The following is a 72089-nucleotide window of genomic DNA, read 5'->3' on the forward strand; positions in this document are numbered from 1 at the left end:
TTTTTTTTTGTTTGGGAATGAATGTGACTAGCTTTTAGTATGTTTCCCCACAGACGGCGCCAATTGTTCCTGTAATTCCCAGGAGCTTATTTGTTACCACCCATGCTTGTAGAATGACGTCTTTGGTTGAATCCTCCTTGCGGTCTCCCAAACGATGAACAAACCGAGGGCTCGGCTTTGGACCGAGCGAACTCACTCCGACGCTCAAGTCAGTAAACTTAGAGAGATAAGTTGTTGTTACTTGGCGAAGTATATATTGTAGAGAGATAAGGAAGATATTACCAGATGAATAGTGATTCTTAGGTTCAATTGTGGATCTTCTCCTCAATGAGGGTTGAGGAATATTTATAGACTTTCACCTTTTGTCACGTAGTGGCCAAGTGGCCAAGTGGCTAGCAGGTGGAAAGACTGATCTGCCCTAGGCCGATGGACCCATGGCAGGCCGGCGGGCCCTGTTGACTCGCCGCCGAGGGGTCTTGGAAATGAGTTCGCGGATATGTGCCCCGGCTGGCTAGTTGTCTCGGTAGGCACAAGAGACAAACGATAGATCAAGGCTGCGTCGGTTAGGCTGTTTAAGTCGTTGACTTGCTGTAGTTATCCTTGACTTTGCTCAGTATGTTGACTTGGTCAGCGGGTGCGGAATATGCCCCATCAAAAACTTTCATTAAAATACTCATTTCACGACTTTTTACAATTAATTTTTATTCCTCAAATTAAAATAAGGTGATGAGAAACATAAAAAATAAGTGAATTGTCAATTTAAATTTATAAATAATACAGAGTACACTAAAAGGTAAATTTTTATAAATACGTGCATATAGTCATAAATCACTGATTTAGAACAACTAGATAATTACAATAGAAATGAAAAAAAAAAAAGTTATCAAAAAACAATAATACCGGCCCAAATACATACCCGTGCAATTTTACACGGGTTTAAAACTAGTGATTTTGAAATTTTAAATGCGTGGTATTTGAAAAGGAGATGACAAAAAGGGAAAAGAAGGTGGTGGGGGGTGAGGGTACCGTCAGGAATGAGTAGGCAAATGGCATAGGTGGTTGGCGGTGAAAAGAGATACGTATGTCTCCATGACTCCACTCTCCCAACTCCCCACCTTTTTTATTCCGCCAACCTTGACATTTCTCACCCAACATTGAGAGAAAGGAGGACACCCTTCTTCCCCTCCCTTCCCCTTCCTTCATTCCACAACACCTCCTCCTCCTTCCCCTTCCTTCTCCAATCCTCCTTTCTCTCTCCTTTTCCTTCCTCTGCTCTCCCTTTTCCCCAGGTTCGTTCTCCCCTTATTCCGTTCATCCTTCCTTGTTTTATTTATTCATTTCTATTTTTTTTTTTTAATTCGGTTAATTTGTTGATTATTTGCTTATTACATATGTTGATGGGTTCATTTTCAGCATTTTAAGGTTTATTCTGTGAATATTTTGATTTAAATTTGATTTGCAGTTTAGGGTTTTCAATTTATTTTTAATTTTTTTTTTTTTCCTGTTTCCGTGCATATTAGCTCGAGGATCCTTTGTACTCCCTCCGTCCCGGTCATTTGTTGCCCTTTTCCATATTGGGCGTCTTAGTATTTGTTGTCCTTTTTATTTTAAGAATGAATTTGATGAGCAATTTCATCATTTACGCTCAATTTGTCATTTAGTAATTGACTCCTTTTTCTTTTCTTGGTCTTTGTGACAAAACCAAAGTACAACAATTGACCGGGAACAATTGACCGGGATGGAGGGTGTAATGTGTAGACCTTGTACTCCCTCCATTTATTTGGCCTCTATACGTTTCTCCCGAGGTAGGGTGAGAGAGATTTTGAACAAACGTATGAAAATGAAACGGAATGGAATTCTAGGCACTTGGGAATATGGGATTTTCGTAAACAGCTGTGTTGGAAAATGATTTATTCAGTTTGTTAAACTTAGGTGTTGAAATTTATCCAAATATCTAATGGGTGTATAAAGTTCAGAGCTTTTATTATATTCGGTTGGCCTCTATTTCGTCGTCTATGTTTGCAATGACTTACTACGTTTGAGGCGTTATAAAATTTATAATTGTTTGATTATATTATGCTAATTTGCGCTTGGTTATCTGGAGGGAAGATAAGGGTTATCTGTGCTGGTGTATTTCCTTCATATTCTTTGGAATTGGGCTATCGGATCCACTCTAACCTCAACGAATCCAGAATTAGTTTATTTCATATTCATACCATGAAGTCGTATGATTTATGATATTTGGTTGAAACTTAAAATACATCATCATATTAGTGCATAAGAAATTGCATATTATTTTTTATGCGTGGTAAGTATTTGTATTGAGGTGTACCATGGATCGGGCAACCTTGCTTTAGAGAAGAAAAGAGTGGTAAGTGGGATATAGGAGTTGGAGATGAGTACTTCAGCTTTATTTTATTTTTCCTCTTTTACTCTTAAATGATTTTTTTATTTGGCTCTCCCTCTCGGAGAATGAATAGGTGGATATTTTGTAAGCGAGGTCGAATGTGGTGGTTTTAAAGATATTTATGTCAATTAAGCACTTCAACGCAATATTTCTATCATTTAGGCAAATAAGTGGTGCTCTACTACTTTGATTAGTGATTGCAAGAAGTTATTTGTTGAATTGCCATAGCTTCTGGTCATCTGGTGTTTGTCACTATCAAGGTTGTGATGGGTTCCAAATTGTAGTAAGACGCATGATTGAGATTGTAGAAGCCTATTTGGCTCCTCTATGTTCTAGTAGTGCTCAAATATCGTTTGTTATTTGACTGTTTTGAAGCTATTTTGGTATCAAGTCATCTCTGGATAGTAAATTAGTAACAAACGATGTTCTTCATTTCTATTGACATCCTGTCAAACTAAGAGGCGCGTTAATTGATATCATTTGCTCATGGAATTTGTTTATGGAATTTGTTAACTGTTGTAAGACTTGTAACTTTGTTATGGAATTTGTTTACTCTTGTAACTAAGAGGCGCGTTAATTGATATCATTTGCTCATCTCTCGATAGTAAGTTAGTAACAAACGATGTTCTTCATTTCTTCATTTCTATTGACATAGAAAAGCTAGTAATTGCTTATGGAATTTGTTTACTGTTGTAACTTTGTTATAGTGTTGCAACACAAAATCTCATTATAGATGACACATATCCGTCTATAACTAAAGACGGACGGGTCAAATACAATACCACATTCCTAATAGGACAAGCAACAAGTGGGGTGGTGGGGGCAAAACATGCCACCACTTTCAAGCTATTTGACCCGTCTTTAGCTATAGACAGATATATCCGTCTATAGCAAGACTAGCTGGTGTTGCAAGTTCACCCACAACCATGAGACCCACAAAGGTCTTTAAACATATCCCATTTATTGATCTTCCTACCGCACGTTTTGATTTTTGATTTTGGCTGTGTAACTGTTGGAAGTAACTGTGTTTCATCGATTCATATGTGAATTGTTTAGGAGTGCGTGGTCGTTCTATCCAAAGTGACATGGGGTCCCCCAATCTGTAAAACAATACTTTTTCTTCTAGTGCATTTTGCCTAATTTTGATTTTGAATTTTTTTTTTAAAATTTCCGTAATACTCCCTCTGTCTCATTCATATGGTTACCTTTTAAATTCTTTATGAGGGATAGTTCAATCAAGGGTAAACATATGATTGAGATGGAGTGGGTACAAATTTTCGACTAAGGATCCTCTCCGTTTCTCAAAAAGAAATGGAGGTCCATTACCTATTTAGTGAACTAGATTTAGTTATGCACCGATCGGATGGTCGTAATTTAACTGAAAAAGAAAAGGTTAACTGAGCGAGATAGAAATATATGATATAATACTCTTTAAGAGAGGAAATGGATCAAAAAGTAATGGAGAGGATCCTCTTCCCAAATTTTCATCATGACACGATAAACAATTTTCTTTTGATCTGCCTGCTGCTGAGTAAGGTAGTTGTTTTATGGATGCAGATCACATGTGTTTCATCATTATTGCATGCTTGTTTGTTGCAGTGTGTGAAAAATGGACCACGACGAGACTGGATGCCAAGCTACTCCCGATGGTCCAATCCTGTGCGCGAATAACTGTGGCTTCTTTGGGAGTGTGGCCACAATGAACATGTGCTCCAAGTGCTACAAAGATACAATATTAAAGGAGGAGCAAGCGAAACTTGCTGCAACATCTATTGAGAACATAGTCAACGGGTCATCAAACGGAAATGATAAGGAACCCGTTGTTGTCGAGACCATTGATGTACAAGTTAAGCCTATAGAACCAAAAGCCATTTCTACACCCGAGTCAAACCCATCAGGCTCGGTGGAAGATATGTGTCCCAAACCCAAACAAGGCCCAAGTCGGTGCACTTCTTGCAAGAAGAGGGTTGGCTTAACCGGGTTTAACTGTCGGTGCGGTAACTTATTTTGTGCCACACATCGCTACTCAGACAAACATGACTGCCCCTTTGACTATCGCACTGCCGGTCAGGAAGCAATAGCTAAGGCCAACCCCCTTATCAAGGCCGAGAAATTAGATAAAATCTAAGGGGTCAACTTTCATGCGTTCAGTATGGTGCGCCCTTTTCTCAGTGAAAACTTGTCCTAGCTAAGCGACTGATATGTTTGCTCGAGGAAGGGCGTTTACGATCATTTTCGCAGCGTCAAGTCTTGCGTTTGCGGTTGCCGGGGGTAGTTATCGGTCGGGTCCATTATGTGTGCTGGTTTTATGAACTACTATATCATTATCTCTGTTTGTTTAAAAGAGCTTTGTTATGTCTCCTTTGGCAACGAAATGGAATAATTAGATTATGTCGGAATGGTATTGTAGAACTTGGAGATTTTCCGGAGCAATGTCGAGAATGGTATCTAGGTGTGTATATCATTATCTCTGTTTGTTTGAAATAGCCATGTTATGGGCTATGGGTGTGAAAATAGTTATGTTTGATTTATCAAAACGACTATCTTCGTATTGACTTGTATGTACTGTGCAGTTAAGAATTTCCTCTGTTTTTTTTTTTGGGAGTCTAATGTTTACATGCAACAACTTTGAGCCTGCACCCAGAAGTAAGTCGAATCCCTCTACGGAAGAGTTCCACAGAAATGTGGTAATATTTAACCCGTTTTAAGGTTTAAAACACATCTGTCTTAAGCAAGACTTAAGACCATGCCCAAGTCATGTCGCATGCTGATGGCAGCAAATGTAACTGATGAGTGATGAGTCTGATGACATCAAATCGATGCGTGGGTGGTTTATCAAAGTTGGCTGATGTGAGTGGTAAAGGTTCTAATCTCTTAAACAAGTGGTCAGAGGTTCGATTTCTAACTCTCGCGAATGAAAAAGTTAAACTTGGGAGATGTCAACTAATTAAATTATCTTCAGTACCTCGAAGGAGATTGCCCAGCTATCGGTAGAGAATATTGCTGGTCAACAAAAAAAAAACCTCGTAATATCATACTCTTGGGCCTAGGTATAATATCATTATCTTGGGCCTAGGTAACGGTGGTGAGCGGATTTTGATATTTTATAGGTGGGTCTTGAACTCTTGCATCACTTTTTATTAAGGTACCCAAAATGACCTCATATATCATTCTCAATCGATATTCGTCGTCAACAAATGCAAAATTGATTTCGACATTTTTATCTAAACAATTCAAAATACTCCTTCCTTTCTAGTAACAATGTTTGAATTGAGATAATCGTAGTAACAATGAATCGAAACAACGAATTATTAACAACAAACAACATATAGAACCTTTTTTTTTTAATAAAATCGTAGTAACAATGTTTAAAACCAAAGTCGCTAATTCAAAATTTGTAATAATAAAATTATTTTATTTAAAAAGAACGGAATTTGGGTCAGACATGCATGGATTTCCCACGTCAAGAGCTAGCTCGAGATATGAGATCTCCTACAGTCCCACGTTCCAAGCTAGGTTGGGGACGTGGAATGAAGATCTATGTCGGACCCTAGATCTTTTTTGACAAAGAATAACTATTAACTCATTATAGTTTGAATTATCGTTATTGATACATAAAATAGTTATTGAATTACATTATGCATGGAATCATATTTGCGGACGTTGTTTTCTCCTTGATCAATGAACGAGTACGTAAAGTATTTTGATAATCCATTAATTTATGGTTAGATAAGAAAATGAGTTTGATATAAACAAGAAAATGCCATGCACATGCCTTGCATATGTTCCACTTGTTTATATTATATTTAGTGTAATTAACTCAACTCTCATTTTCCCATATGTTCTATATCGATTTTGAGAACCTCCCACCATTTTCATGGGATTGTAGATCATGAACAAGCTTTTATTTTACAACATCAAAACTCAACTAATATATCTACAACTATAAACTATACCACAAGTTGTATTACAATAAATAAAATTTCGAATTTTATTATAAGGTTTATAAGTTTTAATATAAGAAAGTACGGAGTAAGTAATACTTTACCGTGTAATCGTGTATTTCTAACTTTTTCATTTTGATTAATGATTACTTCACCAAAATTCCACCTACTCGTATGTGATTATATAAATTCTTATTTATTATACAGAAGTTATATAACGAGAGATGTTAATCCATCTATATACCCGGTAAGTTATATAATGAGGATTAATAAATGTCAACCGATACATTTTATACTTAAGACCTATTAAAAGAGAATACTTTAGCTAATTGCTACCTTTTTCTTAATACTCCATAGTAGTTATTATGTTCGACCTAGTAAATAAGGACTAGGAAATGTCAAAGATATATCTACGGATACATTTCATACTTGGTGGGACTAGACCTGTCAAACAGGTCGGACGGATTGGGTCCGGATCATGTCATATGGGTCGGGTTAGAATACGAGTTGGGTAAGAAAGACTATTAAGCTAATGTCTACCATTGTTTTTCTTAATTGTTACCCTCTATTTGATTGTTTTTAATTGACCTATCGTGTTGTCCAAGTTGATGTCTCTTGAAAAGTGATAATACATGTATGTACTTTATCAGATGACGAGGACGTTGTTGTAAGCACGGACGGGTCACGTGCTAGTCGACATGATACTCGAATGTAGAGACTATAATTTTAAACCACAAAATAATCGTAATATAATTCGTAATTGTTATGTTTGATGCACATGCATAAGAGTTGCTACAGATCTCTCTTAGCCTAGAATTATGCATTAATTCATACGTTAATTTTACACAATGACGTTGATTTGTCACAATTTTGATCGACTAATGATTGCTAACACTTGGTCCTAGTCCTAGTTACTTGTTCTCATCTCTTGGCCATCAAAAATCAATAATATTTGTTCAAATTGGACCCTCATTAACAATTTTTTAGTCTTTTATAAATATCGATCTGATTTCCTTATAAGTTTATATGCATATTTAATAAACAAAACTAAAATGATTGGAATGTGATAAGAAAATAAAAGAGCAATAATATAAACGTGACTGTCTAAAAAGTATTTAGACCAGAGTCAATCAGATAACCTTAGACTAGCCAATCCAAAACAACCCGGATCAAACTTATTTCGGGTCAATCAGATCGGGTCGGGTTAAGTCCATTTGAGTTTGTGTAGTTTGGGTTTGCAAGAATTCGGGTGGGATCAGGTCATTTCGAGTTCAGCTCTTTTTGAGGCCGGGTTAAATAGGGTCGAGTCAATTCAGGTTTCGGATCCTGAATTCAGGTGGGGGTTGGGTTTGGATTGGGTTATTTGGGCTGGTTATTTGGGTCGGTCAATTTTGTCAAGTCCACTCTCACATGTAGAGGTGGACAACATGGCGGGCCGGCCCGGCCCGGCCCGGCCCAGCACTGCCTCACGGGCCACACTTTAGCAAAATGGCCAAAGATCGACCACTGCCCAGCCGGCCCGGCCAGTCGGCCCTACGGGCCGTGCCGTGTTGAATTTTTCCACCCGACCGGTTTTGGCCGTTTTTAAAAAAAAAAAAAAAAAAAAAAATTTTTTTTTTTTTTAAACAAATGTCTTGACCCGCCCCTATAGTCTCGTGCCGGCAGACCAAAACCCGCCAGCCCGGCCCTAAGACAAATTTCGGTCCTCCTTTAGTCTGGTGCCTGCCGCTCTATCCCAAATTTCAGCCCGACCCGCCCTTGACCCGCACCAACCGCCCAAATTGACCAATGTCCACCTCTACTCACATGCATAATGCATATTCTATGTATAAGAGCGGTAATGTAATTAAAATGAATGTCTAAAATAAATTAATTGAAACATGATAGGAAGATGAAAGCGCATGTAATAATATAAGTATGAATGTCTAAAATAAATTAATCGAACCAACCCGGACCAAACTTATTTCGATCCGGTCTCCCATCTCCCGGTTCTTAAATAAATTAAACGTCATACATATGCAAATTATGAGTATCACATACTGATTAAAGTGGCTAACTTAAATGTTGTTCGAAATCGAACTAAAACTGAAACTAAGGTCAACCCAATATAAATCGAACTGATTTAACCCAGTCAGAAACCGAGCCGAATGACCCGTTTTGCCAGGTCTAAAACTATATGTAAACTATGTTTATTGCATTGGTTGATGCTTTGTTCATTCATCCAATGTCATTAACCAACATTGTGTCTAGTCTAGCCTATCAATATTTTGAGGAACCCTAATGATGTAGACATGTAGTCCTAAGTCCTAACCTTAAACATAGGGTTGACAGCAGCAAATGTGGTAAAGGATATTCAACAACACAAAATAAAGTCAGAGATTCTAAAATCATAAAGGAAAGGGACAGAGTTTCTTCTAAAAATTACAGCTTTTGGCCTTTTTTATGTGCACACCATGCATCTCTAAACGAGGCGACACGAGCATTTCCCCGGCGTTTCCTCCCACCAACCCTTTGCTTCTCTTTTTTTCTCTGGATTCTCGTGAACTATTCTTCCCATGTTGCCCTTATTTATTTGTATTGGCACATATTCAAACTTGTGTCTCTCCATTGCACCAAGTTCCAATAGGTCAAAAAAGGCGTGGAGTTGTCAATATATAGCATGGTTGATAAGACCGTCTTATATTATATGGAGTACAATGATCTCAGAAGTATAATGCGTTAACAGATTCATCGTAGTTCTCTAATAACTATATATGCAATTTGCTATATATCTTACTTTTCTTGATTTTACGCTCGTAATAGACTGCTGTAGATCTAAACTCATTGAATAATAAGGAACGTAGGCTATTATAATCCAGCACCGTTGAATGATGTATATAAAGATCTTGTTTGAAAATTTATATAACCTAGCACATCACTATTTTTAAAATCTTGAAATTGTTCCTTACGTACAATCTGATCGTTCATGCTTCTATGTTATTACGCGATAACGTGACTAAATATCGATAATGTGACTAAATATTGATAATGTGACTAAATATTATGAATATATATCGCCTCGATGTATGATTTTGAGACGTTTCTAAATATTGATAATGTGACTTATTCGTGACGGCCTACATTCAATTCAATAATACACACTAAGAGCAATAGCAATAGTAGTTCTTAATATTGGGGTTATTACCAAGAACCTTGTTTTTAAAGTTCTTCTATTGCATTGAAAAGTTGGTTCTTATTTTTAAGAATTAAGTTCTAAAATAAGAACCAAGTTTTTAAATACATAAAAATAGTCCATAGTATGAGACAGTCTTAGACAATAATAACTACTACTCCCTCCAATTTCATTTATTATTCCTCTTTCCCTTTTCATCCATTTTTCTTATTGTTCCCTCTTTCCTTTTTTGGACAACTTTGTGTGGTCCAAATTCAATTTGATGTGGGTTCATGTGTATTGTGTGGTCCAAATTGATTCCCTTATTTCTTATGCCAAAAAGAAAGGGGAACAATAAATAAAATTGGAGGGACTAGAATGTTTAAGGACTAAGGTAGTGCCCTAGTGATGATAGTCAAAGTGAGAGTAGCTGAGTTAGACAGTGATCAAAGCATTTCATTGGCACGTATGGGTTGCAGAACACCACACCATTTCCCATCTATTTTGCTCCCACGTGTCGTCTATTTAAACGGTTTTTTTTTCTTCTTCCGCAAAACTACAGAATCCAACTATCCGATTTTATACAAGATTATAAATTAAATCACAAAATCTCATTGAATACGGTACATATCTGTCACTTTGGAGTGACGGATACCATTTCCTCTTACAAATGACCCAAATAGAGGAGAGAGGGAAGCACATGGGGTGCCCCACCTTGTCCCCTCTATCCATTTTATAAGTGGCATTATCCGTCATTTGCTCCGACCCGTCTTCAGCAAGACTAACTGAAATTAAATTGACATACATATACCTCTATTAATATTATTGTAATTTAATTACGTGTAGTATGTAATTAGTAACTCACTCATCACTTAATTATTATCGTAACTAGTTTTACTCCCGTGTAAAAAAAATATACGGGTCAATTTTGAAACTATAATATACCGAGCTTATATAAATATAATTAAATATAATATTCATTTTATCAGCAATTAAATAAAAAATATATGAACTGAAATTAAATTGGAGAATTGCATTGATATTGATTTTAATTGAAATGTAGTAATAATAAATTAGATAAATTACCAGCACTTAAAGTAAAAAAGTTATTGAAAATTTTAATTAATTGTTGATAAAATTATAGGCAGGTCTCATATTAGAAAACTAATTTTTCACCTCTAAAATAAGGAGCCAATAAAAACTCTTAAACTTTTGTACTATGTAGATTGTAACTACATAAAATGTAATTTCGAACTTCATTTTTAAATTTTGTATTATTAGCTCAACTGGTTGTGTAGAACTTTTTTCAAACCCCATTATTTTAAGGGAAATGATAAATACAACCCACTGGGTTGTATGTAAGCATTTAATACTCTTCTATATTTGACATTAATTTAGAAATTAGAGAGTAAATTACACATAAATCAATGCAATTAATGCATATATTAACTATTTATTTCTTCTTTTAGTTGCTTAAATACAACCCAATGGGCTGTATTTATCATAACCCTTATTTTAAATTATTACACTTACATTTGACCCCTTTTTAAGTTCTAACTTAACTGAAAAGGGTAACTTTTTTGGGAAATGCTATATACAACCCAATGGGTTGTATTTAAGAAACTAAAAAAGGAAATAAACACTTAATATATGCATTAATTGCTTTGATTCATGTGTAATTTATTCTCTAATTTCTAAATTAATACCAAATTTAGAAGGGTATTAAATGCTTAAATACAACCCACTGGGTGGTATATAGCATTTCCCAACTTTTTTTATGCATGGGTATTAGTTAAATATATACTCCTAAGCTGAAAATTTTAAATAAATTACCTATACTACATAAACCAACTTCGATTATTGAATAATACACATCACTTCTGCTTCTATTGTAACAAAAATAAAATTCTCTTTTTATATCGAAAAGACCCGTATCAATAATTATGATTTTACGTATAGACAATTCCTCGGAAAAAAAATATTTACTTTGTATATGTCGTTAAAAAAAATGCTTTTTTGAGAGAGATACTATTTCACCAATCGAGCCTTTAGAGGCATCTAGCATATTGATACTTAACGATTTTACAATTCGATCCGATCTATTCGTTCGTAGAACTATTGACTCGATCACAAACATTTCTGGAACACCTCTAACAGAAGAACAAATAGTCCATTTAAAAAAAAAACGTTTTATCAACCTCTTTCAGATATGAATCTATCTAATAATTTCGGCATAAAATGCTACGTACATTCATTTTACAATAATAACACGTACAACATTACTAAGCAGAGACCAACAAAATTGATTAATTAATTTAAAGATCTAAATAAGTTCAAATCTTTTTAAAAATAAAATAAAATGAAAACATCAAAAGTCTAAGAAATTAAATCCACAATCCAGTGGTTGGACTTAAAATTTCTTAGCACAATTTCCTAAAACCAAAGAAATAAAGAGAGAGACAAAGAATATAAGCAAATATTTTGGGCCTATTATCATTCATTCTTATCTCAATATTTTGCATATTATTTATTTCAATATTTGTTTTTGAAGTGATGACACAAAATTTAACATTTGGTTCACTGTAAAAGTAAGATCAAAAGTGGAGCGAAAGAAGGGGAATGTTGCCTCCTCAAAGAGGTGCATATCAGTCAAACAACACTCTCCTTTTTTTAATTATTCTTTTTACTGCAAGAATTTACTGATAACAGTGTACTCTTTCAGAGAACATGAGTGCTATCTACCAGGTGATTTCTCTTTTATAATCTTGTTACTGCATTTTTTTTCTTTGAGTTTATGTTTTTTTTTTCTTTACTTTAGTAATTTTTTCTCACTATTCTTATTTGTGACGATCACAACTCACAAGTGTAATATTTTATAGTCCGGAGGCCCCTTTTCTCTTTTATCATATCTAAAACGTTTGTGAAACGTGCGAGTAATAATTTGTGATTTTTTCTAATTGCTTTATACGTCCATGAATTATTTACATATTCATTTTGATTAGTGCGGATAAATAGTTTAAGTTTGTTTAGACATGTTATCAGCCTTTACTTATTTGCTTGTGAGATTTTCTATCCCATTTAATTGTTTCGGAATATAACAAATTTGGATTTTGATTTATATAATCCTATGTGTAAACTATTGGCGGGATAAGGGAGTTGTCATAAAGATTAATGTAACATGACAAATAAGTTCAAATAAAGGCTCATAACAACTAGGGCTGTTATAAATTCAGTACACTTGTATAAATGGACAAATAGTAAATCTAATTAAATGATGTTGTGTATGTATTTAAAAAAAATAACATTGTGCATTGTTGACGTGATAATTCATATTCAAATTTTATTGAATTTGAAATATAGATTTAAAAATTATACTCTAATTAAATAGTAGGAGTGTAGGAGTAATCAGTATAGAGTAAATATATGTAGTAAATTTAATTTATGTTCATTTGTCAAAATAAAAATAAAAATATGTAGTAAATCTAATGCAATGGATGTTGTTGTCTTGTATTCATATATATCAAAGTAGACTTTAGCAAAATGCGTCTACACTATGCACCAAAAGTACACGCATGCACAAAACATTTGACTGTTTAGATTGATATATTATGTTTGTTTTGTTGCATTCAAATATTTTACGTATATAATGAGGGCATATGTTAGAAAATTCGATATAAAATATTATTAAAACTGTTTGATAAATGGCATATTGGCCAAATTTTAGCATATTGGAAAGGTTTAGCATATTTGGCTTACAAATATGTTATTTAGAGCGTTTGGTTAATAGCATATTGAAATAGCATATTGGGATCAAATACGCTATTTTGCAATATGCTGCTTCTACTAGCATATTGGGTTAGCGGATTAGAAAAGCAAAAAAAATTGTCTTCTTTACCCCTTAAAAATTACGAACCTTCCTTTTATATATTTAATAAATAATTTGTTTATATCCTTATTTGTCATTTTACAAAGAATCCAAACAATATGCTAATCTAAAAGTGTCAATAACAAACACCTCTAAAATAATTCTGCTAAATAAATTTGCTTGTCAAACCTGTTAAATCATTCTGCTAGTCAAATATGCTTTCCAAATCTGTTTCTGCAAATATTAATCCACTATTTATCAAACATGGCCTATATGTACGAGTACTTAAATTGCATATTGACATATTGTAACCTCATTTGACAATAAATAAATATTTCATTGGATATAACATACATAGATTTATACTTTAGTTTTCATAAAATCATGTGGTAAATAAATAATTTTAAGTATATCTTTACTATTTGTAACTTGAGCACATATTAAAAAACCCGATGTTATAATGTTATATAAGTCAGATCTCTCGTTGTATTAGAAGACGATAATGCCTAAGGGATTGTATTTTTGTCAGCATGCATCCTGACACGTGAATAATATATAGGGGTATTATTTTTAGAAATCAATATTTTCATGCAAAAAAATAGTAATCAAACAAGGACGTAGTATTATCTACTTCTATGATTTATTATTTATACAGTAATCTTACAAAGGTAGTAAGATCAGGCCTGACTTCTGAGCAAAAAGCCGTGTCTTTTCATCGTAGGTATTCTAATTACGGAAATCTAATATCTGAATATTCTGATCGATCGATCTCTATGCATACAGTTGTAGTCAGTGAAATATATTAATGAAGATAAGACGGAAACATTGAACTGGAATCGAATAATTTAAGATATTCTATCATTATTTAATGTAAAATATTTTAAATACACTTACAATATTTCAAAAAAACAAAAAAACAATCTTGACTTAAATGTTAAAATCTTATGGAACACAACTGTTACTCTTTGCTACTTGTTAGGTTTCCCTCTATATGCATGGAGTTAAGTTCTTTTGGAGTTTTTATCTTAGTTTTATAATTTTATCAGTAAGTCTTTCTTAACACCAGTATAAGAATAGAGCAAATCTAAAATATATGTAGCTAATAACCGTGTAAATAAATTATTTTATGTGTGTTTTTTGCTTAAAGTGGTCTTAAATAAGAATTAATGTAGTTTTATAAAAGTAATATGCATGCATTGGATTCTTACTTTTTCATGATTCTAACTTGTACTCTACTAATTTACTATTCACTCACTATTACTATAATACGGTAAAACTCAAGATCTTAGTAATACATTAATTAGGTTTCCACTACCTTTGACGAACTCGAATTCCGATTAATGCAGTCAACAGATTTCTAACTTGGGGAAAACAAAACCAAATCCTTTTAACTTTCTGAATATCTCCCTTTAAATCCAAGTTTAAATTATTTTTTAATTTCAAAGGGTAAGTTGTGAACAGTGCAGGGTATGTGTAATTTTGACTATGAGTAAATTTTACTCTTTTGACAGTTTATTTTATTGGGAGTACTTAATTTGTCGGGGTGGTAATTTAATGTTAAATTATTAATTAATATAAACGTCCGTACACATAAATAAATATTTAATCAATGGAAAACCCTTGAGCACTCGGGGATCTACGATTTACCTTGGGTGTGGGTGCCTAACTGCCTATATGCCCCTAATTACATAGGTCACATTAGTTAAGATTGTTTTAATCCAATTAAGTAGAAAGGTCTTATTGTATTTTTATTAAGCAGAACCATATGGTCCATATCACATGTGTATCCAATAAGAAATGTAATTAGGTGTATGTTCAATTTATTTGGGAAAATAAGATGGTGTCAGCAGGTGATACTGTATCTCGGTATCACCTTCTAACTTGTTGGAAATGATAATTAGTTTAAGGATATTGAATGAAGATGATTTGTATTAATTTTGTAGATTGATAATCTTAGCAATACATATGTGCGCTATTTATAGGTGATCATGCACCTTAAACGATACAAATGATCTATGTTGGTGACTTTTGGGTCCACGATACTTCCGCTGCCCAAATTCTAACATAACTTAAAGCGGTAAGTATCTTAATTTACACATGAAAACAAAGAAGGATTTTGAAGTTATTAGTATTTGTTATGAGTATCGGTTTTTAATGACTTTATGAGTTGGTTATGTTTAATAGTACTAACTACCAGCTGGAAAAAATATAACATTGTAACAAACTAACAATTGTGAGATATGACTGAATTTCAGTACCGTCCTCTTACATACACAATGAAGACCCTATTGCATAAAAAAATGTATATAATTTATATTTTACATGTGAAACATTAATACTGAAATTCGATACACGCTATCTTAGCCCTCAACAACAAATGGAGCATGGTGAGTATGGTAAATGTAAAGGGAACTTTTGAAGGTGAATTGAAGGTCGGTTACTTTGCGTAGACAATTGTTGAGAGTAGGGAGATGAGAGATAGGGCAAAAGGTTAAATAGAAAGAGGAAAAGCGTAGTGTGGGGATGCTGGGGTTTTGGGGGTCATTTATTACACAATACGAGATCCAGAGTTCCAACACTTTATCAAGTGGATTCTTTTATTCATAAACTAGTGACTAATTAAGAGAGACAAAGGACATCAAACAAAATAAATTAAATACGTCTATCGTGCAATTAATACTCTCTTCGTCCCGATTAATTATAGTTCTTTGATTTGGGTACAAAGTAAAAGAAAAGAAGAGGGGTCAAATTGAGTGCGAAAGATTAAATTACTCATCAAATGCAATCCTAAAATAGAAAGGACAACAATTAAATGAGACACATAATAATAAAATAGGACAACAAATTATAAGGATGAAGGAAATACTAGTTTAAATACCTATTTTGTAAATTATGCAATGAGACTGTTGTATGGCGGAATCACATAAAAAGCGATTATTTTATAACAAAAAGTATTTACTACATAGGCATTTATTATTATAATAATACGTCTACTTTTTAACATAAAATAGTCAAATACTTATCATAAGATAGTTATTTGTTACGTGTTACCTTATACAACGGTCACAACAATAACTATTGTACCTATTTACACCATTATCGAATTATTAATATTATTATTATTATTATTATTATTATTATTATTATTATTATTATATTATTATTATTATTATTATTATTATTATATTATTATTATATTATTATTATTATTATTATTATTATTATTATTATTATTATTATTATTATTATTATTATTATTATATGCCAATAATGTGTAAAAATTACGTAAATGCAAGAAGCTTAGAATTTTCTTTTCTTGTACGTGATTTATTTCATGTAGGAAGTAAATATGTTATATGTAAAATATTATTTTGAGTTCAATCAATAAATTATCTAAGTGAAAAAATTTGATTATTCTTTTGATAACTCATATTGTCCCATATAGTTTCTTATAATCTCATTCTCTTAATAGCTCATTTTTTAGGGTACCTTATTAAAACAAAACACTATTTTACGATACATAGTGTTACTCCGTAATTATGTAAAGTCTATGTAGAAATGTCATAATATAGGAAAAAACACGACATAGACAACACCCAATTCCATTTTTTTGAGTGATAAACATTATTAAGTGATGATAGTATGATACTATATACCACTTATATTTTAACCAAAAAAAACATTATTAAATGATAGTTGTAATAATTTCATCGTATGTACACAAGTAACACAACAATTTTATAACCGCAAATTATACTAAACTATTGTATGTTATGAATATTTTAAAAGTGACAATTTCATGATAAAAAGCGATAATTTTATGTCACGTTCTAACATAAAATTGTAACAGCTTAACATATAATGGTCATGATTATTATAAAGTGATCAGTTTTTGTCCGTCATACTATACAACGATTGCACGCAATAACTACTACTCCCTCCGTCCCGTTCATTTTTTTTCCTATTCTATTGTGAGATGTTTCAGTCAATTGGTGTTCTTCTGTTTTAGAAAAGCATTTGATGAACAATTTAATCCATTTGTTATTTATCAATTCATGGACTATACAACCAGTTGTATATGTTGTACGGTGTAGAACCTGAGCTTTGTGTCAAAGTATCCGAGCTTTATATTAAAGAATATGAGCTTTAATAGAAAGTATTGAGTTCATTCATTTACACATTAAAAACATGAAATTTAAATTAGCTCAAAAAAAATACACGTAAGCTCGAATTCTTATACTTGGTTGTACCTTGTTTATGGTACAACTGAATGTATAATCATATTTGTGGTTATTTAGTAATTCGTCATCTCTTCTTTCCTTTATTTTTGTGTTAAAATTAAAGGAAAACAATTGACTGAAACTGAGTATTTTATAACATCCTAATACATAGTACAATATACTAAGTTACATAGATAAGATTTACATGGTTATGACAGAAATTACAAAGATGGAAAGTGTTGGATTGTAGCAGTTGGAATTGCAGGTTTGTCTTAAATACTTAATTACTTCTGCAAATGTAAACACTTATAAATAAGACACGAGTGTACATATGTGTCTCCTAATATTATATTTATATGATTTTGGATATATATATCTATTTCTTTTATGAATCATCACAATACATTTCCCTTCTTAAAATTAAGAAGTTAAAATCTCAATGAAATGAGCACAACCACAACTACAATTACAAGGACATGTATTGGTAAAACCTAAGAGTATTTAATCTCTTAAACCCTATTTTTTGTTCTTGAAATTCATGAGCTCTTTTCTTGTTCTTCTATATTGATATGTGTGTAATTGATCTCTTCCATGCATCTTAAGTAGCATGCTTCTCACTTAATGATTCTCTCTCTTTAATTTCTCCCTTCTCTCTCTAGAAGAGTGAGTGAAGGGAGAGGTTTGTAGGTTAAAACCCTAATTTTGTTTTCCTTGGTAATTATTTTTCTTAAAGTACATGTATAACTATCGCGGTAAGTCTTACTTATAACCGTTGTAATTTACAACATAAGGGTGATATACTGATATGCATCATCAATCCCGTTGTAAGTTACAACGGTTGTAAATGATAATTTCTGTAGCCTTTATATTTTGTTAGCCGATCTCAAATCATTTTTGATTATTCTGCGAATTTCTTGTTGTTTGCTTACATATATTTATAGTTTGGAACATTTACAACTTGTAAGATTATTATTTTGCTTTATAGATCTTTATGATTTGGTTAAGTTAATCTTACCTTAGCTTGAATATGTGATGCAGGAGGGTTTTGCATATGAAAAATTAGTTGTATTATCATTAAACAAGTACTAGTTGATTATATACTTCAAGTGAAGTTTGGAAAGACAAAGGCTCAATCATGAATTCAAATAACTGGCTATCTGCTTTCCCACTTTCTCCTACTCATTCTTCAATTCCTTCACATCATTCAGATCAATCTCATCAACATTTTTCATTAGGGCTTGTTTCTGATCAATTAGACAACCCTTTTGGCCAAGCTCAAGGTATTCATTTATGTTTTATTACTTCCTCCGTTCTAATTTGAAAAATGTAAACAATCGACTGGAACAGAGAGAGATTGTATTTTTGAACTATGAGCATACTAAATCCTTAATATTGTAGAATGGAACTTGCTAAACTCACATGGCGGCGATGAAGTCCCAAAGATTGCTGATTTTCTTGGAGTAGGAAAATCGGAGAGTCATCACTCATCCGATCTATCAGCATTCAACGACATTAATCAAGCAAATGAATCCGATTATCTCTTCTCTAGTAACGGGTTACTAGCACTACAAAACACGGTGGCAAGTAATAATCATAATAATACCGGCTATGAATTCCAAGAGAACTCTAATAGTTTGCAATCACTCACATTATCCATGGGAAGTAGTGGAAAAGAACAAGTACAAAATTCAAGTAATACAACTAATTGTGATGAGAGTGGTGATAATACTAGTGATGCTACAATGGCGGCCTCTACTACCGCCAATGTCACCACCGCGATCACTCCTGTTGTTGAAGCTACACCTAGAAGGACTTTGGATACTTTTGGACAAAGAACTTCTATCTATAGAGGTGTCACAAGGTACTTCTTTTTTGTTTATTCACTCATTTATTATTGTATGACACGAATAGGTTAGTGTTAGAGAATACGATATATTATACCAAATAAGGTGCACTAGATACGGAGTATAATATACCATAGTAAGTGGATTATACATCTGATGTAGTACATCAGATGGTATAGTTTTTGAGCATTAAGATAAAGTTTTTAAGTTTTAATTTAAAAAATTTGAGTTTTATTATAAAGTTTTTGAGATCATTTCCTTAAACATTAATCTCAAAAAGTTACATTATAACTCAAACAATTACATATAAGCTCGGAAATTTTGATTTTTGACGTCGTAAAACCAAAATGTAATTTATAAGCTTTATAGAACTAAAAAAAATACACAAAAACTCATTATGTAAGAGGTAGTACATCTGATTTACAATCTTTTTTCTATAATATACTATATTCTCTAACAGTTAACGTGTACATAAATTTATCCTAGCGCAAAATATTGAGAGGCTATTTTTTTATGTCCCCTACAAATAGATTAATCATTTTGTGGTTTAATTTGGTGGTGGTGTAGGCATAGATGGACAGGGAGGTATGAAGCTCATCTTTGGGATAATAGTTGTAGAAGAGAAGGACAGTCAAGGAAGGGGCGTCAAGGTCACAATCGATTTTTATCTTTGTTTTAATCATTTATCGTAATTAATGTATATGAACACGACTAAACCATTAATCGTATATAAATTACTTAATAAGAAATATAACAATTAAATTGTTTGATTTTACTTAAAAACATCCATATCATTCATATAAATTTTTCTTTTATTTCAAATTACTGACTCTTTCTTATATTTGTGCATGTTGGATTACTATCATCTTCCTTGCAGTTTATCTTGGTAAGTTGATTTTGCACCTTGTCAACATCCATGATAACATTATTGTGACCTAATCAATATCCATGAAGTCATATTTTCTTCGTCACAATTTGTAACCCGTCATAAGAGAGACCAACCGAGCTAGGAGGTTATAGTATAAGTGTCATTAATAGAGTACGTGCCCTAATAAATGATTATATATGATAATTAAAAAACAGGTGGATATGATAAGGAAGACAAGGCTGCTAGGGCTTACGACTTAGCTGCTATCAAGTATTGGGGAACTTCAACTACCACCAACTTTCCTGTTGAGTTTCTTCTCCTTCTTAAAATCTCTTATTTACGTTTGATTACGATATTCCTTACAAATGAATAAAAACGTAAAGAATCATAAGACGGAGAATTATATATTACGTGCAAATTAAAATCTCGACAACTTATGGTGTTGCATATTTAAAACAATAGATAACCAACTATGAAAAAGAAGTTGAAGAAATGAAACATATGACTAGACAAGAGTTTGTGGCCGCTATTCGAAGGTACGTACATACATTCTTGTATATAATTATATACTCGAATTATTTCATAAAACTAAGGTGATAATGTTTACTTCATAATAATGATAATAATAATAATAATAAAAATATCGTTTCAGGAAGAGTAGCGGTTTCTCTAGAGGTGCATCTATCTATCGTGGTGTCACAAGGCACCACCAGCATGGGAGATGGCAAGCTAGAATCGGTCGAGTGGCCGGAAACAAAGACCTTTATTTAGGAACTTTTAGTAAGTTTTGCGTCTTTAAAATTCCACATAAATTTATTATTCGTATTACTCCTTCCATTTCACTTGATCAGCCTCATTTGATTTAGAATATACTCGTATATAGCATTAAATTTTACGTATGCCAACTTATTTTTGAAATCGACTATTTTGTATGAACCAATATAATAACGGTTTTCCTAACATGCGTTCTTAGGGCATACATTGAGAAGTTAATTATTAGAGAAATATTTATTTCATTATTTATTGTAAATATTAGTTTGTACATCAATTTCCCTAATCCCGCCCCCTTATACTAAAAAAATAAGAAATTTCCAAATTTTTTCGCCTAATTGAATTTGGCTATAATTGGGCTTTCTTTATATCATATCTGTAATTGAGCTTTTATTATATCATATCTGTAATTGGGCTTTTTATTATACTATCATATGTTCAACTGAATTATACTGAATTTTCCCTTTTCCACCGATTAATACAAAACATTAATAATAATAAATTTTACAATTAAATATCAAATTGAGTTAAATATCATGTTTTTTAATTATTACTAGTTCGTATTATCTTTTTCTTTAATATTCCTATTTAAAAACCGCACATTCGCGCGGGATCTATGCTAGTTACCTTCAAAATAATTACGATGTTGTATTCAGCCACAGAAGAGGAGGCAGCAGAAGCATATGATATAGCAGCAATCAAATTCAGAGGACTAAGTGCAGTCACAAACTTCGACATGACCCGATACGACGTCAAGGCGATCCTCGAGAGCAGCACCCTTCCTATAGGAGGCGGTGCAGCGAAGCGACTCAAAGAAGCTCAAGCAATAGAAGCTTCTAGAAAAAGGGAAGAAATGATTGCCCTAACCAATAGTGCCTTCCAATACGGTAGTGGTTCGACCTCGACTCGATACGGGTCTACTCCATACCCTCTACTCCCATACCACCAACTAGACCAACCATCCTTAACCCTACAAAGTAACCATGGTCAAGACACCGCGGTTAACCCTAACAACAACAATGTTACCTTGTCGCATTACTCGCAAGAGGCTCAGTTCCTACAATTGTACCAACAATCAAGTTACTCAAACCCGAATATGTACAACAATTATATCCAATCGAACCCGGGTTTGCTCCACGGGCTTATGACCATGGGTTCGAGTTCGATCGATACTAGTAACAACGTGAGTTACAATGGTGGTGGTGGTGGTTACATGCAATTGGGCTCGGGTATCAATGCAATGGGGTCCACCTCGTCCACAAGCAATGGTGTGGGCCCTGGTGGTGATCAAGAACCACTTGCGATGGTGAAGGTGGATTATGATATGCCGAGTGGCGGTGGTGATGGTGGTGGGTACGGTGGTTGGTCGGCGGAGTCGGTCCAAGGCCCTAATACTGGGATGTTTGCTATGTGGAATGATTGATAATGTGTTACGTACTTGGGAAGTTTATGTTTAATTAAGTTAATTTTATTTGGGTTTTTTTTTTTTTATGTTATGGAATTTTAATTAAGTGGATGAGTCATGAGTTGGTTTGTTTTGATTAATGGAAATGATTCGAGGGTTTTTATGCATGGTTCAACAATTTTCCGTCTACGTAACAAGTTTTATTCTTCACCAAAGTTTCTATTGAGGTAACAAATGAAGCAAACTTATTATCGAAATACATGTATTTATGATATAAGAAATTTCATTTGACAAGAAGATATTTATAATTTATTGTGTGTTTTTAGGGCACGCGTTAGAGAATCTGTATTTATACGGAGTTTTAATTAATGAAAACATTTAAGTTTAAAATTATGTAATTATTACAGGTTTAACATGTCATCATTAGAAAGCATAGTTTATCAAAATAAAATGCGGAGTACATGTTAATTGTGAAGTACTCTGTATAAGGTACACTCGTTAAATCTACATAGTATAAAAACCAAGTTTTTTCTTGGCTTCTGATTGGTTGTTAAATTTCTACATGCGGGTCCTCCCATGTTTCATATCTTATCTTTATTAATTCAGAAGACAATATTCAATCCAGAACGTGTCACCTCAATAATTCAGTTTTTTTTTTTTGATATTCATGTTGTGGTGGGACCCGTTAGTGTGCAAAGGAGCATATTTTTCAGAATTCCGCCAATACAAATATCCTACAAATTCCGTCGTAAAACAAATACTATGAAATAATTTTATACATTCCGAATAAATGAAATTAATGGCATATAAGCGGTATGAATTACAAATCGGAATAAATGAAAATAATAATATGAAATAATTTTATACATTCCGAATAATTTGATAAACCTATATTTATACATATGCAATAAATTTACCAACAACGAGTCCAAAGCGATAATAGCTCAAGCTTTACACTTTGATTTTATTTGTATATGGATTATTAATTTTATTTTAACAATTCGAAATTTTATGATAAATACGGCATCAATCCATGTACTTCATTGTATATGGGCTTACTAGCACACACTAATTCACCAATAAATCATATAAGCTTTGACATTCTGATGTTACACTAAGCTGTGTTAAAGTAGATTATTAAACTATATTTCTTTATTCGGGGTGTAAAGTTTGTTATGTATGCAAATTTTATTTACAATAGTATATTACGTTATTTACTCTTAAACCATTGCATTTGAACACGTATTTGAAACAAGTGTAAATATTAATTATGTAGATCGCTGATTTAGATAATTACAATAAAAATGCAAAAAAAAAAAAAAAAAAAAATCATCCCAAATCATTAATACCGGCCCAAATACATACCCGTGCAATTTTGCACGGGTTTAAAACTAGTTCTATTTAATTACCCTCTCTCTTCAACCCAATTTAAACCCAATTCATATTCATATCTCATATTTCTATTTTAATTACTTATGTTAAAACATATGTTAAAATGTGATAATTACATAAAATGTTGCAATTTACATACATTCAACGGGTCTAATATGTCAAATATCATTAATATAATTCTAATAAAATATGATTATATATTATCTGATATTCAACTCTGATATTTATCAAATATTCGAATCTCCAAATATGGACTATTTATATTGTCACGATATTGAACACTTAATCACGCTCAATTATATGTTACGCTCAAATTATATGTTCATGTATCTAATAATAGCGTCTGCTATTACGACCCGTATATTTTTTGCACGGGTATAAAACTGGTTGAGAATGTATAGCTTAGATATGTCTTTTGTTATTATATACAAAGTATAATATTCCATGTCATGCTATGGAACCAAAAAATATAAATTACATGCTCCCGCCAATTCCTTTTCCATGTCATGATGTCGAACCAATGAACTATTCAAACACTATTTTTAGTTGGGGTTATATATTGACAACACTGCTAAATATATTAACCTTCCTACATTTATTTTACCCTTATATATCTGTTTTCATTAGTTTCTCTTGTAAGTTGTAACACGTCTTAAATTGAATTTCGTAATGGATAAAATATGACTTATGATAAAAAAAAAAACGTAATTATCTATAAAAAAAAAATTATCGACAATAGCTATATTTTATCGTAATATGGTAACATTTTACTATCACAACTGAGAATATGCGATTTCGTAATTGTAAGTATTTGACGCGCTTTTATCGTAGTTTAGACCGGCCCAGCAGGATTAGTACTTTGTTTCCAACCAGATCCAGTGGGAAATACCGTGTGTAGTTAGTGGGTGGGCCACAATGTTGGCGAAGTAAAATGAAAGGCCCATTGATTGATATGATGGAACCTCGTTACCGACCCTTCATAGACTACTCCTACAAACCTAGACTAGATAGGCTAGAATCGACCCAAATAAACATGTCACATATGCAAACAAGAAGAATGTAAGTAAAGTCTCCTCCTATCTTCCTCCATTCGTCTCAATCATTTGTTTGTTATTGATCAAAATACTTCTCACAAATAATATAAAAGGCAAATAAATAATTGGAATAAATAACTAATCTCACTATAGACGGATATATCCGTCCAAAGTAAAAGACAGGTTAAATATGCTTAAAGTGGTGACATTTTTGGGTTCTACCATACAACTTGTTACTTGTCGTATGCTTAAAGTGAGTAGATATTAATAGGAATATTTATAATAGTTGGGACTCAACCATCATCTTAAGGTTTTGGTTGAGTTGGTCCATCTATCATGATATCAGAGCCAGTTTGACCGAAAGTCACGGGTTCAAATCCTGACAACCTCAAAACTCCTCAAAAACTCGAAGTGGAAACCCAGCACACGGTACGAGGGAGCCGGTGCACAACTAACCACTCTTCAAGCCCAACGGGCATTTGACTGAGGGAGCGTAATAGGAATATTTATAATAGTTGGCCACAAACATCACCTTAAGGTTTTGGTTGAGTTGGTTCATCTATCAGATATTTGGCATGTCTATAACTATAGACGAATAACTTGTGTGGAATAAAATGTAGTAGTTAGTTTGACAAAAAAAGGTGAGTTTTGGTGAATTATCTATTTATATATTGGGTTTGATAACTGTTCTTTATTTAAATGTAGATAATATTAAGTATGATTTAAAATTAGTCATTTTACATAATTTAAGTTATTTTAGCCGGGTCAATTTCATGTCAGGTATTTTGGATAGGGTCTTTTTGAGTAAGTTTAGTTCCCGGTTAGCAAAGCTCGGAGTCAAATTTCAATTGCGTCGGATCAATTTGAATTTTGGAACTCATTTGGGGGTGTGCAATTCGAATCACGAGTCAGCCTTTTCAAGTCGGGTTTGCTCTACAAGATCTAGTTTACGTGTAGTTGCAAGTTCAATAACATTATTCTCACAATGGTCTTATCTCCTATATACTAAATGAATAGGAAAAACTCAAAGTTTTCCCGCCTAAAATATTCCCCTATTTTGATATAATTTTTTATTTTCTTTCCTATTTAAATATTGTTCCCTCTTTAAGATTTGCGTCTAGGTTTTTTGATGATAAAAATTTCGTAAAGATAAGCTATTTAAAAAGTTATAATACAATATTATTAAATCCGTGTAAAAACTTTTTTTTTTTGCATTAAAATACACATTTCATGTTATAAGTATTACTTAAATGGTTTTTTTTTTCCTCTCAAATCAAAATACACTGATGAAAAACGTTAAAAAATAATGAATTGTCAATTTACATTCTATAAATATAATATACTAAAAGGTAAAATTTTATAAACACCGTGTATGCATTGCACGGGGCCTATACTAGTTAACATATAAATTTGGTAGTCGGTAGAAGGTATTACTCCGTATTAAATTAGGATGGTATAGAGCTGATCATGGGCCGGGCCTATGCGGGCTTGGGCCGGCCAGGATGATAAAAATGGCCCACATGTGCGGGTTGGGCTGGACCGGGCCAAATGAGAGGGCCTATTTAGCGAGCCCAAGCCCGGCCCTTATGGGCTAAATCGGGCTTTTGGGCCTATATGGGCTTTTCGGGCCCTAAAATTTACGACTTACCAAACGAGATAAGTAGTATAATACCTTCAACTTGTACTTTAAATGTGCACTTAGTATAAAAAATCGTACAAAGTATGATGAAATACATATGAATTAATCTCCAAAAATAGAATAAATAAAATACAATCATCGACACATTATAATGCTTAATCATATCTAGTAGATATGATTTATGTTACGTGAACATCGCTTTTAAATCTCAATAAATATATACATAAGTTTATAAGGAATTATATATAAAATTTACGCTACTTAAACAAATTTTATAAGAAAAATATTCCTTAATTAATAAATATGGGTCGGGTCGGGCCAAAATTTGGTCCAAATGCTTGGCCCAAACCCGGCCCAAAAGTACATTGGGCTTTTTTGCTTTTATAGAGATCTAAGTAAGTACACAAATCTAACTCAAATACAATTAACAACATACTATATATTAATAACGTTAGAAGTTGTGTCTACTAACTATATTGTTTAGACGAAATTCAATCTACAAATACCATTAAATATATTATATATTATATTTCTATATCTAATCAATTACATCTACAACTTTATGATAGAATTTTATTAGCTTAGTATTATCTCCAAATATACTTCTAATTCTAATTAATTACATCAACAACTTTATGATAGAATTTTATTAGTTGTCTACAATTTTATGATAGAATTTTATTTATTAGTTGTCTACAATTTTATGATAGAATTTTGTTAGCTTAGTATTATCTCCAATTATATTTTTATTTATAATTATTTTAGGTAGTTTCAAAAGGTTGGAGTCTCTCACGTCGCTCGAAAAAAGCTTCCTTTATTAATATAGATAGATTTTTCTTTCGCATGTAGACTGCATGCAATATTTTATACTTTGAGGTTTTGTTTTTGTTCAAATGAGTGCACTTATGCCGTTGGTGAGAATTGAACCCCTGATTAGGCTGATTTTATACTTTAATTTTGACGTTTTTTTGGGTTCAAAAAGAATTAAACCCCCAACTTTATGATTAAAGTAAGAGAGCTCATATCACTTGAGTTCTTGAACTGATGTTGATGACATTTTCAATTAAAAAGAATATTGATGATGCAACAATGCAACATATGAGCTTGCATTAGTGAAAATATCTGACAGGTGGAACATAAACAATTAGTGATGTCAGCTCTCCTAATCCCATTATTTGATCCTCTAAACCCACTTTTAGTGGTCTTAACAATGGATTCCTTTTATTATATAAATATAAATAAATTTGATTGATTTGGTGGTGCGTATTTATACTAATGATGTCCACCAACATAACCACTAACACAAGTCTCAAGCCTATCGAGACATGGACGGTGTTAATTGCAGCATATACTTCCAATTACCGTAAATGATGGCCCATCAGATGGACATAGGCAGGGAGTTCATATAAACCGCAAGTTTCCCTTATGACGGGTATAAAAATGGTTGAAACTTATTATTTTTGTAGGTCACAGTGATATTTATGCTATTTTGTAACGTATTACCGTATTACAAATTCTTACATATAAAAGTCACAACAGTTAATCTCATTGTAAACGGGTATATTCGTCTAAAGATGTAGACGGGTCAAATATGTCACCACTTTCATAATAAGAGAACCCCCATCAGCCCACTTGTTGTTTATCTTATTATGAAAGTGGTGACATATTTGATCCGTCTACAACTTTAAACGGATTGTGCCCGGCTAAAGTGATTTGAAACTTGTGATGATTCTTAGACCTGGTCAACAGGTCAATCAGGTCGGATCGGGGCGGGTTTAAGTCATTTTAGGTTTGGGATATTTTCAGGTTAACTATTATCAAGTTGTTTGTTGATAATAATCAGTTTGTAACAATAAACTTTCGGATCAGGCTACTCTGATTCGGGTCAAGTTCGGATTTTGAGCTCGCGGGTTGAGTTGGGTTATTCGGATCGGATCAAATTTTGCCAGTTCTGAATCTCACCGGTTTTGTTTTATCCTTTAATAGAAACAGAGCCAATGAAGGTAGGAAATAGGATTCCAGATAGCACCCAGCACGCCAAGGGACCCTTTCCTTCACTAAAGCGGCTAAATTTTAATTCTGACTATTATACTTTCATTATTCATTCATCATTCTCTCTCTCATTTTGTGGTCCTAAATTATTTCAATTCCATCTTCCTTTTGCACTTGTTGCCAATTTTCCATCCATATCTTTCTTTACTCTGTTTTGTTTTTTTAAAAAAAAAAAACAATTAAATACAGTATCCAATAAAAACACACTCACAATTATTATAATCCCATAATACCAATATTATTATTCACAGCTCTTTTCCAGCCTTTTCTTCTCTTTTAAATTTTTTAAAAAAAGGAGGAAACCTCCCCAACAAGGAAGCTTTATTATTAAACCTACCCCAAATAATTAAGCCTTAAAGCCATCACATTTTACTTTCATTTCATTCTAATTAAACATCTAAACATTCAATAATTATAGTGTAAAACCGTCTTATAATTAGTGGCGTAGTTAAAAAAATTTAAGCAAAAAAATCACAACGTAAATTCAAAAACCTTGTAAAAAAAGCATTTTACATTTTTACATAGTAAAAATGTTAGTACAATTATATAATCAGGGGCGTAGCTAGAAAATATGGGACAATAAAAATGTTAGTACAATTACATAATCACTGGCGTAGTTAGAAATAATGAGACGGTTTTTAATATTGTAAAATTACTCATTTCTTTAAAACAATAGGTGAGTGTTCAACAAATAAAAACCGTCTCACGACTCTCCTTCAATCAAACGATCTTATTCTATAATTTGTATTTAACATTTCACAAATTCTCATGGAAGACATGACATATCCGTCACAAGCTGAAGACGGATACTATTTTACCTCACAATGTACCCACTTTTTCTCTCTCTGCAACACTATTCATGTGGTCCCCTTTCTCCACTAACCCATTTTGTTACCACTTTATCTCACAAAATATCCGTCACAAATGGTAACCCGTCACAAGGGAGACCAATTGTTAACATTTAATCAACATTGTTTACATCATCTTGTATCCTTCTTTATACACAGCAATACATTACATCTTTCTTCTCACCAATTCCCCCACCTTCTCTCTTTCTCTCTCTCTCTCTAACTTCTCCCTCATTTCCGGATTTACAAAAATAACAATAAAAATGGCGCAGAAGATAGAGAAAGACGAGACAGTAGAGCTCGAAGTCCCTTCTGAATCCCCTACCTTCATTAACAAACTCCCCAACCCGACAACATCATCCGGGTGCGGGTCAACTGTCCCGGGTCACGCTCACGACTCAACCCGAGTGGATCGAGATGAGGAAACCCGGCCCAAATCAGCTAAGGAGCTGCCCAACGAGGTTAAAATGACGGAGGAACGAAAATCAATGACGACGAGGGTGAAACGGTGCTCCGGATGTAGAAAACGGGTCGGGTTGACCGGGTTCAGGTGTCGGTGTGGGGATTTGTTCTGTGCGGAACATAGGTATTCGGATCGTCATGAGTGTTCGTATGATTATAAGTCCGCGGGTCGGGCAGCTATAGCCCGTGAGAATCCGGTTGTTCGGGCTGCTAAGATTCTCAAAGTATGATGGAGGATGACAAGAAGCAGGACGGTGAAATACGAGTTCGAAAATTCAAGTTGGTTTGGGTCGGGTCGGGTCGGGTTGGTGGGTTGGGTTGAATGATTAGCTGGTTAAGGAGGGGGTGAGGTAGGAAGAGTTTGGGGATAATTATGCAATCCATGTATGACTCGGATGAGATGTGATGGGTTGTGAGGGGTATTTTGGTCTTTTTACTTGGAATTGTATTATGAGACTTTTTCACTCACTTTTTTTCTTCTTTCAAATTTCGATTTGTAGTTTTGTGCTATCGTGTTCGTGTATGAGTGTATCCCCCAAAAATAAAATAAAAAATACATCGGTAGTAATCAGTAATTGATCGAACTAGTTCTGAGTAAAATCTCAGGTTTTATATTATTACTTTTAACTTGGAGTGTTTCAAGATACATTGGTAGTAAACGGTACGATCATATGAGCATTTGATAGGGAGTGTTCTTACGAGGGGTGTTAATAAGCAAGACGAGTCAGCTCGCGAGCAACTCGCGATTGGCTAATTCAAAGCTCGGGCTCGGCTCTTGAGCTTCACGAGTTAAGCCGACCAAAGGCTGACTCGACTCGAAAAGCTCGCGAGCAGCTCGAACTTGTATGATTACATAAGATATTGCTCATATTTTATAGAAATATGCTCATATTTTATAAAAATATTTTATCATAATTATATCTTTGCATCACACATATCAACTGCCTCACTAATTCTTTTACATATAATCTCCGAGCCTTATTATTGAAAATATCGGAATAAAAAAATAAAAAAATAAACAATTTTATATAAGGTCGATTTAGGCTCGAGCGAGTTTGGCTCGAGTTCGTGTTAAAGCTCGCAAGGTTTATAACGAGCACATTTTTTTTAAGCTTGAGTTTTGGTTCTTGAACACAAGCCGAGCAAGGCCAAGCTCGACTCGGCTCGGCTCGTTAACACCCCTAGTTCTTTCCAATATCCTCCCTTTGTTTCATCTCTTGTTTATCATTTTATTTGTGAGGATATTTTATTAAGCTTAAACTGATGAATGAAACGGACCAACTATTACACATCTACCATTTCTTGTCATGATACACGTGTCAAGAAACCATCTCAACCGAAAGCTAAGCTTTTGCTTGAAATGGTTTCTTGACATGGTATCTGTAATACTCCGTATTTATATGTCTTGGGGTACTCTATCGAGTAGCCCTTACTCTGTCGAGTAAGGGCAAGTTGCGAAATAAAATATTGCGAAATAAAATAGTTTCTGACCTGTTGGGTACTCGATCGAGTAGCTGGGGTACTCGATCGAGTAAGGGGGTACTCGATCGAGTACCTTGGGTACTCGATCGAGTGTCCGGTTTTACGGGGGAGTTTTCTCGGGTTTTGTTAATTACGCGATTGAGGTATTTAAACATATTCGTAATTGTTTTAAATCACTTTTTTACAAAACCTAAAACCTGTTTAAGAGAGAGAGAGCAACTAGTCTTCTTCCTAATCGCGTTCTTGACAATTCCCGGAGTTCAGACGGTCAGTTCGTATCGTAGTTCGCGTCGTTGGATTCCTTGCGTCGAGGGTAAGCTTTTAATATAATTTATATAATGTTTTGTTAAGATTGATGAAACCCTAATTTAGGAATTGGGGGTTTTTATGAGTAGTATTTGAATGGTAGCATCTATGTGTTGTATGGTAGGAGGAGAATTCGTAGAGGAGCCGTTTGATACAAATTGTAGATACCGTCTGCGTGATGTGCTTTCCAGGTAGGATTTCCTACTCAGTATTAGTCCCATAATGGGATATTGGTGATGTGCTGTAGTTAGTTGTGTGATACGATGATTGTGATTGTGATTGTGATTGTGATTGTGTTTGGTTGTCTATGGCTCTCGAGATGCGTTCTCGGCTGAGTGGGGTCACTTGCGGGAGTGATCTCACGCCCTAGTTTCGCCCTTCGTGGAACCCGCCACGGAAGGGGATGTGCACATTAATGGACAGGGTTATCGCTCGTACGATGAGCGGGGCTTAGGTGGGAACGGCTGCGGTCCCCCATCGGCGGTGGTCCAAAGGACGATCGATTGAGATGATGGGAGTTGGTGGTGTGTGTATGTGTGTGTGGCGGTTAATTTGTCTGTTTGTCTTATTATTGTTATCTATATTGATTGTGTGATTAGTACGACCCCTGTTGTTTTGTAAAACTGCGGTGATCCATTCGGGGATGGTGAGCGAGATATTGAGCGGGTATAGAGATGAGTACGGGGATAGCTGGGATGGCCACGACATGATGATAGAGTCTTCCGCTGTAGTTTAGCTTTTATTTACATTTCAGTTGAGAACAGATAGTTTGGAATAATGTATTGTACTTTCAGTTGGTTTCGAGGATTGTATTGATTCATTTAAACTATTTACAATAAATGTGGTTTCTCTTTTGTCTATTTGATTATCATACCTCGGACGACCGAGATGGTGATGTCTTCATACCTGAGTGGTCCTGGTAAGGCACTCGGAGTATGGGGGTGTTACAAATGGTATCAGAGCGACGATCCTGAAACCTGTAACCAATGAACCTAATGAATATAGGAGTCAAATTAAAATGAACCCGGGGTAAAGGTTGTAGGAGCTAATGCAAAGACTTGGGAGACGTCCTAAAGTCGCGAACTCGCCCTACAATTTTGAACCGGTCACCATGGGATATGTGTCGGGATCGTTATGTCATTGATTGTGTCTTTGTGTGTATCTATGTAGTAGTATGTTGTATGAATTGATGGATGCATGTATGTGGAGGATGGGGGATCTGAATTGAAAGATTGATGAGATATATAGAATTGTTGTTGGAATAGAAAAGCATGTTGGATGATTATTATGTGGCATTTGATAATATGACGTCACTGTTTCGTTGATTATATGAAAAGCTTGATAAAATTTCATGCTTAGCTATATCACATGTTGCGTTTATAATGTTGCTTAGTATGTTGGGAGATGTGAGATAACATGTGGGTAATATGTGATTGGTAAGTTGAATAATATATGTGCATGATGGATGATGTTGCTTGATTTTTGAAGATGGTAACATGAGATTAGCAATATTGGTTTTATGAGTACTGGGTCGTTTTGTCTACCTTGTTGTTGTTTAAGTCGTTTGGGAAGTAAAAATCAATAGTTGTGTTTTTCGATGATAAAGAGGTTGTCTTTAAACTGTTATAACTTGAGATGCATAAATGATTTTGATGTGATTCCAATTGGAGGTGATAGCTTGTCCTTTTACGATTCTAACGATAGGTCACACGCCCAAAATGACCAAGTAATGAGTGAGTTATGACTGTTTTACGAAAACTGGACAAAGGATCTTTGAGAATTGGGGTACTCGATCGAGTAACTAAGATACTCGATCGAGTAGGGGGGTACTCGATCGAGTAGCATTGGGTACTCGATCGAGTAGCCCTGGTAATTTGTTTACGTGCTTCTGATCTTCACCTACTCGACCGAGTAAGTCACTTACTCGATCGAGTGGCCTGTACTCGATCTAGTGACCCCTGTTTTGGGTCATATGCTTATCTTTTGAATTCGTTGCATATTATGTTTAATTCAAAGTTATTATTTTGCTTCTTTATGCATTGGTTTACATGTATGTTGGTCTTGACGCGTAAGTTACCCAATTTTGTGGTGTAAGGAGTGACACCTATGATGAGTATGAGTTCGGTGGGGAGGACATGATTTATGTGTGTTGGGATTGGTAAGACTTAATTGAGGTATAGAGCATGTTGTGTGAAACGAGATGAGTGACATGATTGTATGTTGAGTAATGAAAATGTAAGTGAATGTGAGCAAGGCATGATGTAAGTTTAAGGAACGTGAGAATGAAAAGAGTGAAAGAAAGGATGTGGATAGTAGCAACCTGAGATGTATAATAAATTATGAAGGGAGATGGTTAGAAATAGTGTTGAGTAAGAACATATGTAATGAAAGGTCGTTTGGAAATAGTGGTATATAGCGAACTTAATGGAGGCATGTCGCGACGTAGATTTGCGGATAGTGAGTGAGATTGGGAGATTTGGTTCATTAAGAGGTGAAACTAATGTGTGACTTCCTTGGACAATTAATGGTATGAAATAAATTTGGATTTCTAGAGAGGTACAAAGGAGATGCAATTGTTTGAACAGTAAACGTTGATTCTATGGATGGATTAGTGGCAAGGGTGATTGATGACATAATAAGAGAATATTTGTGGTAAGAAGGAGTGAAATGATATCGATATAAAATAATGAGATGTGAGTTCTTGAACAATGAGAAGGTAACCGGAGCACTAGAGAGTTAGATAGAAATAATGAAGAGTTGAGTTAATAAGGGATTTTGTCAAGGGCAAAAGAAAAGAATGAGGGGAATAAAACTAAGGAAATGTCCACCGAGGTCATGTGATATAAAAGTAAGGAATCGTCGAGATGTATGATACTATCACGAGGATTTGAGTTTACAGTTATATAGAAGTTCCAGAACAACATGATTAGTTTTGAGTTTTGAGGAATTAAGGAAAGCAAGAAGTTGGTAGAATACCTGCATGATATGAGATTTTGGTGGAGAGTTAGATGACAATACAAATAAGATAGTATTGGGAATAATGTTGAGGTAATTTTGTTGATGGGTTTGTTGTTCGTTGTTTGGGATGTTAACCAAAGATAGGAAAGAAATCGTGATGTTTAGAGATGAGTGAAAAGGGTTCAATGTCCGGATAGTGGTAGTGTTATGGTTTTTGACTAATGGTTAAGAGTGACGGTATGTTAGAGAGATGGTAATTCTAAAGAGGCTGATTTTGTAGAGACTGAATTGATAAGTATGGTTGTGAGGAAGTATAAGACATAGTCTTGGGAGGCGGTTTCTCATAGTGAGTGTTAGCTATATGATTATGTATGGCGAAAGGTGTTGGGCATGCGAATGGAAGAATGTGATGAGGGGCATGCGAGTTAAGCTCGGGTGACAGTAACCTTGGTTGAGTGGTAACTTACGTGATCAGGATTGATTGGTTGGATGTGATTATGGGTCTATGTTATATATAAATGTTTGTGTGAGGTTCTGACCTCACAAGAAGTGGTACGGTGTGATAATTATAAAGTTGTTATATGATTGTTTTGTAATTTATGTTGGGTACGGTATACTAATTGAATGATATCCAAAAGGGTAATAATTTGATTAATTTAACATGGCTAGTTATAATTTTGTGTGTATTAATAACACGCGTGTATTCCGTGAAATGGTAGAGATGATGTTCATGAGATGCTTATCTGTTTATCCATATTATATGTTGCGTGGTGAATTAATAAGTGGATTTGAGTAAGTTTTTCTTGTCTGAAAAGTTATGCTGAGTCAGTGTTTATGGGAATTGTATGCAGTTGTGATGTCTATCGGTGTATGTGGTTGTGATGCCTCGGGTGGTGATCCGGGCACGGTACATAGTGTTGTGATGCGGGTATTTTCGCACTACGGTGTGGCTGTTGGTGGCGGTGTTGTGATGCCGTCACCGGTTGTGGTGGAGTAGGCAGGATGATTATGATTCGAGTTTCGAAAGTACATAGCAGTTATACATAGATTGTTGTTTTATTTGATGTTGTTCCCTGCGAGTTTCAATTTGTGCAGATAGACAGTTGTCTTGTTTATTGATGTTTTCTTTACCTGGTTAAGTTGGGAATGAGGGTTGAGTATGATATACATAGAGTTGTATATGTTTTCGTTGTTGTCATAGACTCATAGTATAGTGACATTCTGTTAATGGGACACGGTTGTGAGAGGTTGTTACAATAATTATGATCTTGTTCTAGTTAAGGTTTTAGTAGACCTGGTAATGGCAAGTGAGTCGTAGAACATGTGTGGTAATGACCCGAAAGATGCAGGTGGTTCATAATCTTTTGTTGAGACCGTGAGTGTAGGGTATTGGGGAATTAGTGCCATGTTGAGTTATGTATGAATTTTGCTGTAATGGAAGAAAGAACTTGAGGATCTAGTGTGAGTGTAAGTAACAAGTGTGGATCGTGAGTTATGCTTTTGGCAATGAGAGTTTTATATAGTTTATATAGAGAGGTATGTCGTGTTGCGGTAATGTGGAAGAGTTGGAGTTTTGGGTTAAGCTAAAGATTTTGAGGTATAAGTTAGGTGGTTTGATGAGTGAATTAAAGTATGAGAATTGTTTAAGTGAGAGAGCCTTAGATATATGCATGGTGAGTGTTTGGTTTATAAACGGTTGTCTTGCACATGTGGTGGTAAAGAGGGTAATGAGATGTATCTAGGATTTAGTATTAGTGAGTTACGAGGACGTAACATTTATCTTAAGAGGAGTAGGATGTGATAAAAGAGATTTTGATGGGTGTGCATATAGTAATATATTTGGAAGTTTGAGTCTTGATGTCGAATAAAAGGTTGATTCGTGTTGTGGTTAATTTTGTTAAAGGTCATGACCGGACTGGTAGTAGTTCGATGTTTAGGAGTGTGAGAATATTTGGATAGTGTTGACAGTTGGATGATGATGGTTATGAGTTCGATAGTCTTGGCAGTGGAACGAGGATGTTTATGAGTGTGAGTAAACTTCGAGGACGAAATTCCTTTTAAGGGTGGTAGAATGTAACATTTCGTTTGATGTCTATGAGTGTCTTGATTTTAGATTTGATAGTTGATGATATTATGGAGCTAGCAACATTAGAGGATGGTAATTGATTATGTATGGAGTTGGTGTCGTGAGAAATATATATATGTGGTAGATACGATATAGTGATCATGTTGTGGAAGTAAACATAGTTGGTAGAGTGGGGGTTAAGAGTTCATGTTCTATGTTCGGTCGAGTTCTTGAGTCCTTAGCTAAGTTGTTGTGTCTTGGTCGAGTCAGTATGGTTGTTTTTATGTATGGGTTGAACTTCGGGGACGAAGTTCCTTTTAAGGAGGGAAGACTGTAATACTCCGTATTTATATGTCTTGGGGTACTCTATCGAGTAGCCCTTACTCTGTCGAGTAAGGGCAAGTTGCGAAATAAAATATTGCGAAATAAAATAGTTTCTGACCTGTTGGGTACTCGATCGAGTAGCTGGGGTACTCGATCGAGTAAGGGGGTACTCGATCGAGTACCTTGGGTACTCGATCGAGTGTCCGGTTTTACGGGGGAGTTTTCTCGGGTTTTGTTAATTACGCGATTGAGGTATTTAAACATATTCGTAATTGTTTTAAATCACTTTTTTACAAAACCTAAAACCTGTTTAAGAGAGAGAGCAACTAGTCTTCTTCCTAATCGCGTTCTTGACAATTCCCGGAGTTCAGACGGTCAGTTCGTATCGTAGTTCACGTCGTTGGATTCCTTGCGTCGAGGGTAAGCTTTTAATATAATTTATATAATGTTTTGTTAAGATTGATGAAACCCTAATTTAGGAATTGGGGGTTTTTATGAGTAGTATTTGAATGGTAGCATCTATGTGTTGTATGGTAGGAGGAGAATTCGTAGAGGAGCCGTTTTGATACAAATTTGAGATACCGTCTGCGTGATGTGCTTTCCGGGTAGGATTTCTACTCGCATTAGTCCCATAATGGGATATTGGTGATGTGCTGTAGTTAGTTGTGTGATACGATGATTGTGATTGTGATTGTGATTGTGTTTGGTTGTCTATGGCTCTCAAGATGCGTTCTCGGCTGAGTGGGGTCACTTGCGGGAGTGATCTCACGCCCTAGTTTCGCCCTTCGTGGAACCCGCCACGGAAGGGGATGTGCACATTAATGGACAGAGTTATCGCTCGTACGATGAGCGGGGCTTAGGTGGGAACGGCCGCGTCCCCCACTGGGCAGGGGTCCAAAGTGGACGATCGATTGAGATGATGGGAGTTGGTGGTGTGTGTATGTGTGTGTGGCGTTCAAATTTCTGTTTGTCTTATTATTGTTATCTATATTGATTGTGTGATTAGTAATCGACCCGGTGTTGTTTTGTAAAACCTGCGGTGATCCATTCGGGATGGTGAGCGATATTGAGCGGTATAGAGATGAGTACGGGGATAGGCGGGATGGCCACGACATGACGATAGAGTCTTCCGCCGTAGTTTAGCTTTTATTTACATTTCGATTGAGAAGATAGTTTGGAATAATGTATTGTACTTTCAGTTGGTTTCGAGGATTGTATTGATTCATTTAAACTATTTACAATAAATGTGGTTTCTCTTTTGTCTATTTGATTATCATACCTCGGACGACCGAGATGGTGATGTCTTCATACCTGAGTGGTCCTGGTAAGGCACTCGGAGTATGGGGGTGTTACAGTATCAGAGCCAGTGTAACCTAAAGGTCACGGGTTCGAATCTCACATTTCTTAATTCAGTGGAATATTAGCACCGGGTATGGGGAGACGTGCAGTTGCATCCACATTTCAAGGACATTCGTGTGAGGGGGTGTGTTAGAGTATGAAATCAATCTTAAAACTCCAACTATCAGCTTAAATTTTTGGTTGAGTTGGTTTCTTGACAACACGCACCCTAGCGCTACCTAGCCCTACACAGGGGCGGAACCAGGATCGAAAAGCATCTAGGGCTAAATTGTTAGACAACTAAACCGTATTGGGTAAAAAAAAAAATAACCCGTTAAATACCTTTTTAATGAGGCGGATGTTTATTATTTTAAGGGTTTTTTTTGTCAAAATCTACCTTATATTTAAGGGTATTTGTAAAAAGACTACCTTACATTATTAACTACCTTTATTTTTATTTATTTTTTGATAAATAACTACCCATATTAAGAGTCTAGACATATTTTGTTAGTTTTTCGGCTTTTAAACCATCTCACATGACTCTTTTAGCCCGATTTTAGGAAATCATGATGTACTTGCCCTTAGCTTTAGTGGATAAATTGTACTCCCTCCTAGTCTCTTTGTTCTTCCCTCTTTCCTTATCAAAGCTAGTCGGATCTTCTTCCCCCTTTCCATTTTTAGTAAGTTTTTGAGTTGTTTAATTACCATGTTGTCCTTATCCATTTTTACATTTTACAAAAGTTGTCATTTATTAGTGGACCTAATTAGACCTAATCCAACCCAATTAAACCCAACAAATGTTATCAGCCCAACCCAAATCCCCTATTAGCCTAATCCCTCCCGCCATTTATACTCCCAATCCCCAACTAAAAAACCCTAGCAGCCTCACATCATCCCCTTTCTCTCAATCTTCATCTCCCTCACTCACAACCCAGAAAACCCAAATCTCTCCGCCGTTTAATTACTCATCTCTCTACCTTCCATCTTCCTCTAATCCTCCATTTCTCATAATCTGAGACACATTCATATCATTTACGATCTCGCATCTCTCTACCTTTCATCTTCCTCTAATCCTCCATTTACGATCTCGCATCTCTCATTTCATTTTCATCAATCTTCCATCATGTCGTATCTTCAAATTCACAATGAAACTATCAGAGTTGACTCCTTAACTCCAGATCTGATTTATCTTTTCGATGATTTTGAAGATGGTCCTTGTTTATTCAATATGTTAGATGTTGTTGTTGATAAAGATCGCGATAGAGAGATGGGTGTTGTAGATGTTGATGATAAGTCGATGAAGATTGTCCCTGATTCATATGATGACTATTCACAGTCATACGATGATTTTTCTGAGTTCATCCTTCCTGACTCTGAAGTTCTTCCTCTATCTGATGATGTCGATGTTGTTCCTGAGACATCTATGGATTCTGAAATCATTGTTGTTCCTGATACATGCATGCATTCTGAAGAGCAACTTGTTTATCATACTTGCTTGACCGAGCAAGATGCGTATAATATTTGGTTTAAAAAAGATGTTGAGGAGAGGACTAGGAGGAAATTGGCTAGGTATGAGACACCTGGGTATAAAAGTTGGTTTGCGGAGGAGATGTGCATATATTATCCTACCTTTAAGACGATTTGTGAAGATTGAAGGAGGTTGATTTCTTATATCCCTATTTTTAACAATTGTTCGTCTGTTTTCATTGTTTGCGTTGTGTATATGGACTAATGATGATAAATAATTTCGATTTTGGCTTTATGTCTATCTAATAATGCCCAATGAACATTTGTTGAGGGCATACTGTGACCATGGGTCACTTAGTGCATGCATTATGCCACCACAAGTCCTTGTGAAGAGGCTATGCATGCATTAAGTACCCTGGCATCTGGTACTGTGTTTTTAAAGTTGTACGCCAAGTTTGTTGCAGTCATTTGTTGATGTTCATAAAGTTTGCAACCAGATAACATTTAATTAATGTGCAAAGTTCATAAAAAAAGCGTAAAATTACATTGCCAATCATCTGATATTCAAAATATGCTTGTCTTGTGTTTATTGGCTTCAAAATATGCTGATTTGATCTTGTTGTTCAAAACATGATTGTCTTGTTTTCCTTCTGATGTTCAAAATGTCTTGTTGCCTTGTCCTTTCTGAGTCACTTACTGCATCTGCTGTTCTGTAAGATCAATAACTGATGCACCTGTTGGTTCATTACTGCACCCAATTGGTTCAGTAATGCTGCCAACAGGCTCATTCATATCATTAATAACAGCTACAACAAAAGCATTAACATGTGCATTCACTGCATCAACTAAAGGAGTTATGGTAGAACTATCTCCTACATTGTTCATGTACGCTATACATTCATTTACCAAATGAATGTCGGGCTAAATACTCAGCAAAAAGCTGCAGTGCTAGTTTGGTCTTGTGCATGTGTGGCAGTGGGTAATCATTACCTCCTTTCCTTTTCATGACCTCTAACATGCATGCCTGTAGTGTTATGAACACATACTTAAGTTTAATAACCTCTAGGTTTGCAAATGCCTTATTAACTTCAATAACAAGTTTATCTAACTTGTAACAATTTGTTCTTTGCTGAAGTGATTGTATTGCTCTGAAAAACCCCAAATCCAAGACATTCAAGTCTGGTGAATTAGGGGGTTGACAACTTAACTCAATATTCCACCCATCTTGGTTTGCTGCAGCAGTGAAATCTGGGTCTGAGTTCTTGATGTGTGGGCGTGCATTATCTTGTTGTATGATAATGTGCTTGCTTTCATTTTCAGGCCATTTTGCCTTAATTGCTGGAACAACAATTCTTATTATCATGTCCTTAATTACTTGTTTGTTAACAGATTCAATGCACTTAGTTTCCATTGTGCCTGCAACTCTGTTTCTTGAATTTCTTTTTGCTGGTACTTCAACAATGAATGGCCATATGCCTATCTTACCATCAAAAAGAACTTCACCATTTGGACCATACTTTGGCCTTGCAACAGCACACATAAACATGACTTTTCCTATAAATTTTTTTGACTGAATACTTCTATAAGGTCTCTTTTCTCCTTTAGCTAAGTAGAACCTTCTACTAGGTTTGGTTAAATAAAACCATTTCTCATCCATGTGAATAACATTACTTTGATCATTAAATTTCACTTTTTTACATACCTCATCATAGTGTAGTTGTGCAAGAGAGAAAAGCAACCTATCCAGTTTGTTTTTTTCATTCAATTGTGGTTTGATTGCATTTGTGTGAGACTCAATTGTCTTATCTGCTATCCATCTTGCAATAGCTGATTGGCTGACTCCTAAAGCTTCTGCAGTACTATGTTGAGTGGTCCTTTCTGACAGTGGAATACTTTTGAACTTCTCAGCATCAAAAACATTCCTTTGACGACATTTCTTGCCTTTGATTTTGCTGTTTACATTCAGTGCTTCACCTGATTCTATCTGTTTCTTTGCTATATTCCAAAGATCTGTGATGGTTTTCCTGCACACACTGAATTGATTTGCTACCTCTAACATTACACCTCTTTTGAGTTGTCCATTTGTGGATCTTAGTGACAAAATGGTACAAATTTGGCTCCTTTCTAAGTTGGACAGGTTTTTAGTTTTCATTTATTGCTTTTGTGATATTTATTGTGATATGAATAAAGGTTTTTGAAACTTTATGAAGAAATAATTAATGTGGTAGGAAAGTTTTTTTTTGGCTGTTTGTTCATGAATGATGTGTTTTACTGCCACTATTCTATTTATAGTTGACATGAACTTTGCACAAAGATTAAATTTCATAAAGAATGAATTTGGGCGCAAATCTTGAAACATTTTCATTTTGGCTCTTAAATTGAATTTTGGTGCCAAATTTTTGGTTTCCAAATTTTTGGTGCCTAATTTTGGTGCCAAAATTTCTGCAATGATACTTGAGTGTCCTTTATTTAACACTTGCTTTGATGTGTTCACTGATGATGGACGTCCAACATGAAGGTTGGAGGCTGCCATAATTGGAATCCTGAAGTCCTTTTTTTTTTTTTTTTTTTTTTTTTTTTTCCAGCATTGTAATTTCAATATCTTTAGCGGAAACAGAAATTGTAATTTTATTAGATTTGTAGACATTTATGGTTTGTAATTTTAAGTAATGTTAATCCAGTTTAGCGGAATATGTATTTTTAAGTAATGTTAATCAGGTTTGTAATTTCCCACATAAGTGGAGGGAACTTTAAACTCTAATTTTATGTTTAATATTTTGGAGGGAAAGGTTAAGTATCTTACACTTAATTAATCATCTTTAATCATCCATCCCTCTCTCCAATCCCTTAGGTCCACCATGTACTATATTATTTTTTTATTTCCATTCTTATTTTTGTGCAAATGTTGGAGGGGAAGAACAAAGAGACTAGGAGGGAGTAGTTATTATTGAAATTTGAAAACATAAATTTTGTTTATCTGAAATTAAATTGTGGTTTGGATACACTTGATCATTGTTTCTTGACTTTAACAAAGTAATGTAAGATAGGTACGTTAATATCGCTAAATCTTGCCATATTTTCAGCATAGATAATTTTTGATCAAAAAATGAGAGAATGAAGGTAGTCTAAAACAAAACAAAAAAAATATAAGATAGTATTTTTATAAATATCCCTAAATATAAGGTAGTTTTTCACAACAACAAAAAACCCTTATTTTAAATAATAAGGGTATGATCATTTGAAAAAAAAAAATTAGCATGCACTACTACAAATCCCTTACATTGATGAAGCTTTTACATTGACGCTTTTATAGAGCGTCGACCTCAAAATTAACCCTCCAATTTAATATTTTGGAAAACCACCTAAAAATATTTTGGATGGCGCATTTTTTCTAAATTTCACCTAAAATCCCGCTAATAACCCATACAGTACGTTTTATTTTGTCATTTTCCTCAAAGAAAAAACCCTAACCCCTCTAACTTGGAAAATCCTTCTTTGATCATCATCAAGGACGACTAAATATTCCAATATTTCAATAAATTCTAATTCTTCAATTCACAAAGTTACAATCTTCCTATCAAACATCGAAGGTACGGCTCTATTGCTCTATTTTCTAAATTGTTTTTGTTTTGATTGTATGTATTCTTCTGCAATTTGCTAGTGTATTAATCCATGATTTGTGAAATTTTGGAGTCAATTCTAATTCTTCAATTCAAGTTTTTGTTTTGATTGTATCTATTTTCCCTAATCAATCAATTGTTTTATTTTGCTATTCGATTTATAATTAATCAATCGGATTTGGGAATTACCCTCTTCGTGACCTGAACCGTGTTATGATTCGGGCTGGTTGATAGGTCTCAAATACGCTTATAATGTGTTTCTATTTCATAAGGTATTTTACTTGTGTTGAAACCTCAAATTCGTAGTAGTGTAGGCTCGCTTTTGTTGCTGGTTTTTAATTGCTGATTTTGTTGCTAAATGATGCTTTTGAATCGGTACTTTGCAAAGATTGATTATCGATTAGGTGTATATTTTCATTTCACTTTTCTTGTATAAATTATCCACAATTTTGGCATTGAAATTTTATGTTTCAGGAAATCTCTATATAAAAGAGAATGATGTGATTCATGTGAAGAAGAGATTCATAGCTTGGAGTGGCTTATATATACCTAAGGATTCCCTATTGATATCTCTGGTAATTTTCTTTCCATTCGTATTGATAGAAGCGATTCATTGGAAACAGTTGGTGATCTAAACTCTTAAATTTTCGTTATATATGTCATATACAGTGATTACATTTTGTATATTCATATTGTTGCTCTGGTTTTATAGAATGAGTACATTCTTATTCTTATTCTTTTTATTGATTTGGAAATATAGGAGATTTTCACACTAGATACAAGGCAATCTTACATATTCATTCCGTTCTTTCCGTGAGATAGTTGATTTGCTAGAGGAGATTGATCCAGAGACGAAGAAACCCATGAAGAATAAGCCTCCTTCTGTCAAGTCTGGGCTGTTGTTTTATGTCGTATTCAGGTATGTACTCTTTCTTTTGTTAGTTTTAGTGGTCTTTGAGCCCCCGGCTGTTTATTCTGCTAACATTTAATTCAATGTCTTCATGTGTATGTTTTACTTTTTAGGAATCCTAGTTAGATAATGGTTTCTTATCTTTTTGTATTTCATGTCTCCTGTGCATTGTACAGTTGCTACAATGTTCTCCCATTTTGATATCATGTTCGAATTCGTCTCTACAGTTGCTACAATTCAATGTTCTGCTAACATTTTTATGCATCCGTTTAACTGTGTTAGATGACTAGTAGTTATGGTTCCCTGTGTACGGTGTTTCATTAACCCGTCTGTGGGGCATGTAATGCGCCTGGCGGTTAAGTCATCAGTTTTGTTGCCATTTACTTAACAGTTGAAAAATGTCCAGTCAATAAACCAAAATGTTGAAAAATGTTGTCATCAATAAATCAAAATGTTAACATGTTGTCATCAATAAACCAAAATGTTGAAAAATGTTAAGTCAATAAACCAACAGTCTGTGGAGCATGTAATGCGCCTGGCGGTTAAGATACTATAATATTATCAACATATTAATTGATCGACATATTTCTTGTGGTATATTTTCACTCATAGCATTTAATAGATAAGTCATATTCATTTCTTTTTCTGTTGTTCCTTATGCTATCACATATGTAGGGTCAGGAATAAAAGTAGGATAGATGAATCGGTGTTTCGCCAAAGTTGATCATTAAACAGTTACGCACGAAGTAATCACACAGGTTTTCGTAGGGATATGACTTCATTTGGGGTGAATGAGAGATGCTGGTTGGTTAGAAGTCAATTTGAAATGTAATATGCTAGTTTCCTACTCCGTCGGCATAGTTTATATGTCAGTTAATGCATAGGCTAGGCTCTGAGATGGGATGTATTTGGTGATATATTGATTACACAAAAACTCCGGAGAGACGGTCTCTCAATAGCATTATTGAGAGACCTTTCACATGATGGGGTGAGGGATCCACTTAATTTCTACTTTCCCTATTATGTCTCCCACTAAATTAGTGGGAGACGGTCTCTCATGAGACCTAATGGATTGATTAATACAAGCTTACATATTCACCCAAAAAAGTTATTTGAACTAGTGAGTTAAATTCTGAAAAAAGACAAACCATATGGCCTTTACTCCACCAAAATTATGGATAAGCTATTAAAAGGAGATGCATTTATGTGACCAGGAATGTATACCCAGCATAATGTTACAAAAATTTTAATGTCTTAAAGCAATACCTTCAAGGTTCTCCAAACAGGATTTCCATGAAGCAGTTTACAAATAATATTTTTGGCTAGCTCGTCTCTTTCTCTCACACTCTATTTTAATGATCCCTACTTAGTATCTACTCGCTCCCGTGTTTTCGTTTTCTAGTCTTCCAATTAGCTATGTACTTATAATTTTTCTGAAAATCAATAACTAGCTATGTACGCCTTATAATTATGGGCTCATTTATCTTGTATTGAACTTGTGTAATTTTTGACCCATGACAATAGGTAAGGCAAAGGGTAAAGTTCATGTGAGCCCCATTTTTCATCTTCTTCCTTTTTCTATTCTTAATGCCTTAACGTCATTTCTTGGTCTCCTAATTTTTCATTCTCCATTTTCATCTATGCTTTCCTCCTCCCTATTTTAATTCTCCGTCAATTTCTCCCTCTTTTTTAACAATAAATAATAATAATCAATAACTCACTTTCCCCCAAAACCTTCTTCATAATACTGCATAGTCGCCGGTAGCCGACGACCTACCCTACGTCCCTCTTTAGGGTTAGCTTTCTTGCTGTTGTTGTCATTGATTATGTTCCAAAACACCAGGAAAGAGAAGTGCCAATTTGGCAGAAATAATTGGCATCGATTAGTCGATTGCGAGATGGAGAATTGGGGGTTTGAGGTTGGTATTTATGGGGTCGGCTCTGGTGTTGTCGGTTCGGTGTCAGAGAATTAGGAAGTTTGAGATAGGTTTTTATAGGGGGTCTGATTTTCATCGACGAGGTCGGTGCGGCGAGGCAATATGTGGACTTGAAGGAGTGCCAGAGGACGATAAAGGATTCATGGGTAAATCAAAGAAGAGGAGCATGGACTGGCAGGTGGTGATGATACTGATGAATGGTATATAACTATATACTCCATCTGTTAATTACTTAATTGAAGTGATTAATTGATGTCGTTAAAGAAGTTAAGATGACAAGCAATTTTTAAGCTTTTTTTATTTCAAAATTAAAAAATATTGACTTGTTACACAGGTTGCCGGTCACTAAGTTTATTTTGGGAAAAGGCTCCCTAAAGTTGGGTTTACTTTGGAATAAAATGTAGTTTGGATTATTTTAAGCAGATGGGTAATAGTTCGGGTTATTCTCATCAATTAACCCAAAAGTTCATCCGTAAATAAGTCGGCATAAAACCGTCTTATTTTATAATTTATGTGGTACTAAAATAGTTTATTTATTGTGTTCTTTCCCCCAAATCATCTGTACCCTTCAGTGCTATTCATTCAGTGCCTGCTTTCATTCATCTGATGGCATCACTTATTTAGCTTACTATTTTGTTTATTAATGACCTCCTTTGGCTAAGATTGCAGCTACGGTAGTGTCAAGTACTACTTTGAATAAGTTTGAGTAAGTTTGAGCTGTTCATATAATAAAATTGTTGAGATGGGCAGTACACAGGTATGCGTAATTTTTTTTTACTTCTCCTTATATAAATTAGTCTGGAACTCTTTAATTTTGTTTCTTTTGAGTGAAGTAGGTAAGTCGCGGTTTGCTTGTGCCTCGTGGGTGCGTGTTTGTGTTGTAATTGGCTGGAGTTTCTGCTGCGACTCTAACTTATTTCTATTATTGGGAGTTCTAACTATATTTAGTTAATTGTCCTCTAATCAAGTGCGCTATAATTTTCCGAGATTGTGATTGTGATTGTTTTTGTGCTTTATTGACCTGAATATAATATTGTTTAGTAGTCTCATCCTCTCGCTAATTTTCTCTCTTCTTACCTTTCGACGGGTAAAGCTATTCAGCACAATTTTGAAACATTTTTGTGAAGTGTATATGTACTAATCAAATATATTCATATAAATTATATTCTTTGCCCGTTATAGGTTTTGATTCATCGATGGTGATGATGCGCCTTCAAATGTTGATTGAAGATGCGCCTTCATATGTTGATTGAAGTCTCTGTGACATTGCGCCTACATGATTGAAGCCCCTACCACATTCAAACTACTGGATCAGTGTCCTTGTCTAGCTAGTTACGTAGCATTTTTACGATTTTTGGACTTTTACTATCTTTCGGATCCCTTTTGGTATTTTTGATTTTGTCGTACTAAAAATTACGTACTAGTTTATATTAGTTAAATTGTCAATGCTAGCTAGCTATAGTATTTGTGATGGAGACGGTATATGTATCAAATGTATAATTATTTATAAAAGTACGTGGATACGTTATTAATTATATACGGAGTACATTGCATTATGTTTTATTTTTTATGATTTAGTAATGATAGCTAGTAGTACTATATTATTTATAGGTGTATTTAATTAATCTCTATGTACGATTTTATCAGAAATCAAAAAGTCGAAATTAGACCGTGACAAGAAGAAGTGTCAATATATGAATAGTTGACGCCTAATTCCGTCTCATCGACTGACACATAAAACCATCAATAGTCGCGGAAGACGCTTAAAAGCGTCACATTTATTGACAATTAAAAGCGTCAATAGCCACCAAAGACGCTTAAAAGCGTCAATTTTGTTGACAATTAAAAGCGTCAATAGTCCATGAAGACGTTTAAAAGCGTCACATTTATTGACAATTAAAAGCGTCAATAGCTACCAAAGACGCTTAAAAGCGTCAATTTTGTTGACAATTAAAAGCGTCAATAGGCCATGAAGACGCTAAAAAATGTCATAATTATTGACTAAAAAAAGCGTCAAAAAATAGTGACGGCCCAAAATTTGACGCTTTTATAAAGCGTCGCTAAAAAAAAAATTGACGCTTTAAAGCGTCGAAAAACGCCTAAAAAAGCGTCACCAATGCAAGGTATGTGTAGTAGTGATGATAAAACAAGCCAATAATAAAGATTAACAAAAAGAATGGTGCTCTACTACAAAATTATTTTTATTTTAATGGTATATGATTTTTCTATCAATCAAATATTTTTACAGTTATGAAATATAACACACTTAATAATTGTTTGATTTAAATAAAAAATAATATTTATAATAGATTGTGAATCCGTTTTTAAAATAATGTTCAAAAATAAAATATTTGTTGTTTTGGTTCGATTTTGAAAATATTTATCGAAATGGTGTCCACGTAGACTTGGAAATTCTGAACCTGGAACACGTGATAAACACGCCATATGGAATGACGTGTTTACTAATAAAACTATCTGAGCTACACAGTCATAGAATCATGTTGCATATATTGCCATAAGTAGGAGTCGAACCCTGCTATTTCCTTTAGTCGACAAAAAGCAAACCATCTGAGCTACACTTTAATCTTGCCAAATTAATTCACTTAATTGTATTTTAGATTTGATCTCGGGCTACAGCCCGAGAAGCCTCCGCCTAGTTCCGCCCCTGGCCCTACAATGTTTAATATATGAACCTCGAACTCGCCCCCAACTCCAAAAGTAACAACATATTGTGTTAATAATTGAGTTAATTGAAAAAGCTATTTCGAGTGATACTAATCTAAAATACGTAAACATCTATAAATAATAATAACGATTAGTGACGATTATAATGGTCATTGGTAAGTGAAGTAATTTAATCTAATTAAAAAGTAGTTATTGTATGTACTAGCAGCCTAATTGAGTCACACATTACTATTCTGTCACATAGTTTGACTTATGCCCGGTGAAACTCCCACCGTTTCAACCCTCTCGAAAACAAGCTTACGAAGGTTATTATTATGGTTCCGAGATTATATGTCCTACATTTCGAGCCCATCTGTTATACGGTATTTTTGCGGGTTATTACGTATGCCGGGAGTTTACTTAGTACGCATCAAAGATAGAGATTGCGGTTTTCCTCATCATCCAAAAACAAATTTGTTATAAGGGCATAAGAATCATAAAACCTAAGTAAGGTGGTAAAATGGTTGGGAAATAAATCAATAATGCATTAATTGTATAACATAATGGAAAATGTAACGTAGATGCTGAGTAGGAGATGTGGTTTTGAAGGCAAAGCGAGGCCCATTGCCGTACGTAGTATGGTTGCTTGATGTTGATCAATTATTACAATTAATTAAAAAGATTTCGTTTTTGTTTCGTCTCTCTTTCTGAGGGCTCTGTCCCCGTCTATCGGTGGTGTCCTTCTTTCAGTTTGAGAGCTTTCGTTTGCAGTTTTCTAATAAGTCAGCAAAAGATCAGCGTTGTTATAGATCGTTATATGGTTTTACATATTTTGCCCGATTCATGGCTACAATCAATCACGTCAGAAGAAATGGATATTCGTCAAGGAAGATTCGGAGACCCTCTTATGGATGAAAGCCTTTTGCGGCGAATCGATGATAGAGCGCATTGCGGTGTTTCATTCTTTGAACAAGAATTTATTTCCTATGGTTGTAATCGATTTGTATCCGATTGAGCTTGGCATATGTTGTAGATGTCGTATGACTTTTTATTAATGATAATGATCTTTTCTCAAAAAAAGATTGACGAATAAAGAGCCAATATGAAGACATAAATCGAAGGGTCCAAAGAGAAAGAAAGCAAAAGAATAGCACTAATTATAATAAATTCAGTCTTGATGATTTGTTAGGAGTAGTTTACTACACCTTGCACCTTCTATGGTACAACTGTACAAGTATAGGTGATCAAATGGGCTTGGGCCTGCTTTTTTTTGAGGGGCTTAAGGGTTATGTTTTGGCCCAAAAAAGCTCATGGGCTGAGTTTGGGCCAAGTGTTAAGCCCAAATTATGGCCCAGCTCATTTAGGCCCAAAAGCCCAGTTTAGCCCATAAGGGCCGAGTTGGGCTCGCTATATAGGCTCATGCATTTGACTTGACCCGCATGTATAGGCTCACGCATTTGGCTCGGCCCATGATCACCTCTAGGTACAAGTAGTTTTTTTTTTTTTTTTTTTTTTTTTTTTTTTTTTTTTTTTTTTTTTGTAAAATCTAGGTACAAGTAGTTAGGGATGTGAGGATGTGTATTTTTGTGATCAGACCGAAAAATTGGACCTATCCAAAATTGACCGGACCGGTATTGGAATTAATAATTATGGTCTCCGATTCATGTTTTGGGGAAACGGTTTCCGATCCGCGTTCGTACCGGACTTGACGCTTTTAAATTTTTCCATAGATTACTTTATATAAATTTCTTTATTAATGTTGATTAAATATGCTTAATTTATTATTATTAAGTTTTAATAATATATATTTCTTCATTTCATAATGTACTTTATAAAATTAATGTAAGCAGGTGATTAAGACGAGTATGGACAAATTCCGGTCCAGTCCGGACTTGGACCAGAATTTTCCAGTCCCGTTTTCGGTCCACTGATTTTTCCCATTTCGGATGTTAGTTTCTACTAGTTATTCGTTATTTCAATTAAGTTGACAGTAATTCAATCTTAGTTGTTAGTTTCAATTAATAATTCATTGCATCTATTAACTTTCGATAACTCTCCTATAGGATCGTCCTATAGCATATGACGAGCCCAATAAGAGAATGCAGCCCATTAAAACAGATTTTTTTATATAAAACCGAAATTAAAAAGATTGAAAACCCTTTTAAGATAACAGTAGTCATAACTCATATACTCCATTGTCCTGCAAATCTGCAATTCACCTCCGCATGTATTACCACTCCAAATCACAACCTTATCAACACAACTTAACAGCCTCTGCCGCCCATGTCCTCACCGTCGCCGCCTCAGCAATCCGCATCCTCCGCTGCCTCCGCAATCCCGTTCGCAGTTTCGTGTTCTAGTTCCAGTTAACAAGTTTAACAAGTTAAACTGAAGATTGAGAGTGTTGATAGTCACCGTCCGAACTCAAGACGCCAGTTACCTAGGTTTGAAGTTTCAGAGTTTAAAATTAATGCTACTAAACTTTAACTCGTTATTTTAATTTGAATACTCTTGTTTTTATATTGACAAGTAGAAACTTTAAATTGAAAATTATGGGTTTTAAATTATTTTGAAATCTCTATTACATACTAATTAACTCAGAATTTTAATTAGCCATAAAACGTCTAAAAATTTTAACTTCAAAACTCCTAATTTTAGCTTGAAAACTTCATGTTATTTTTATGAAGTACTTCTTTTAATTATAAGTTTAGATTATTGGTTTATTTTTGTCATCTAAAATTTTTAAGATAATGAGTAGTGAGTACCAATTTCAGTTTGAAAACTGAATGTTTTAAACAAGAAAATATGGGTTTGCGATGAATCTTCCTATTGCGATGTTATGAGAAAAGATAGTCGGCATCTGAAGCTGGATTTTGAGGCGATTCTAGGTGGATGATAATGTATATAACTGTATTGAAAATTACAAAACTGTTGCCCAATCCGAGAACAAACGAAAAGGAACCACACTATTCATTGTGAGTTTTGGTTGCGAAAGCTATATAATTTACACTTGTATCATCAGATAGAAGCCATTTTCCAGACAATGGATTGTATACAAACCCGGCCATCTCTTGAACCTGGCATGAGCAAGCATAGCAGCAAATAAGGATCAGAGAACACTTGGGCTTGGCATCAAACATGGTGAAACTAATTTAATAATTACTCTCCATCCCATTTATATTGTGTTACCATATGATTGTTCTTGTCAAGCGATGACCGCTAGCTATTTCACACAAATGTACAATAGCTACCAACTTTTTTTAAAAAAAAAAAGATGTGAAAATGTTTTTCTCTGTGGAAATTAAAAAGAGATTTGTTTAGAGAAATCATAAAAACAAATTTTATGCTGTATCTATGCATACATTTGGAGAAATTAATTGTGTAAGTGGACATCAATTAACCATGAAAGTCAAATGGGACAATAGACAAGTAGTACCGAGTAATTTTTTTTTATTTTTTTTTTAATCATTTCACTTACATTGACAGAAGCACGTTGAAGGATTAATACAAGTTCCTCAGGAGTAACAAACTTTGACCATTCATGTGTACCTTTTGGAAGCTACAGAGTACCGCAAAGTTAGGCCACAATGCAAACGAAAGGAGCAAATAAAAATAAAATAATAATAATTAAATGCAGCGTTAGCTTACACCGCTAACAGTTTTTCCTCCAAATCTTTTGTCGGAGGGATTTGATTAGGCTTGGAGGAGAGAAAATGGATCCTCCCCCTCCATCTTCCCTCCTACACCATTTGTTATCCAAAAAAGGGATTTTGTATCCCTACCTCCCCCCCTCTAAAACCCCACATCCAAACTAGCTATTAGGGACTCTAAAATAAGGACCTCTCAGCCATATACGTACGGTGATACATCTCTTCTTTAAAAAATAATACAGTGATAAATTTGAAATTATTAGAATGTCAATGTTTAAAGTGAAACAAAGAGATGTTAAAAAAACAAGGCTTAATAAAATTATGCCTTGTTTGGATAGCAAAATAGGGGGGAAAGGGAGGGGAGGGAGATAGAGGGAAAGGAAAGGGAGGGGAGAGGAGAGAATGGGGCATGATTGTTTGGATACAATTTTCCTCCAAATCTTTCCTATGTTGGAGAGATTTTGATTTGCCTTGGAGGAGGGAAAATGGATCCCTCCAAATCCCTCCCCCTCTATTCCCCTCTACCATTATTTGTTATCCAAACAAGGGATTTTAAATCCCCTACTCTCCCTCGCTTTCTTTTCCCTCCATCCAAACACACTAAATGTTTTTTTTTTCTTCGCGTCAAATGAGCCACAAGAACAATGTAGCTACATTGGGGTAGGGGAATTCAAATCTGGGACCAATTTTCTGTTATACTTCCATCATTATACTAAAAGTTTCATACATAGCATCTTCCTCTACTTTTATTGCATGGACCTCCCTTTTTGGCGCTTTTAAGGGTGTGTTTGGATAGCAAAATTGGAGGGAAAGAAAGGGGAGGGGGAAGGAGAAGGAGGGAAGGGAAAGGGAAGGGAAGGGAAGGGAAGGGAAGGGATAATGGGGAGGGGATGTTTGGATACATTTTCCCTCCAAATCTATCTAATTGTGGAGAGATTTTGATTTGCCTTAGAGGGAAAATGAATCCCTCCCCCTCCATTGCCCTACAGGCTCCACCCTTGTTTGTTATCCAAACAAAAGGGATTTTAAATCTCCTACTCTCCCTCCCTTTCCTTTCCCTCCAAATCCCTCCATCCAAACATACCCTAAGGGTGTGTTTGGATAGGAGGATTTGGAGGGAAAGGGAGGGGAGGGAAAGGGAGGGATGATAAATCCTTTGTTTGGTTAGCAAAATGGAGGTGAAGGGATTTTGAGGAAGGGAAAATGGATCCCTCCATTTCCCTCCTCTAAGCCAAATTATTTCCTCTCCAACAAAGGCAAGATTTGGAGGGAAAATGATCATCTCCATTTTCCCTCCCCTTCCCTTCCATCCCTTTCTCTTCCCTCCTTCTCCCTCCCCTCCCTTTCCCCCCGTTTTTGCTATCCAAACATACCCTAAAAGAAAACTTTAAAAGTGGCAAGGGTTGGGTAGAGATTCTATGCCCATATCTTTGAGCGTCATGTTGGACACAAGTACAGCCTTAAAAGTGAAGGGTCAGTAACATAGTTTAAGATATACTTTCCAAAGAGTCGGGCGAATATATAAGTGGACTGACTGATATTACTACAATAGGATACAAGATAAGTTAAGGTCATACCCAGTGAAGAATGTATTCAGCTACTAAGATGGTAGCAGCATAAGCTCTCATAGTCCGATTGATAGTAGAAATCACAGTTGCTCCATTAGCAGCAGTTAATGCTGCCAGAGATTTGCAAAACTCAGCAGGATCCGCCACGTGCTCTATCACCTTAAGGAAAAAAAAAAATTAGGCAGATAGGACTCAAATTTACTTTAAGATAAATTTTATCAAGCAAAAATGATTCAATACTCTAGTTTTATCTCTGCACCATTTTTTTTTTTGTTTCAAAGGTACTCGTTAAATATGCAATATGCATAGACCAAGCAAACAGCTAATCACAAATACGGGTCGAGTCAGTTCCTACTCAGTTCCGGTACAGGTCGTTTCGAATATGTTAGCATTCGGGTTCGATTGGGTTGGGTAGGGTTATTTCAGGTTCAGATGTGCTATTATCGAATGAACGAGGGTAAAGATCAGTTCAAGGCAACCAATATTCAGATGGGAACGGGTCCATTTGGATCACATATTCGGGTTTATTTATTTGGGCACGAGCTGTAGCAAGTCTACTTAAATCATATAGCATGCACCTGAACTTGTAGTTTCACGATTAAATCTAGTCAATCCAGCTTACCAGTAAAATTATTAGTATTACTAGACTCTAGTCAACTGACTACATCCAATGAACTAAAAATTGACTTCAGAGTTCAGAATAAGAGTGCAAGGAAGTCAGCTTAATATACAAAAATCAGCTACATCCTTGTACCCTTTCACACCACATAATACTATCACGCCCATAATGCATCTTCAAAGGAAAATGAATCTTCACAACCAATATTACATTTATTAGTCCAATTGCACACTAAAAACAACACAATCTCAATCCATCAAAAGCTTCCATTTATGAAAAGGGGTTTCTGGAGTGTTAGATATAGGCGACCTTACTCCTGTGTTAAAGAGACATAGAGCCATAGAGGCTCTTTCTAGATGACCATAATGAGTGTTTACCAACTCCTACTTCATGACATAAAGAGTGCAAGCAGTTTGGTGAAACTTTTAGCCTTGATCCATGGTCCTCCAAGGACAAATTGGCTGCATTTGACATGGTAACATATTGGTTGGACAAAATTGTTTCCTTTTGTGTCTATAAGAAACAAGACAGACTAAAGATTACTCCACATATCATTCAGAAGGACACCTAAAAAACACGCAGTAACAATTCATGTTAAAAATATCAGGTTTTATTTTACCTTTCCGTGAGGTCCTTGAGGTTTACATGAAGGTAGTAGATAAGCAGGAAAGAAAGGGGGAACAAGAGTTTAATTTGGTGACTAAAAGTGAAGGAAATATAGCGCCGCATTATCGGGAAAAAGTTTTTACGCTTCAATTTCCTTCATTAACGAATAAAACACACTAGCGGTATCAGTATATCACAAGAGATTACACATCTTGAATAGACATAAACCACCTAACAAAAAAAACAAGTTTAGTGAGTCATGTTGCTCGATTACATCATAATTCAAAAGAAGAGTAACAAATCTTTAGCTCCATTAGATATGGGAACTAGGTATCAAAATATAAAAACATAAAATTTAAAATATATTCAGAAAGTAAAAGTGATCTAGGACAAGCTCACAAAGCTAGCATGAGTATACCTCCAGAGCAATCACCGCATCAAATACTCTGTGTTCTTCCACCAGTTTTTCTGTCATGTAAAACTTTTGAGAATGTTACAATGTTACATAATTAGATATCAATGAACAATGAAGCTAAAAAGAATTTAAATAGTATATAGTGAATAGACTAAAGCAGATCAGTGACATCAGTCTTTCTGACAACTAGGAACTTTGTGCAAGTACAGGTACGTGATCCATCAAGAACATTACAAGATATTTTCACTGAAAAGTATTTAAACTAAAGAAGTATGACTGATTTTAGTGCTTATATCTATAATATTACATCAACCACTGAAAATGATACATACCATGACAAGTTTATCCTGAACAGTAAAAAGTAAACATAATCGCATTTCTGAGCAGTTCAGGACATTCACAACAATTGCTTAGGATCAGTGAAAGCATCTATTAACGTATCAGATTAAACTTCTATGATTCTATCAATGAGTGGCCATTAGATTCAATAACAAATTCCTCACAGTAACAATTGCTCCAAATGGGTACCAAAGAAGATATAAGTACAAAACAACTAACACTACATATATAGGACAAACATAAGCCAACAACTAACACTACATACATAAAACGATCATGAAGCTAACATATCCAAATAGCTACTAGTCAGCTGAAGTACAGTTGCACAGAAAATATTAAAATGACTAGATAAAAGCACAAGTGGTGACATGAGGCGTGATCTATGAAGCAGCTACTTGTATAAAAGATCGAAAAATACCTGCTGTAGTACATCTATATTCAATGGATGAAGTCAGTGGATCTCTTTCCTGTTAACACCACATTGTGAATTTGCAACAAATCAATTTAGTATCCAAGCAAACGTGTTATATATACACACATGCATTATATATCTACAAACATGTATTAAACTGAAGAGTTTGGGTAGCATTACTTCCGAGATTGAAAATGCAATAGAACAATTATCCAAGTGTGAATTATTCAAGCGAGTAATCTGTATATGCAACTATGCAAGTACATGAGTCCAAAATTAAAATGATCCACTTCTTAAGACTAAACTAAATATAGTGACCTAACACAAATTATCTTGACTAATACTATGCCGGCAACAACATGTATCTGACGGTTAGTTGCGTTCAAACATCAATTCATCACTTAATTTACTCCCTAAACGTATAAATTGATGGCAAACAGTGACATGCAAAATCCCTTATAAAAATGCTAGAGCTAAAAGCCTAGAAAATAATCAATTGTCTCAGCCCCCCATTTTAACATTGTCTCTTTGAGGAGAAACAATGACGAATAACTGAACACTAAGCAATCATCATCACAGAAAGAGAGTTACACGGCTAACAACTAATGGATTAATGTCACCCAAACTCTTCAGGACCATCAAGTCGTAAACTTACAGCATGAAGACGTGCAATTTTGATATTTTTATCCACCACATCAACACCTGTCACCGTAGCTCCCATCCGAGCCAAGGGCTACATAAGATAGAGAGATTAAGCAGCGTAGGCTATACAAAGAGCAAAGATTGCATGAAGAAATGCTTTAAAAAAAAGTCGTTAAACAGTACAATACTCGTTAAACAGTACAATACATATTGATTAAACACGTGTGGATATAGTATTGAGTAACAGTATACCTCTGATAATATCCCTCCTCCACAACCAACATCAACAAATTTCAGTCCTTCAAAAGGTTTAATGCTGTTCGGATCTTTTCTGAAACAAGTAAACAGAAGAAAAAGACATTAAGAACATTAGCTCTCGTTCTCAAAATATGAATGCCTAAGTACAAATTATATATGGGTAAATTACTGGCAGCTGCATAGCTGCATCGATTGCTGAGTCTTAAGATACCAACTATAGTCAAAACTTTTTTTGGGTTGCTAAATCATATGGTTGTTTAAACAGCACGCAACCTGAGCAGGCTACAGAATATATTGAATTTAGGCCTTTCTCCCGAAATCTGTTTCGTAACTAAATAAAAATTTGGAGCCAACCTCAAGGATTATGGGAAGGGTTATGGGAAGATCGCTCTTTGAGTCATCCCCCTCATATAAGTTAAGGTATTCAATATTCAAATTTCAAAGTTCATATCTTGTATGTTGCATGGAGACCGCCCTTATACAACTGTCACTTCTTTGTGCAATCTAAGGTCGACTCAGACTCAAACCCAACTCAAACCCAACTGGGGTCGCCTAAGCCATAGTTCACAGAATAATAGTCTCTTTCTTCTATCAAACTACATACTTGTTTTACAAGATTGATAAGGATAGGAGAAAGCACTGAAAAAGAAGGGAAAGGAGAAAATTTCAACCTGAAGTGATGGCAAAGCGTAGACCGTATGAAAGCAAGCCTTGTTGGATTTAAAGCGTGCAATGGTTTGAATGGTCCTTCAGCATCCCACCTAATTAGAACGTAAAACCACCATGGTATAAGCTCATGGTGATAAAATCTTAGGAAAAATAAGTTGGCTAGGCAGCAAAACAGCCTCAATATTAGACAGATACATAAACCAATGTGATAACATAGTCATACATCATACACAAAGACGGGGTAAATGAGTGGAATACATTAGTATAACAGATATTATAGCTACATACTACATTGGATGATATAAGTTATAAGAAAGCATCACAGCCCAATACGTACCCATGCAAAAACCAGTTCAGGTGTTTGACCTTCGAGATACCAAACAAATATCACGCCCAACTAAGGGTTTAGCTATTACCATTGCTTAAACAGATACTCCCTCCATTTCTTTCTTTGATATCTTCGGTCCATTTCTTTGATATCTTCCAATTCTCTCACGTAAATCACTTTTTATTTCTACTCACTATTAGATGCATTATTATAGTTTTCATTAACCTTGTATCAAGGTCGCTACAGATGAAATCAATGATACAGAGGGAGTAGATAATATGAGACAAAACTGCAACAGACTTTAAAACTTCAGAAAAATGTTCCTTGCACCCACAATGAGCAAACCAAAAGCTTCCTAACTACTCTTTAGTGACAACCCACACGATAAAGTTAGTTTTTGCGCTATCTTTATATCCGATATCTACCACAAATCCACAATGCATGCAATACATGTCACTAACCTAAACAAGAAACATACTTTTGGAGTTTTGGGACTGAAGGAATACTAATTTTTCAACAGGTGAACAGCAGTAAATGCTAAAAATATACTCTTTGTTTATCTTTTTTGTTCTTTGTGAGGACTAAGGAGTATTTTAATCAAAGGTAAATAAATGATTGGGACGGATGAATACTCTGTAGTTGCTACTACATGGTGATCGTCTCAAACAATGCCCAGTAATTCAACCTATTCACAGCCAAATTGGACCTTGGTCCAATTTGAGTCCAATTTGAGTCATGGCCAACGCATATATCTAACTAATCGTCATTTCTTATTTGCAATCAAATTAGTCCTATTGAATCACAAACAAAACACCTGCCTGAACTAATCGTCATTTCATCTCACATCAAACCAACAAATTTCTCAATTCGTCAACTAATATTACTGCAACCGAATAAATTAAACAATAGCTAATAACAATGAAAGATTAACAAGAAGATGAATATAATTGTAGAGTAATTAGGCAAAAATACTCAATAACTAACCAGGTTTCAGCAACAGCAGAAAACTTAGCATGTTCTGCGGCGTCTACAGAGGACTTGCTCGAAACCCTAGCTCCATTGTTAACGACAGCATTAGAAGTATCGGAAACCACCGGAATATCGACGGATAGAGGCGGCGCAATTTGAGAAACGTCGGAAAAGCGGCGAAGTAGGGACGACGAAATTGAGGGGAGAGATTGCGCGGTGGAGGTGCGGAAATGGCGTAGTCGAGACATAAATCTGACCGCCATTGTCGAAAGGTTTTGAGCTTTCTCCTGCGCAAGAATACTCCCACTAATTGTTACATAAGACGGTCTCTTAGTATAAGACCAGTCCACTAACTAAAAACCCAAAAAAAAAAATCAAATATTTATTATTAGGAGTAATATTTATTATTAGGAGTAATATTTTCCCACCGCAGCCTCTTCACAAATATTCAACTCAAAAGCCACAATTTTTAAACATACAACTTTATGCTTTCAGACTAAATATAGAAGTTATTAAACTAAAACCTTCGTTAAAATAAAGACGAAAAAATTAAAAATCTTGAGATTTCAAGGTTCTAATATGAATTTTCAGGTTAAAATTGTGAGTGTTGAAATTAAAACTTTTAAGTTATTAAAATTATGTTTATGGGAAAAAAAACAAATTTTCAATTAAACATAAATTACAAGTCACAACTAACAACCCATAATTTTCAACTTAAAGCTCAAAGTTGAGTTTTCCATCTAAAACGACAAGTATTCAACTTTAAAAACCGAAAATTTGAAGATCAAAATACGAAACCTAAGTTTTTCATCTAAAAACACAAGTATTCAACTTTAAAAAATAGAAATTTGAAGATCAAAATACGAAACCTAATTGTCGGTGATTGGGCGTCTTCGGCAATGATTATTGTAATCTTAATCTTGAGATGGGAGGACGTGGCTTGAAAGAGGGGTTTTATATGTTTCTTACTGCCTTTTGGTTTATCATCCTCTTTTGGGCTAACTTTCTCTATTGGGCCCGTCCTATAATTATTTTTAATTTGTCGATTAATTTAATTAAACTTATTAATGATTCGATCTTAGTTGTTACTTTCAGCCCAATAGCACGGGTTGAGCTAGGCCAAGTGTGCAGGGCTATTGGATATGCACAAGCCCAACCCCCAGCTATCTAAAACAAACTCTCAGCCATGTCGTTTTTTCTTCCTCGCGTAGTTATAAAAAGTCTCCTGTAAAATGGTTTTACAGTATTATATTATAAAACCATATATTGAAAGATATTAATGTCCTTATTGTGAAAAGTGGTGATTGATGGAGGTTATTTTAGTGGAGATTTGTAGGTAAATAATCACTTGGTTTACAATAATACTTATGTCAATTTAATATAGGAATTGTTGTATAAACTTATCGGGCTATAGAGTATAGTCTACATTTCTTGATTTTATTTAGACTAATAATAAATTAATAAATTTTGTAAGAGAAAATGTAAAGAGAAATACCCAAGTCATTTATGAGCCGGACCACTGTTTTTTCTAGACTACATTAATGTCCTTATTATAAAAAGTTGTAACGAATATAATAAGCTTATAAAATGCGGGTTGGATTGGGCCAAAATATTGGCTCATACCAAACCGATTCAATACATCGGTGATCATGAAAATATATTTTGAATTGTCTATGCAAATGCAGGGTCGGTCCTTTACATTTTGAAGTCCTAGGCAAAATTGTAAAATAGGGCTCCTTTAAAATTTTGTTCAAATAATTCACGTGTCATTTTCGACTATATATTATTACTCCATTTTAATTATTTAGTAAAGTTCTTAAAAAAATGATGAAAAGTAGCCCTAAAGGATATAACACAAGATCACCTACAATTTGGTAAGATGGTTATCACTAGACTACTTTCCTAGTTGTAAGTTCTACATTTAATAATTCTAATTGACAAAAGACCTAAGACTATAGCCTACATAGTAGACTTCTAGTTCCGCAATTAGGCCCCTATCAAATATGAACCCTTGTAAAAAAAACCACCAAACAGGACTCAGGGCCGGCCCTGTGCAAATGATAGGAACAAGCCATACAATTGCAAATGGCGGGTTTGGTTCAGTTTGAGCGAAGACAATATTCAGCTCAAAACCGCTTGTGGATCGAGGCCAAGTGCAAGGGCCTATTGAACCGGCCCCAGCCTAACCCCAATAAAGCTGAAACAAACCGGTTCCAATTTAAACCGGTTTTGGACCGGTGCACAACCCTACTTGATGCAGATGATAGGATCATAGGACTGCGCCGTAACAATTCGTTAAGATTTTGGCCTTCACTTGTTTTTCAGCATGAGAAACCCGAATGTCATTTGGGCCAAAATATTTGTATACGGAGTAAAATTGAACAGAATATGAACTTTATCTAGTGTGAGGCCTATGATAAGTTTTGTTGGGCCTCGCCATACATCAAACCCAAAAATCTCCCAATCCTTGATTAGAACCCGGGTTGGCAGGCTATGAGACTAATTCGGAAACAAGACAATTACCGAGTACCAAGTTTCCGGGATAAAAAACCATACAAAACAATCAATGGAAATAGAGAAAATACGCGGCCCGAGCTAGGTTGCACGGACACTCCTCCTAATCGGTGTTCCCGTGTCGGACACGACACTCGTCGGACACACGTCAAAACGTGTCCGACACCTGTAAAGCTGTGTTTAACTTTCATCTTTTATTTGGGCACGTGTCCGACGCGTGTCCATGGTATTTGAACACACCTTCAAACCGAAAGTTGAATTTAAGGTAAATGGCGTGAATTGTTATATGGTTGAATTTGGTGGAAAAATGATGTTCTTTAGAAAGTAATGAGATGTCGAAATAGATTGATTATAAGTTGGTTTTTGGTTTTAGAAATGAGAATAAGTTATATTTAACGTCAAATTTTACCTTCATTTATTTAAATTTAATATCAAATACTTTTTCAAAAGTAAAATCACACATATATAACTACAAAATATATATTTTATTAAATTTAAATAACGTGTCCCGTGTCCTAAATTTCATGGGACGTGTCACGTGTCCGTGTCCGTTTTAGTGCTACCTAGGGCCCGAGCAGTAGGATCTATCGCCCTCACATGGAAGAGCGCGGCCGCGCTAAGTAGTTGTTCTTGCTTCTACTTCTCGGTTTTCTGTCGTTTCTTTGCTTTGCTTATTCGACATTGATTCTTCCTCACACTTAGCTCGACATCCAAATAGGAGATAATTGCTAAATCACATAATTCGTAACAATATATAATCTTATTCTAATTTAATCTGCTTACGTATCTTTTATGTTTTAACCAGTCTCGAACATCTATTCTTGGAACATCACCCACGATATAATAACTTAAAAAGACAAATTTTCAATGATGCTAGGAGAAATTGACATTTTAATTTTTGTAAATAAACGAAGAAGATCTTAATTCGTTATTTACATATAGGGTACTGTCTGCGATTATAGACTTCCTGCACGTTGGAATAATTAATCCACCCTATATTTTGTCCTCGACCAACTTCTATTATCTTTTAACTATTTGATTGAAACAAGTCATGACTCATGACTAATTTGTTAATAAAATTATTTAAGATGACAATTATTTTTATTGATTTCCATCCTCGATAGATTAAAAGATTAACAAGTCTAGGGTAATTCCGCTCATTTTTCCCGCTCAACTGCTTCCTTGCGCGAAAATATCCTCTAGGTGATTCAGAATTCGTCTTAATACAAAACTTTATAATAGTAAATTTATTAAATATAAAAATATTTAATGACAATATTTTAATTATAACTTTCTCTAACACAACCCTTTACAAATTCGGACTGTACTACGGAATCTATACTAGTAAGAGGACTATTCTAATAATTTGAGGATCTTAGGGGGCGTTTGGTTCAAACATTAGGTATGGAATGGAATGGATTCTAACTCCTGAGGTATGGAGTTAGAACCCCATACATGTTTAAAGTTGTTTGGTTCAATCCGGGTATGGGAATAATAATGTGTTGGGTGGAATGGAGTTGGAAACTTGGGGATATAGATGGGTATGGGATTCCAAGGGGTTGGAATGGAGTTAGAATCCATCAGGTATCTAACTCCATTCCAAAATGCTCCAACCAAACATTGGAATGGCCTGAATCCATTCCAATCCATTCCAAAAGCTCCAACCAAACACCCTCTTAGATGATTTTATGTCACAGTGTAACCATTTATGAGGTATCCAAAAGAGTATCAATTGGGTTGGACCTAGTGCAGAAGCAACTGGAGTGCTGACCACACGATTGCAATATGCTCTCTGTTCAATTTCACGATCCATTTAAAATGTGTAACCTATATGATTATGATTGTTATCTAAAGCGTATCATACATATCACAAAATGATCATGACGTTTTTTATAATTTTGTTTTTTGCTTAGATTATAACTCACTTTAATTACTATATGATGAGACTATTATTTACAATGCAAGTAATATCATTGCATTTTAAGTTAACATCAACTACTATTTGAAATGTTCGACGTGTTGAGTTCTCCGCAGCGGGCTTAGAAAATTAGAATCATGAGACCGGCCTATAAGTTGTTAGGGTGCAAACCCTTGTCCCACATCGGTAGAATAAAGATGAAAGCTCATCTTTATAAGTGTCTACTAAATATAATAGTACGAGGCCTTTTGGGAAGGAGCCCAAGAGTAAATCCGTGAGGGCTTGGCCCAAAGCGGACAATATCGTACTATTATGGACAGTGGACACCGATGCAGCAGAGGCCCAACACGGGATATTCACGCTTCCGCACAACAAGTGGTATCAGAGCCCAAGGTTCTACTTGGGCTAGAGTCTAGACACGGAGATTCAGCAGGCTAAGACTTGAAGGTGGACTTACACTATAAGACGTGGAATTCCTATAGCGCGGGGGAGAGCTAATATGTTCGCGAGAAGCGACATGGTCTCACGGCGTTGAGACGACAGGCCGTCCAAGAGAAGATCGTCATCAACTCGGCGAGGTGGGCTGAGGCTTAATGGAGGCAACAAAAGCGGTCCATGGTAAGTCCAAAAAGGCGGTCCGGTGTGACGCGCTGAGGCAGTGGATTCGGACCAGTCCAGGGTATATTGGATGCAGAGGAGTTTGGTACGCAAGTGTAGCACAAGCCCCGTGAGACACATGGTGTGTCGTTTAAGGGGAGGTTATCAAGACTTGGTGATGCGGGTGTCTAGGTGATGGGGCTGCATGGTGTGGGGAGTTCTCCATGGAGGTCAATGTCTGAGTCAAGATGATGGTCCTTGGTTTGAGGGGAGGATTGTTAGGGTGCAAACCCTTGTCTCACATCGGTAGAATAAAGATGAAAGCTCATCTTTATAAGTGTCTACTAAATATAATAGTACGAGGCCTTTTGGGAAGGAGCCCAAGAGTAAATCCGTGAGGGCTTGACCCAAAGCGGACAATATCGTACTATTATGGACAGTGGACACCGGTGCAGCAGAGGCCCAACACGAGATATTCACGCTTCCGCACAACATAAGTAAATGAAGAATTTGTGTTAAGATACCGATAATTTTGTTGTTTACAAGATTTAAACCTAGGGATAATGGTAGGGCGGCAATGCCCTATAGGCTATATCATTTTCTTTCACACTTACTCCCTTCCATCCAAACCAAAGGTAACACTTACCTTATTCGGACCATCCAAACCAAACTACCCATTCCTTATTTGGTAAAAAGCATGACTAAAGACCCCTCATACACCCTTATTATTTACAGAAAATGCCATCATATTTGTGGCCCTTCTTTAATTAAGCTACAAGTGGTCCTACTTTAATTCCAATACTACCCTTACTTTTTCTCTATTTTCTTAAAACTTGTGCTCCCTCCCATGTTACCTTTGGTTTGGATGGGAGGGAGTATATCACTAGTATCACTGTAGTAGTCATCCTGATTTTATTGATTAAACTAGCTAACATGTGTCGTATAATACTAACTTGTTCAATTACTCGCAATTAGACATGGTAAAACTGACTCGACCCAAATGTCCAGACTCGAATCCGGTCTGCACCCAAATTGAGGACCTGAATCTGAACCGAGACTCGATTGACCTGTCCCCACTTACTTATAAGTTAATCCCCTCACTATTATTCTACCGATGTGGGACAATGCCCCTCACACATATGGGAAGAGACCTCAACAATCTCCCTTTTCACATGTGTGTGCTGAAACTCCCCCTCACTTGGCGCTACTCCGCACCCGACACAACCCCGCGTCGGGCCGACCAGGCTACTCCGCATCTCTGGTCAACCAAAGGGAGAGAGTCCAACGGTGGTGCTACTCCGCAACCACGACGCTACTCCGCGCCATCTCGAGCACCGTCACCACATTGCACCCTGCGGTCCCTAGCCGAACCATCGGCTCTGATACCACTTGTTGAGTCCTCCGCAGCGGGCTTATAGAATTAGGTGCATGAGACCGGCCCACAAGCAAATGAAGTTCCATCCTAAAACCAATTGGTGATAGGAGGAGTACCCCATTTACTTATAAGCTAGTTCCCTCACTATTATTCTACCGATGTGGGACAATGCCCCTCACACATATGGGAAGAGACCTCAACAATCGTATACTAACTGTTATCCTCAATTAACTTTAAAACAACTCATTCTAAAATAATCTGAACCCGAAATAACTCGATCCGGCCGAACTCGACCTAATTAACCCGTTTGATAGGTTTACCCGCAATTATGCTATACAAGTATAGTTGAATTTTGAAGTGTTATGAGTACCTATAGAATAACTTCAGATTTGTCATAATTATTAACCATACAATGTGCCACTACAATAGTTAAAATGAAATATTGGAGATTTAATTAAAGGCAATGCACATTTCTGAAAAAAAAAAGGATCTGACACAGAAAATTGATACGTTATCATATGCAGATACATCTGTATTCATCATGGATTCATAGAATTTAAGTAAAGGAGATATTATGTGGTGGAGCGTGGCTTTTTATATGAAGATCAGAACAAGAATTGGATTCTGAAAAAACAAAAAATGGCCACAACCAAATTTCAGCTTTTGTTCATTTGATAGCTACTACTCGTAGGAGTGCATTTATCTGTAAGACTGTAACAATATGGCAGCTATATCTAGGGCTGAGCAAAACCGGTTAACCGCTCCGGTTTTTCAAACCGGTTTTAAAATTTGCCTTTTTTCCCAACCCGAATCCGCTCCGGATTAATCCGGTTAACCGGTTTTTTCTGAATTTAAAAACCGGATCCGAAAACCGGTTTATCCGCTCCGATTTTCATAACCGGTTTTAAGAAAGACGCACAATAAAATGCATATAAACACATAGAAAAAACCGGTTACCGGTTTAAAAACCGGTCTCCGGTTTTATATTTACGTTAATTTTAACTTTTTAGTTTTTAAAAAAAGAAACCGGTTTAAAAACCGGTCCCCGGTTTTGAATTTTCTACAACCGAATCCGCTCCGTTTTTATAATAAAAAATCCGGTTCCGTTACCGCACCGAAAAAAACCCGAATATTCGGACTCCATAATTCGGTTTTCGGTTCGGTTTCGGTTTAAAAATACGGTTCGGGCTTTTTTGCTCAGCCCTAGCTATATCCGTATTCTTATCATTGCATTTATCAGTATAGAAAGTGAGAGAGAAAAATTAGAATAAATATGGCAAAAATAAATATTTGAACAAATACATGTTATACATTTTTGGATTGGAGCTATTTTTTCAAAGTAAGGCTATGTTATATCAACTTTTCACTAACTTTTATTATTTCTTTATTGTTCAAACTCGTCTCAAACTCACCTCAAACTTTATACATTATCAGACTCACCTCGTATTCTAATTTTCCACTTCATTTCATTTTTTTTTTTTTTACAAAAAGAAATGACACAGATCTACTCGTTGGATCATTTCCCTTCAAAGTGGGTCAAGACTCACTCAAAGCCTTAAGTTGAATCTTGAATTTACAAGACTCAACTTAAGACTTTGTCAAGACTAGGGTAGATTATTGATAGTCTTGAGTGAGTCTTGTCTCAAGACTTATCAAAGTCTTATCTCAAAACTACTAATAATCTTAGCAGTGACGAATCTAGGATTTATGGAATGAGGGTGTTTAATAAAAATTTATAGCATAAAAAAAGCCAAAATATAATTACTCGAATCAGTGTCGTCCTTAACATTTCGAGGGCCTTGAGCGATATTTAAAAGATATGCGCTTTCTAACAATAACTTATATTAATATATAAGTTTTAATTAATGCTTGATAAATACTAAAACTGTTCCGGGTGTAATTCCAGAGCAGGTATCGTTACCACCCGTGGCTTGTAGAATAATGTCTTGAGTTGAACCCTTCTTGCCTCTATCGTTCCTCTCGGCTTCTCCTGCAACAATGAACGAACTGAGGGCTTGGCTTTGTGCCAAGCGTACTCACTCCGACGCTCAAGTCAGTAAACTTAAAGGATTAAGTTGTGTTACTTGGCTAGGTATGTATTGTAGAGAGATAAGGAAGATATTACCAGATGAATAGTGTATTTAGGTTAAGTTGTGGGATCCTTTCCTCAATGAAGGTTGAGGAGTATTTATAGACTTTCACCTTTTGTCACGTAGTGGCCAAGTGGCCAAGTGGCTAGCAGGTGGAAAGACTGTTCTACCCTCGGCCGATGGACCTATGGCAGGCCGGCCGACGGGTCTTGGATATGAGTACGCGGATATGTGTCCGGGCGGGCTAGGTGCCGGTCGGGACCCGTGTGACAGCCGATGGATTGCGTCGGCTAGGGTCACATCGATATGTTGACTTTCTTTGTGGATGTCTCTGACCTTGCTCAGTGTGTTGACTTGGTCAACGGTGCAGAATATGCCCCATCAATTTGCCCCCAGCGTAGTCTATGCCGTGGTATGGGCTCCGATGTATGCTGAGCATATATTCTGCACAAGTAATTTTCCCAAATTTTTTCTGTATCGGCTTCTTCTTATGCATCGGCGTGGCTCTTGTTAGGCCGTACCATATACCATATCCCCCCTCCACATGGATGCGTAAAGGGCATCCGATGTGGAAAAGAAACATGACGCCGGCCGAGACCAGGGCTGAGAGTGCCGGTTGATTTTGATTGCCCCCGGCCGGTGCTTCCTAGCTTGGTTGATCAGGTGGCCGGCGGAGACTAGATACCTAGGAATTTGTTGAGGAAGATGAATAGTCGAAGAGATGTGAATGGGCGTGTTGAAGACGCTTGGTCACTGTTGCATTGATTGACGTTTAACTGTTGAGACGATTGACATTCCGTGGTTGCATGCTCGACACGTGTCTGCTCGCTGATTGGCTGTCGCTTCATGGGCTGTGCTCTGATTGGTCCTTCTTCATGGGCTTTTTCCCTATAAATAGGGCAGTTTTTCCGTGATTTTGGCCACTAATTTCATTTTCTCAAATTTTCTCCAAAATCTTCATCTTTCTAAACTTTCAAGGGCTTCCTTTTTCTTCCAATCTTCAGAGTCTTTGATCCGGCGAGTGTTTTTTATTTTAAGGTAAACAAACGAACTTTTTCATCTCTTATTTCGTTAGTAATTGTTGTGAACATGTCTTCCGCTGATGCCGGGACTAATACACCTGCGTCGGGGGGCCCTAGGTCTCCTTCTCCCGAAGTTGATCCTCAAATTCTGGAGGAATGGGAAGATGATGATTCTTTAGGTGATTTTGGTGATGACTTTGGTGATGATGTGGAAAGTTCTCGTCCTAATGAGGGGAGACAGTACGTCATGGACCACGGTGATGCCTGTAAGGTTCGTCTTGACCGTGCTTGGTCCCATAAGCTTGCCAGTTGTTCCGGCGGGAAACTTTTCGAGGACCATTTTTTCTTTGGTAGGGGATACAAAATTGTTATCCCCGAGGAGGGTCAGGCCGTATGTTGTCCTCCGCCGGCTATCTTTTGCGTATACATGCGGCATTTGGAGTACGGGCTCCGGTTTCCGCTGAATGGGTACGTTATGGCCATAATTAGAGCCATGAACGTTGCCGTTGCCCAACTGCACCCGCTGGCTATGAGAACCATAATCGGTTTTGTCTGGCTTTGTCTCTTTAAGGGAGAGGCTCCGACGGTGAATTTATTCCGCCGACTTCATCATCTTAAACCATCAATCTCTGGCCGCGTCGGATGGTACAGTGTGCAAACGGAGCAGGGTTATGTCTCTGTTGACAAACTTTCTTCTTGCAAGGACTGGCAAGGTCGGTGGGTGTACGTTAAAGTGCCGGATGACTATCCGCTGCCCCGCTCCTTCCAGCACCAGGTTAATTTGCGGTGTGAGACTAGGGCGGAGCATGACAGATGGGTCACTCGGAAGCATCTTAAAATGGATGCCCGCAGGGTCGTTCTCAAGGAGGATGAGAGGCTGGCAATGAGGCTCTTTGAGGTGGACAAGAGTGGGATGCCGAAAAGATGGATTCCCCCGACGCAGATCATTCTTCAGGATGAGCCGCTTTGCTATGTCGGCCTCATACCGGCCCTAGCACGGGGTGAGTGGGGTCGGTGTGAGGCCCATCACCGCTCTCAATGCTCCTGCTTTTCGAACCTCGATTTATTTCCTCTACTTGACTCTTGCTTTGTTTCTTTTGCAGACCACTTTGGACCGGACCTATCTGAGGATATCCTTCGGAGAATGGGGCTGCACAAAGATAAAACCGTTGCTAACTTGCATCCCAAGGCTCTAGCCCATGACCGCAGGACGTCGCCGAATGATCTTATGGAACAGCGGCTGAAGGTCTTGAGCAAGGAGGAGGCGCAGGCGAGGGTTATTAGCGGCGTAGTGCGTCGGACGCGGAAAACAAAGTCTTCAGCGGCAACGGCGTCGACACCGGTTCCAACTCCCATCCCCTCCCTTAAGAAGGTGGAGATTGTTGATATTCCCGATGAGGGGGACTCTGATGCGGAGGGATCTCCCCTTATCCGTAAGAGGAAAGGGACAGCTTCTACCGCTGGCAAGGAAGTGCCTCCTGCGGTCAAGAAGGCCAAACATGGTACCTATCTATCCTGTGGCTCAAATTTAGTCGAAATATGTTGGTGCTGATGCCTTTATTAAATTTTTGTAGATCAACCGCTGCCGGCTTTCGCTCTCATTGGGCAGCAAGTGGAGGGGATCTCTGCGCAGGTCGGTGATCAGGGCGTTACTGTCAACTCTTCATCCCAGAAGGCTTCCCTCTCTCACCGCAGTGCAGTCGGTGGTCAAAGTGTCACCACCGTCCCCTCATCCCGAGAAGGCTTCCGTCTCCCGCTTATAGAGGAAGGTACGAAGGCGATTAAGGAGTCAAGCGAGGTGGAACGTGGTTACCGGTGCTCGTCTCATGGAGCGGGAGAAGGCCGTTGCTCAAGCCGTTTTTGAGCGTAATGCCACTAAGCGGTGGTCGCTGCGTCGGCGAAGGGATCTCCTTAATGAGCGAGGCTTAGGGAGATGCTTTGAGAAGGCGCTCTTGGCTGAGAGAAAACTCAAGGAGGACGCTGAAAAGGAGGTCCTTGCTGAGAGAGCCAAGGCCGAGGCTGCGGCAGCCGAAGCTGCGAAGCTGCTGGAGAAATGTAACCTTGTTCAGAGGCGTGCCGACCTCTATCTCCAGCAGAGGGACGAATCCAGGGGCCTGTTTAAGGCTCAGGCGGAGGTGATTCGGGGCAAAGAGGCCATCATCAAGCAAAAGGAGGAGGACATTGAGATGCTCCAAACCGTCATGCTCCCCAAACTGTGCGCTGAATTCCGGGATTTGGCCGAAGAAGCTGCTAGGGAAGTGATCGGGGAGCTTTTCCCTCTCGATGGTTCCTTTCCGTGGGGCCAATTTGACGAGCTGCTTGATGATAAGCTCGAGGCTAAGGAGAAAGCCGTGGCGGAGAAGGCCAAGGAGGCGGTGAAGGCGAAGATGGAGAAGGAGGCGGCGCGGAGAAAGCGACTCTTCTTTGAGAAGGCTAAGGCGGCCAAGGTGGAAGCCGAGAGGATGAGGGCAGCGATGATTGCCGAGCCCAAGGCCGAGGTGCTAGGAAAGCTGCTTTGGGTTGCCCCTTGAAGAAGATGCGGCTACCGCTGCGATGGCAAGCAAGAATACAACGATCATAGGAGACGGGCGGCGGTCACCGGGCTCACCTGGCGTCTCGGATTGCCTTATCTCTTCACACACTACTATGTCTTTGCTTGATGAGAACAAGTTTACAACAGATCTGTTTCACCGTTCGGGGCCAAATACTAAACCCTTCCTCTCTGCCATCTTTTGGCGCTTCAAATGATATACTTGTAACTTTTGCTTTTCTTTCATTGTAGTTTGTACAACTTTGGCGCGGTTGTGTTTTGGCTCATCCCAATGGGGACGGCCATTGTCGTATTCTTTGTAATTTGTTTGAAACATATTTAATAAGAGCTCGTTTCCTCTTGCCTCCGGCTTGGCCGAGGTCTTTTCTCATCCTTGTCGATTTATTTTTATGTTATTAATCGGGCGCCTCCTCTTCCGCCCTTGGCCTTGGTCGAGGCGGTCTTAGAGTGCGTTCCTCGGTGTCTGGCGCTTCGAGGCGTTTTGATCGCTTTGCGAGTATCAACTGCGCTGGTCGTGACCGTCGAGGTGTTTATTTCCTGAGTGTGATTGCCATTCTTGCCGGTGTGACGGTGT

The 72089-nt window shown here is 36.1% G+C and overlaps 5 protein-coding genes across 5 annotated transcripts; 3 read left to right on the plus strand and 2 right to left on the minus strand.

The window, feature by feature from the left end:
* The first annotated feature begins 1160 nt into the window (after nt 1–1160).
* On the plus strand, nt 1161–4889 carry LOC141657852 (zinc finger A20 and AN1 domain-containing stress-associated protein 8-like). The gene is made up of 2 exons (XM_074465227.1): nt 1161–1289; nt 4007–4889. The coding sequence occupies exon 2, from the start codon at nt 4017–4019 to the stop codon at nt 4533–4535; it is 519 nt and encodes a 172-aa protein (XP_074321328.1). The 5' UTR covers nt 1161–1289; nt 4007–4016; the 3' UTR covers nt 4536–4889.
* A 13833-nt stretch (nt 4890–18722) lies between these two features.
* Nucleotides 18723–22493, plus strand: LOC141656248 (AP2-like ethylene-responsive transcription factor PLT2). The gene is made up of 8 exons (XM_074463075.1): nt 18723–18867; nt 18986–19448; nt 19999–20081; nt 20309–20317; nt 20515–20603; nt 20762–20835; nt 20952–21079; nt 21727–22493. The coding sequence occupies exons 1-8, from the start codon at nt 18723–18725 to the stop codon at nt 22491–22493; spliced, it is 1758 nt and encodes a 585-aa protein (XP_074319176.1).
* A 7210-nt stretch (nt 22494–29703) lies between these two features.
* LOC141655746 (zinc finger A20 and AN1 domain-containing stress-associated protein 4-like) lies at nt 29704–30132 on the plus strand. The gene has a single exon (XM_074462809.1). The coding sequence runs from the start codon at nt 29704–29706 to the stop codon at nt 30130–30132; it is 429 nt and encodes a 142-aa protein (XP_074318910.1).
* A 10403-nt stretch (nt 30133–40535) lies between these two features.
* Nucleotides 40536–41901, minus strand: LOC141655747 (uncharacterized). Its single transcript, XM_074462810.1, has 2 exons — nt 40833–41901; nt 40536–40732 (listed from the first exon to the last, which is right to left on the minus strand). Exons 1-2 carry the CDS (start codon nt 41899–41901, stop codon nt 40536–40538), a joined length of 1266 nt encoding a protein of 421 aa, XP_074318911.1.
* A 9960-nt stretch (nt 41902–51861) lies between these two features.
* LOC141657853 (ubiquinone biosynthesis O-methyltransferase, mitochondrial-like) lies at nt 51862–59872 on the minus strand. The gene is made up of 9 exons (XM_074465228.1): nt 59464–59872; nt 58154–58243; nt 57477–57555; nt 57238–57315; nt 56589–56637; nt 55835–55884; nt 54201–54350; nt 52452–52532; nt 51862–52050 (listed from the first exon to the last, which is right to left on the minus strand). The coding sequence occupies exons 1-9, from the start codon at nt 59709–59711 to the stop codon at nt 51940–51942; spliced, it is 936 nt and encodes a 311-aa protein (XP_074321329.1). The 5' UTR covers nt 59712–59872; the 3' UTR covers nt 51862–51939.
* Nucleotides 59873–72089: the final 12217 nt, after the last annotated feature.

The sequence above is a fragment of the Silene latifolia genome, chromosome 5, assembly GCF_048544455.1.
Source record: "Silene latifolia isolate original U9 population chromosome 5, ASM4854445v1, whole genome shotgun sequence".
Taxonomy (NCBI): Eukaryota; Viridiplantae; Streptophyta; class Magnoliopsida; order Caryophyllales; family Caryophyllaceae; genus Silene; species Silene latifolia.

Excerpts from the sequence above, each read along its gene's own strand:
- LOC141657852 (XM_074465227.1), top strand. The coding sequence starts at position 4,017 with ATGGACCACGACGAGACTGGATGCCAAGCTACTCCCGATGGTCCAATC.
- LOC141656248 (XM_074463075.1), top strand. The coding sequence starts at position 18,723 with ATGAATTCAAATAACTGGCTATCTGCTTTCCCACTTTCTCCTACTCAT. Across the intron at positions 20,604-20,761 it reads CAACTACCACCAACTTTCCT|ATAACCAACTATGAAAAAGA; the intron begins GTTGAGTTTCTT and ends TTAAAACAATAG. Across the intron at positions 21,080-21,726 it reads CCTTTATTTAGGAACTTTTA|CCACAGAAGAGGAGGCAGCA; the intron begins GTAAGTTTTGCG and ends TGTTGTATTCAG.
- LOC141655746 (XM_074462809.1), top strand. The coding sequence starts at position 29,704 with ATGGCGCAGAAGATAGAGAAAGACGAGACAGTAGAGCTCGAAGTCCCT.
- LOC141655747 (XM_074462810.1), bottom strand. The coding sequence starts at position 41,901 with ATGTTAGAGGTAGCAAATCAATTCAGTGTGTGCAGGAAAACCATCACA. Across the intron at positions 40,733-40,832 it reads GGTCATGAAAAGGAAAGGAG|CGTACATGAACAATGTAGGA; the intron begins GTAATGATTACC and ends ATGAATGTATAG.
- LOC141657853 (XM_074465228.1), bottom strand. The coding sequence starts at position 59,711 with ATGGCGGTCAGATTTATGTCTCGACTACGCCATTTCCGCACCTCCACC. Across the intron at positions 57,556-58,153 it reads ACGCTTTGCCATCACTTCAG|AAAAGATCCGAACAGCATTA; the intron begins GTTGAAATTTTC and ends TACTTGTTTCAG. Across the intron at positions 57,316-57,476 it reads GAGGAGGGATATTATCAGAG|CCCTTGGCTCGGATGGGAGC; the intron begins GTATACTGTTAC and ends TATCTTATGTAG.